This window comes from Sorex araneus, chromosome X (genome assembly GCF_027595985.1).
Source record: "Sorex araneus isolate mSorAra2 chromosome X, mSorAra2.pri, whole genome shotgun sequence".
NCBI lineage: Eukaryota > Metazoa > Chordata > Mammalia > Eulipotyphla > Soricidae > Sorex > Sorex araneus.
In genome coordinates, this window is record NC_073313.1 from 13190046 (window position 1) to 13262134 (window position 72089).

A 72089-nucleotide genomic window follows, 5' to 3' on the forward strand; every position below is an offset into this window, starting at 1 on the left:
TACTCCTGGCTTTGCACTCAGGAATTACTCCTGGCGATGCTAGGGGACCATACGGGATGCTGGGAATCGAACCCGGGTTAGCCGCATGCAAGGCAAATGCCCTACCCGCTGTGCTATTGCTCCAGCCCCTAAACATGTAGCTTTTATGTACTATTTTGTAAAATTTGATTAGGTTAGTTTTGAGGTCTGAGAATAACAAAAACTTTTCATATAAAGTAATGGTAAATGTTCCATTATGTCATTTTGTCTTACAAAAGGTTTCCAAGAAATGCCCTATTTTCTGATAGTGGGAGGGATATATTTAGACAAATGGTCTCCTCTTGTTTTACTCAAAAATTGCCAAGACATCACCAATGCCTATGAAGTAAAACCTAACCTTATTAGCATGGACTAAACAGAATCTTCTTACTCATCCTTTCCACCCACTCCCATTACATGTTACACGCCAGAAATATTCAGAATAGCATTCTCAAAATGTCATGCTCTTCCCTCTTGGAATCTTCATACATACCATTTTCCAATGTGACTTCCTGATTTGTGTGCTTAGGAAACTACTATCCTTTCACGTCTTTGTATTCTTAGCTCAAAGTCTTCGCAACCTATTGCTTCCAGACCAACAAATCCCCTCTCCTGTCCTCCAGACACTTCCTGCATGTCCATCTGCAAAGGGTCTCAATCTTGGCTGTACATTCTGGGTCAATTATATCAGATTCTGCCAAGGAGATCCAGACACCAGCATTCTTTTGTTGTTGTTTTGTGGCCACACATAGCCCCAGACATCAGGGGCACATCTGCTGGTGGTTCTCAAGGCTTACTCCTGGCTCTGTGCTCAAGAATCACTGTTGGTGGGCTCAGAGGATGATATGGAAGCCAGGAACTGGACACAGGTTGGCCACGTACAAGGCAAATGCCCTACTGGCTGTACTACTTCCCCAGTTCCCAGTATTCTTTTTTGTTTGTTTTTGGGGTCACATCTGGTGGTGTTCAAGGGCTGACTCTAGGCTCTGCAATCAGGATCATTCCTGGTGAGCTTGGGGGACTATATGAAATGTTGGGGGATGAAACCTGGATTGGTCACAAGCAAGGCAAGCCCCTAGCCACTATACTATAACTCCATCCCCTACGTCCAGTATTTTTTAATTTCCCAAGTAAGTAATTCCAATGTTTGAGGGCTACTGTTTTCTCCTCAGCAATCTGAAGACTCCAGATGTGCAATGCTCATGGTTGAACTCTTGTAAACTTGGTCAAATTGGATACATAGAGCTGGGGTGATCGTTTTCTTCAAAATGTTTTTCCATTCCTAAAACATTTTCTAGAACAATTTTGAAAATGGGGAAAAACTACTTAAAAATTAACCTTTTCAAATTTTCACCGGTAAGTTGAATCTCTGTATTTCTAAATATAGTCATCTTTTGCAAGCTACCGAGATGACCTTCTAATGAAGGAGGATCTATCTCACCCAAACTTCTATTTTCCATGTGATTTCACACAGTGTATTCATTTAGGTCACTCAGAAAAAATTTTAAAGCAACAAAATGAGTGAGTGAGTTCTGCTGAAAAGCTCTCACCACCTGGAGATAATGTCTGCACGAGTGGCCAGCAGAGTACTCTATCCAAGCGGAATGCTCAGGAGAGCTGGTTGGTATCAGGCTTCCTCTTTCAGGAAAAGCTGCTTCATTAACTCACCTCACACAAAGACATCTGAAATGGACACTACAAAGGAAACAAGATGACTTTCCAAACGCTTCCTTTCATTGATGTGCAGTTCCTGAGATTTCCTGATCTCATTCATCATAAACAGAGAGGTGTTTACAGTACTAAAAAAGGATATGCTGTGAACCCTGGCACACTGAGCTCATCCTAACAGCCTGCTTTCCGAGACCCTTTTCGAACCCCACCAAGCTTTGGCTCTACATTTTTTTTTCCAAAAGCTTCAGATTGATGCTTTCCTGACACTAGCCAGCTACTTTTAGGTTTAATCACACAGCTCCATTCCTACATAAGTTTCTGCTGTCTGACCTTGTGACCTTTCTAAGTCATTCAATAACAAGCACGTTCACTTCCTCCATCCGACTTGGTTAGATTGCCTTCGACAAGAATTAAACAGCAATGTTACATTTGACTTAGCATATCTTAGTATCCACTGCAAATCAACTCCTCCAATTTTCTAGGCAAGAATTAAAGTGACAGTTCTACATGCTATAATGACAGCAAAATTTGAGTTGGCTGCAAATCTCACACAAAAGTACTTTGACTTTTATCCGACTCACGATTTGCTTGAAAAATCATCATGTTTTTCAACCCTAGGCTTCAAGCTTTAGTAAGCACCCAGCATTACTTTAGTAAGGTATGTCTTTTGTAACATGGGTGTTCATAATTATGACCATAACTATTCCATATTGGCCTGCAGGATTGGTAGAGAAGATGGAGAAGATCAGACATTCTTTGAACTGCCATATCACCTAGCAATTCCACTTTTGGGCATCCGCCCCCAGAACATAAAAAATTCTTTAGAAAGGAGATATATATATATATATATATACATATATATATATATATACCATTACCCATTGCTGCACTCAGTACAATAGCTAAGATATGGTATCAACCAAGGTGTCCAAAGATAGATTATGAGATGTTGCACATATATACAATGGAATACTATGCAGCTGCAAGGAATGATAGAACCATACAATTTGCTGCAACATGGTTGGAACTGGAAGATATGCTGAGTGAAGCAAGAAGAATGACAGACACGTGACGATCTGCAATCTGTGGTATATAGAACTGGGTGAGGAAATGTACTGTTGTAAAAGAGGGATGTCTAGATTACCCTTGACCCCAGTCAAGGAGAGGAGAAAGACAAAGAAGGAAGGAAATCAAGGGGCTATAGAAGAGAAATGTAAATAAATGCTGAACAGGCCTCAGGGCTTCAGTTATACTGGTGACATGGGTGAGGGGTAGAGCCATATATCCAAAATATATACTCAACCAAGCTGAAAACATGAGATCTAAACCGCAACAACTGAAACTTTGTAGTGTCTGTCAAGTTGACAGGTGGGGATCAGAGAAGGTTTGGGGTGGGAAGGGAATCTGGGAACATTGGAGGAGGGAAGTTGACATTGGTGGTGGGATTGGTGTTGAAATATCATGTCTAAGTCTCAACTATTAATAACTTTGCACATCAGTTTTTTAGTTTAAAAATGAAAATACATATACACATAGCACAAGGAAAAACCCCAGACTTTCTTGACATAAAAAGCCTAGTTGTTGAAGAATTCCCTCACCGCTTTCTCTTGGGTATCCACACTTGGCAGCTACCTCAACTGTTAGGTGTAGTCATGTGACGGCCTCTGGCCAGCATAATTCAGTCAGAAATAAAGTTGGTGGCTCTGATCCTGAACCATTTAACATCCTCCAAGCAACACCTTCCATACTGTTTTGTATTGACCTCCAACCCTGGAGGCCACATGTTGAAAATTCTGGGAATATATCCCGAGGATGCAAAAGAGCACAGCAGAAATGATATCTGTACCTATATATTCATTGCAGCACCTTATTCAGGAGGCTATGGAATGCTGGGAACCAAATTCGGTGCTAGCTCCCTGGCCCTGCAAGTTTTTATTTGAATTAAATTAACATTTTCATGGTGCTGGGGACTGAACCCAGGGCCTCCCATATATGAGGTACGCATACTACTACTGAGGCACATCCCTCATCCAGAGTTTTAATTTTTGTTGATGCTTAGTATCATTTTTTGTTGATGGGCTGGAGCAATAGCACAGCAGGTAGGGAGTTTGCCTTGCACGCGGCCGACCTGGGTTCGATTCCTCCGCCCCTCTTGGAGAGGCTGGCAAGCCTCCGAGAGTATCCCGCCCGCACGGCAGAGCCTGGCAAGCTACCCATGGCGTATTCGATATGCCAAAGACAGTAACAACAAGTCTCACAATGGAGATGTTACTGGTGCCCGCTCGAGCAGAATCGATGAACAACAGGACCACAGTGCTACAGCACAGTGCTATGCTCAGGGCCTACTCCCGGCTCTGTGCTCATGAGGAAGTCCTAGTAGGGTGGGCGAGGGGGGAGGAGCCCATATGTGAAGCCAGGGATCCAAGCTGGATGGACCATGTGCAAAGAAAGCACCATATTTACTATATTAGCTCTCCTCCTGAACTTTAAGTTTTTAAAGTCACTTGTATTTTGTATGTTCTAGCACAGATTTACGTTAAATATTGAAGATTTATAGTGTATTTTTAAAAATAAAGTGTTTACCCCAATAAAAATACCATTCCGTAATTGCTTACTATTTGGAAAATACTCCTCACTGGCACATTAATGTCACCTGCAAACTTCTTTCAGAAAGTAACGCAACAGCTAATTAGCGTGGGAGATAAGGCGCTTGTCTTAGCCTGCCACGGATCTTGCTCAATCCCAGGCACCACAGAGGGTCCCCTCCTGTGCAGAACCAGGAGTAGCCCCCAGTGAGGTGGGGGCCGCAGCCCCCCATATTCAAGTTAATTACAAATTGCACAAAGATCCCTTTAAAACGGAGAAACCTCGAAGTCTCTGTACCCAAATAACTGCCAAACCGGTGTCAGCTGAAAACGATCAGTATCATCATCATCAATATTTGGAAATTTGCTCTTTCCCCAAAGTCGTAAGCTGATTTTTATCAGACCAATAAAAAAAAAAAAGTAAACCAGACACTCCCAAACAAGTCAGACTACAACTGCCCTGTATCAGCAACTGTATCACTACCCTAAGACAGGCTGGGCAGAGGAACTCTCCCGATTAGAGGTGACCTTCGACGCAATTTGGAGCTTTGGGCAGAACCTGAAATGCTGGGAGCACTGGTAACAGAGAACGCAACTATTCGCACTAAAACGGCAAAGTGCTGCGGCTGCAGCTGAGTAGCTGACACGTACCACACTCCAGGTACACAGTTCGGGATCTGCATGATCCTGAGCACCTCGGAGGACACCCGTGAGCCTCTCAAGTGAAGGACGGGGCACCGGATGCTAAGGCAACCTTTGTGCGCCTGTGCAAGCCCCTCTTCTCATCTTGACATCGTCGCTCAGAAGCGATGGGATGTTCTGGAGCTGAAGCAATGACTCAAAAAATGAAAGCTGGGGGTGGTGGTGAAGCGATAGCACGGTGGGTAGGGCGTTTGCCTTGCACGTGGCCGACCCGGGTTCGATTCCCAGCATCCCATAGGGTCCCCAAAGCACCTCCAGGAGTAAATGCTGAGTGCAGGGCCAGGAGTAACTCCTGAGCGTTGGTGGGTGTGGTCCAAAAAAGTAAAAAAAAAAAAACCTGGGGAGGAGAGATAATATAGTAGGTACAGTGCACACGGCCAACCCCACGTGGATCCCTGGCATCTTCTTGGCAACTCCTCCCTGAGTCTCACGTGTTTGGATGGCATGGATCTGTTGGAGGGAGCGAGAGCTGCTTATTTTGTTTAGTGTCAATGGGGAGCTCCAGAGTTTTACCAGACGGGTCCATTCTTAGAAGATTGAAATTCAGGTCCCCGAGCGATAATCCAGCGGGGAGGTTGTTTGCCTGGCACGTGGCCCACCAGGGTTCGATCCCGGCATCCCAAATGGTCCCCCGAGCACTGCCCAGGAGTGATTCCTGAGTGTAGAGCCAAGAATAACCTCTGAGTATCACCGGGGTTGTTGGCCCCCAAACAAAAACGAAGAGGTGGGAATTCAAAGTCTAAAGGCTTTTATCCGACCGAAGACCTACGTAGTAGCAGCCTGAAATTTAGAAATGAACCACACCCGGCAATGCACAGGGGTTACTCCTGGCCTTGCACACAGGAATTACTCCTGCCGGCGCTTAGGGGACCATATGGGATCGAACCCTGGTGGACCGCCCAGGTCGACAGAGTGCGAGGCCAACGCCCTCCCCGCTGTGCTCCGGCCCCGAGGCTAAGTTGAGAAAAATGTTTCAATTCCCAACAAGAAAACTTGACCATAGTCCATCGTCAAAGCAAACTGACAAATACCGGGAAGGGAACTAGTATTTTCTATTTTGAAGTACCAAGTGCCGTAGATTTTCGGAGGGCACAGTGCCGGGTTGTCCACAGAGTACAAGATCTTAGGCAAAACGGCGTAGAAAAGATTTTAATGGGAAGGATTCCATTGTTTATAACTCGATTCCTATCCAGTCCCCAAGTGAAAAATCAGAAAAAAAAATTCTCATGTACCTACATACTCCTCGGAGTCTACCCTGGGGGAGAGCCCAGATATAGACCCCAAAGACAGGCAGACTCAGCAAAAACCAAAGACTTTTATTAATATTTTTAGGTTGGGAGTCGCTCCCACTCTGTGCTGGGGATCCTTCCCGTGGGCGTCTGGAATCGAACTCCCCAAGAATCTAGATTTGGGCAGTGTCGTACTCTGGTAGAAATCCCTCCCAGTGGCAAGTTGAAAAACGAATTTAGGGTGGCAAATACGGTTTTCAGATCATTGAAACCACATTTGCTCCAGTTACTAGATTTACTCCATTTTGCTTCATAAAAAAATTCTTTTTAAAAGTGACTTGGAGAGATAGTACAGTGAATCGGGCGCTTGCCATGCAAGCAACTGGCTTGTTTTTAGATATCCGGCCTCCCATATGGTCCACTGACCCTGGCAGGAGCTATCCCTGAGTGCAGAACCAGGAATAAGCCCTGAGCACGGCCAAGGGAGGTCCAAAAACAAAACACACAAAAATCGTTTAGTAAGCAATTTGGTCCATTACAAAATTATTCATGTGGTAACATTTGCCCTCAAACGGTATCAGAGTAACAGGAGCCGCTGTGGAGCACTCTTCTATTTGCTAACTCTGCAAAATGTGCTCTGGCGGTCCCCGGGAAATACTGAAGAGTCTGGGTCGTGGAATCAAAGGGTTTGATTGGCAAGTGGGAGCTAGTCTGCAGCACCTGCACCTTTTGGTCTCCCAGGGCTATCACAGTAAACACCGAGTCAGCAGTAGCCATGGGGAGCTTGGAGTGGAGAGAGAAAGGTTAACTGTTAAAAACTGGTGAAGCGGGGACCAGGTTATCTGGGAGTTCATTGTATTATTCTTTCACGTTTCCTGTACATCTGAAATCACTTCCAAAAAAAATGCTTAAGACACGTTTTCCAAATGTGGGGTTTAGATAGCATTAATATAATGTGTGAGTCATTTTCTTGCTTTATAGGGCAGAAGCCAATTTTAGTGGGCTAATGGGAGAGACAAAATAGGAGGGGGTTGGTGCTTTTGGCCTTGAAATGCAAATATTTTTCTTGCACAGACTGGAGTGATTGCTTTATGAGTTCTAGCCCTCAATAGTTGCTTAACTCTATTCTTTACACCTGAAACTGAAGGCAACTGATTGTGTAAACACATTACATGCCATTACCGAAAATCGAAACCTGGCCTTTTTGCTGGCTGCCTGGCAAATATCTAAATTACCTGCTGTTCAGGAGGGGAGAAAACTTGTTTTGAGGAAAAATACAGGAAAAGGTTGTCTATCACGATAGGAAGTTTTGTGATTAAAGTGCTTACAAAATAAACGAAGGACATTTTGAGATATAGAGCTGATTCTATTAGCTCAGCACCTTGATCCTCATTTTAAAAAGATTTCATCAAGCTTTTAGTCACAGGCACATATCAATTCTATGTTTAGCAATTATATATTTTATACATTAACATTATTTTAGAAGCACTTTCTTTGACTTTATATTTTAATAAAAAATGTAATAAAAATGTTGTTTTCCATGGTATTGATATATAATACATAATTTTAAAATGTCTTTATTAGACATGAATGCTGTGTATAAATTACTACTGTGTCTTCATAATATGAATTTTCCTCTTTTTGAACGTCCATATTTTTTAAGCTCCAAGATACACTTATATGAGGATACATTTGAGTGTTAAAGATAAAAGCATTGGGGCCAGAGTGATAGTACAGCGGGGAGGGCGTTTGCCTTGCACTTGGCCAACCCGGGTTCGATTATCGGCATCCCATAGGGTCCCCTAGCACCACCAGGATTAATTCCTGAGTGCAGAGCTAGGAGTAACCCCTGTGCATTGCTGGGTGTAACCCCCGAAAGAAAAAAAAGATAAAAGCATTGGTCTTTCCCTTTAAACTTATTATTAGGGGCCAGGAAAATCGCTCAAAGTGCTGGAACACTGGCATGCATGTGGCCTTGAGTTTGGGCCCTGTCACAACATGTCCTCTGTAGCGCCATGCAGTGTAGTCTTGGTGGAACCAAACTCTACTAATGTGACCCTGGAATCTTACAGCCCTCTGGGCCCCAGGCAGCACTGCATTGCTGGCCTAAGCTCAGAACCACCCTGTTTGCACAACTGGACTTAGTAGCACCTGAGAGTGACCCCCACTCGATCCCCTAAGGGGTAGCTAGGAGGCCCAATGAATAAACGCATTAATAAATTGATTTTACACCTAGACTTGATGATACATAAACTGGAAAGGTATGGTAATTCTGTAATGTAAATTAAAAATAGAGAACTTACTGAATCAAAAAAGGTTATGATACTTGATGTTTTTAAATGTCATCTAAAATGATTACCAATAACATCAGGTAACATGCATTAACATGGTGAATGTGTGTTACCATTTCTCTAGAATTTTTCCCGCATATGACCCTGCAGTTTATTTTTCTCTTTAAGATAACCCCAACAGATGTGAATGTTTTCTCATTACTATTTCAATTTTATCATATTTCATTATTTTACACTTAGTATGTGAAGGCTCTACAGGTATAAAGACAAAAAAAGCAAAATTTGAAAAGAGCTCAAAAATCTTTCAAAAGAAAATTGCTTTATGCTTAATAATTTACAAGGGAAAAATAGACACTGTTTCTATGCTCTTTCCTTTCCATGTCGCTGTATTTGGAAGAAGGCAGTGATCTCTTTATAGAAACAAAGGGTTTGGGGGGGTGGCTGGAGCGATGGCGCAGCAGGTAGGGCATTTACCTTGCATGCAGGCGACCCGGGTTCGATTCCAAGCATTCCATATGGGCCCCTGAGCACCGCCAGGAGTAATTCCTGAGTGCAGAGCCAGGAGTAACCCCTGTGCATCGCCGGGTGTGACCCAAAAAGCAAAAAAAAGGGGGTTTTGTTTTTGTTTGGGGTCCACATCCGGCAGTGCTCACTGCTTACTCAAGGGTGCTAGGAATCAAACCCTGGCCGGCTAGGTAGCCAGGTACAAGGCAAGCACTCTGCCTGCTATACTATCACTCTGGCACTCAGGAAAAGGGGAGTGGGAAAGAGAAGGGAAGAGCAAGAGTTGAGATAAGGAGGAAGGAAAGGAAAAGGGAAAGGCCCGAAGAAGGAATTGGACAGTAAATGCAAGAGGAAGCTGAAAAGGGAAGGAGAGGAGAAGCAGGGAAGGGGAAGCAAAGGAATGGGGAAGAGAAAAAGAGGGATAAAGGAAAGGAGAGGCATGGAAATAAGGAAGGGAAAGGGAAAAGAAGAAAGGAAAATAGGAAAAGGGAGTAGGAAGGGAAGAGAGATTAAGGGATAAAAGAGGAGAGGCAAGGAAAAAGGGACAGGAAGGAAAGGAAAAAAGTCAAGGGAGGAAAAAATTGAAGGGGAAGGGGTGAGTAAAAGGGGCAGCACTGTAGCACTGTCATCCCGTTGTTCATTGATTTGCTTGAGCGGGCACCAGTAACGTCTCCATTGTGAGACTTTTTTTTTCTTTTTGGGTCACACCTGGCAATGCACAGGGTTCACTCCTGGCTCTGCACTCAGGAATTACCCCTGGCGGTGCTCAGGGTAGCATATGTGATGCTGGGAATTGAACCCGGGTCAGCTGCATGCAAGGAAAACACCCTACCCACTGTGCTATCGCTCCAGCCCCTCCATTTTGAGACTTGTTACTGTTTTGGGCATATTAACTACACCACAAGTAGCCTGCCAGGCTCTGCCATGTGTGCGGGATACTCTTGGTAGCTGGCCGGGCTCTCTGAGAGGGACGGAGGAATCGAACCCAGGTCAGCCACGTGCAAAGCAAACGCCCTGTGCGCTGTGCTATTGCTCCAGAACCAAAAGAGGAAGAGGTGGAACAAATGGAAGGGAGGGAGAGATGAAAGGAAGGGGTGGGGAAAGAACGTGGAGGCGGGGAAAGGAAGGTAGGGGAAATGTGGCTGGAAGGGAATAAAGGAAGAGGAGAATAGAATGGAAGGGAGGGGAAGAGCAAAGGGGAAAAATGGGGAGGGAAGTGAAGGGAACGGCTAAAGAATAAAGAAAAGCACCAGGCCTAAAATGCAATTGTTGGACCTGGAGATACTACAAGAGTTAAAGGCACTTTTGTAGCATGCAGCTGACCCTGATTTGATCCTGGTAACTGCATGTGGCCCCCAGGGCACTGCTAGCGGTGACTCCTGGATATAGAGCGAGGAGTAGCCATGAGCACCATCAATAGTGGCTGAACACCCCCCCTCCAACATACATACAGACACAGTACTAAATAAAATGCATTTGTTTCTTTGTTCCCACCAAGTTTTAAAACAGAGCCTATTTGCCGGGTTTGACTTCTCCCAAACATGGAATTTTACAGTAATCAATCTGCAGTTTTCTGGTTAGTACCAGTAAGATAATGATAAACAGAACACACATGCACATATGCAATGTGGCTTTGAATGTAAGGTGACATTGCATCCACGATTGCTTCTTTTATTAATGACCTTATCTCTCTTCTTTTTATATTGGGAGATTCTGGGGCCATACCCTGTGATGCTCAGGGGTTTCTCTGGGCTCTGTGCTCAGAGCTCACTCCTGGTGGTGCTTGGGGAACCATATATGGTAGAGAATTGAACCAGGGTAAGATGTATTCAAGGCAAATACTTTCACTCATTTTTTTAAAAAAATCGTTCTGGTTCTTTCCATTGTCTTAAATTTTTTTTTTTACATGAATCACTGTGAGGTACAGTTACAGACTTACAAACTTTTGTGCTTACGTTTCAGTCATACACTGATCGAGTATCCATCCCTCCTCCAGTGCCCGTTCTCCACCACCAATGATCTCAGTATCCCTCCCACCACCCCCATTCCTTCCCCCCACCCCACCCCTCCTATGTGGCAGGGCATTCCCTTTAGCTCTCTCTCCTTTTGGGTGTTGTGGTTTGCAATATAGGTATTGAGTGGCCATCATGTTCAGTCTATAGTCTACTTTTAGCTCGCTTCTCCCATCCTGAGCAGGCCCTCCAAGCACCCTTTACTTGGTGTTCCCTTCTCTATCTGAGCTGCCTTTCCCCCAGCATATAAGGCCGGCTTCCAAGCCATGGAGCAATCCTCCTGGTACACATCTCTAATATTCTTGGATGTAAGTCTTGCATTCTGTTTCTTTATAGTCCACAAATGAATGCAGTCTTTCTATGTCTGTGCCTCTCTTTCTGACTCATTTCACTTAACATGATACTCTCCATGCTGATCCACTTATATGCAAATTTCATGACTTCATCCTTTCTAACAGCTGCATAGTATTTCATTGTGTATATGTACCAAAGTTTCTTTAACCAGTCATCTGTTCTCGGGCACTCGGGTCTTTTCCAGATTCTGGCTATTGTAAACAGTGCTGCAATGAACATAAAAGTGCAGATGTCATTTCTGATATACTGTTTTGAATTTCCAGGATATATTCCCAGAATTGGTATTGCTGGGTCAACTGGGAGCTCAGTTTCTAATTTCTGAGAAGACCTCAACATCAGACCAGAATCCACAAGGTACATTGAAGACAAGGCCTGCAAAATCTTCCATGACATTGAAGCTTAAAGGTATCTTCAAAGATGACACACCACTGACCAAACAAGTGAAAACAGAGATAAACAATTGGGACTATCTTAAACTAAGAAGCTTCTGCACCTCAAAAGATATCGTGACCAGAATACAAAAACAATCTACAGAATGTGAAAGGATATTCACCCCATACCCATCTGATAAGGGGCTGATATCAAGGAAATACAAGGCACTAGTTAAACTTTACAAGAAGAAAACATCCAACCCCCTCAGAAAATGTGGTGATGAAATGAACAGAAACTTTCTCAAAGAAGAAATCCGAAGGGCCAAAAGGCACATGAAAAAATGTTCTTTATCACTAATCATCAGGGAGATGCAGATCAAAACAACGATGAGATATCATCTCAACCCACAGAGACTGGCACACATCCAAAAGAACAAAAGCAACTGGTGTTGGCAAGGATATGGGGAGAAAAAGATCCTCCTTCACTGCTGGTGGGAATGCCGACTTGTTCAAACCCTTTTGGAAAACCATTCTCTTTTTTAAAAACTGACATGAAGTTGCTTCCCCCTCCCCACCACCCCTGCATATCTCTCCCACCCCTTCTTTTTGGTAAACTTGGTCCTATTATTAATGTCCACTGGTGTGTCTTTTTAGTTTGTTTTGTCTATTTATCAATTTTGTATCCTTAATATTATTCATGATTGAAATCATACCGTATTTACTTTTTTATCTGACTTATTTCATACCGCATAATTCCCTGGAGCTCTTTCCATTTTTATTCTAATGGGGAAAATTTATTTTTAGAACATATTAGTATTCCATTATACAAATAGACCATGTGCTCTTTATACTGGATTTATCAAGGGGAACTTCAATTGTTTTTGTTTTTAACTATGAAAAATAATTATTCAATAAACACTGAGGTCGATATAATATTTTGTTGTTTTTCACATTCTGTATATAGATACCAGGAATGAGATTGCTGGACCATATGGTAGGCATGTCTTGCACATGACAGATCCAGGTTCATTCCTTGGCACCTTGTATGGTCTCTCCAGAACCACCAGGACTGATGTCTGAGTACGGAGCCAGGAGTAAGCCCTGAGCACCACTGAATGTGTCCCCCAAACAAATAAAAAAATTGCTTATTGATTAGAGTATTTCCTCCATGAATATATTCAACTAATATGTATCAGTTTGGTTGCATGAACAAGAAAAGTTGTAAAAGATTATGTGTGCTTTAGTTGTGTGCTACTATTTGAAAATCTTAAAATACCCAAACTCTATAATTCTTATTGCTTATGGAAACATAAATATGGAGTAAAAGTATAAAATCATGAATATGGAGAATTCATGGTTTGAATTCATGAAGAATTCACACCAATTTAGTGAGTATAGTTACCATGGGAAAAAGGAGGAAGGAAACTAAGACAGGTTAAGATAACAAAATAAAACTCAATTTATTTGTAATATTTTCCTTATTTTTACGAAGAAATCTAAAACAAATCCTGCAAAACAATTTTTATTTTTATATATTAATGTTATATTACAGTATAAAGTATAATTTTGAAAGAATTTATAACAAATCATAAAAAACCCTGCATAAAATTCACATATTATTCTTTGAAGACATGTGTTACTAATTTTTTAATGATCTGCTATTTTATGTTATTCATACGGCTGCTGCTTGCCTCTACCATTATAGGTAACTGTGAGCTGGCAGTGTTTTATAGAGCAATTTCCTGGCTCAGACTATAATGACAACTATAATATTAATGCTCTCACCTTATATTTGTGGAGTGCTTTATCTTTTCCCATGACTCTTACATCTATCTTCTCATTTTATAGTCACAACTTCCATTACCATCTATCTGAGTCTCGGCGATCTACACCGTGGAAATATATATATATGGAAATATATATTATATATATTTTATATATTATATATATTATATATTATATATATAAATATATATATTTTAAAAAGATTTTTCTGGAAGATTCTCTGACAGCTGCTTTAGCTTGTATTACTCTAAAAAGCAAGTCTGAGTAAAGCTATTTGCTTGGGAGGTGATCTCAGGAAGTATGCATAGGACTAGTGAAATAGGAAGGGACAGAAACTAATAATGGCATCATGGAGAAAGTAACAGTTGAGGACAGCTAAGGCTAAGTCCTGTGGAGAAACTGTGGGGAATATTATATAACTAGTCTTAGAGTTCTCCCTATTGAGAAGCAAGTCCTATGAATTATTTTTCTTCCAATTCTGATCAGTCACTGACTGACAACTGACCCCCAAGATAGTAGCTCCTCGTCATTTCTGACCTTGCGCTAGTCTGGGGCCAAGAAGAAGCCTTCAGGAATAGAAGCTCAGGTGATTGCAAAGGAATATGGGCGACAAGTACTAGAACACAGTGTCGGGCCACTATGGGCAGAGCTCGATAAACATCAAAGTTATATTAACTTTCCACTGTTATGTTCCATATTTTCATGGCTATCTTAGATATCACATAGCATTTTCACAAACATCCCATGAAATCCTGTAAGGAGGGGCACATTTTTATTAGTAAGCATTAAATTTAGTTATGTAGTTTGCTTATCAGAGGCTTAAGACTGTGTCTTTTGACTCTTAAGCCCAATATTATAAGTACATGGTTGGTATTTCACTGTACCAGGGTTTACCAAACTATGGCCCATGATGTCTCTTAGCTTGTTTTGTAAATAAACTAATATTAGAACATGCCATTCCCATTTGTTTATACACCATCTATGTTGTTTTCATGATATGGTAGTAGAATTGAATACAATGGACACCTACAAAGATAAATGTTGGATAACATTGGGTTTTCCTTGCTCCTCCCACAGGGAGCTTAGTTTATTGAGTTACTCCCACAACAGTGCCCCTGAGGCACACCCAATTCCATCAAGCATTAATGATCCTATATTGCTTTTCTCTTTCCTTTATGTTATTTGCATGGTTTATTTAGCAATGTCCTTTTGTATAGACATAGTAAGACAGTTAATGCTATGCTTTGTAACATGGGAGTTAATTGACTCCAAATTAATATTTACTTCTGAGCATCCACATTTACTTGACTTAAGCCTCAGTTGCCCTTAGTCCCTAGCACTCCAAAAGCAGGGTCCTGACAAAGGGACTGGATGGACCCAGGGCAAGCTGTAAGCTACCCTGGCATTGAAAGGCGACAAGCTAAGTGCCATAAGTATAATAAGTTAAGAGCATAGTCATGGAACAAACTCTGTTGTGACCCGAAAAGAAGTTACTGAATAAGGACCGTGCTGGGGTTAGGAAAGACTAACCTGCCCTGAGAACTGTGGTCTGGAATATATAGTGAGATGTCCCCAGGAAGAGCCACCCTTTAATCTTAATATATCTCTTAGTGTGATCATACAAAATGACTAGAAATATTATAAGAAGTAAATTTACCATTATTATTTAAATGATTACAAGCTGAGGAAAGGAGAAAGCAATACACCCTGGATGAAATCCCACCCTTGAGCAGATCCTCCTAGTAATCTGGAGTGCTGAAACCTCAGATGAGATTTTATCCTTCAGTTAATCTCCTAGAACTTTTTCAGAAAGTGTGGCTTTACAGCTGTATGTTGTTATGACAATGTTCAACCCCACCTATGTGTATACTACCCTTCACAATTGCTATATAACTACGCTGTAAGGGGAAAGAAGAGACTTTGGGACTTTGAGGTCTCTGAGGAGTAGAGGGTCTGTGAGGAACAGAGATGACGATGATGAATGGAAGTAGAGGACTATAAGATTATGACTAGATGAGGATGGAGATAACGAAGTAGAGGACTTTGAGGTCTACTGAGGAGACTAGGATGATGGAACTATGATAACTGGGATTACGACCAAAACTATGACTGCTATTGTGCTGTAAGAGGAGGGATTGTACTACACTGGGGAAGAGAGAGAAATAAACTGACTACCAACCAACCTTGGGCCGGTTCTCCTTTCCTGCGTCCTTCATCTGTCCGTCTCTGTGGGCCGGTCAGGGGAACGTTTCTCCGCCACCGAATGCTTTTGTCCCTGTTCAGGTGCCAGGCTTTTCTTTGAAACTCACAGATAAATGTATTTACTGACTATTCACAAGTTTTCCAATCCTTCTTCTATGCTATGAACCTAGGGGGAAAGTTCATGTTTTTAGGAGTTTTGGCACTCTTATTACAAGAAAGTTTATGAGAAGGAAAACATTATTTATTCATAAAGCCTCCCTTGTTATGATGTGCATTTAGGTACATAACTATTTAAGAATATTTATCCATAACAGCAAATATTCTTTTGTTTATTCTGTTTAATAACAAAAACTCAAGTTCATTTTGGGCTGGAGCAATAGCACAGTGGTAGGGCGTTTGCCTTGCATGCAGCCGACCTGGGTAAGATTCTCTGCCCCTCTTGGAGAGCCTGGCAAGCTATCGAGAGTACCTCACCCACACGGCAGAGCCTGGCAAGCTACCCATGGCGTATCTGATATGCCAAACACAGTAACAACAAATCTCACAATGGAAACGTTACTGGTGCCCACTAGAGCAAATTGATGAGCAACGGGATGACAGTGATAGTGACAGTGAAGTTCATTTTGAAGTTAACTAACTTTGGTGCTCCAGAGATAGTACAGGATTTAATGCCCTTCCTTGCATGCAGCTGATCCTGGTTTGATCCGTGCCACTCCTTATGGTCCTAGGCACACAGCAAGGAGGGACCCATGAACACAGCAAGTTCTTAGCACTGCCTGGTGTGGTCTAAAAACCCACCTTCTCAAAATGAAATTAATTGGCTTTATGAAATGATTCACAGGCACATTCCAATCTAGCAAGTTGAAAGATGCTGCAAAAAGTTAACAAAATGGAAGGTTTTTTTGTAGCCAGAAAGAGGATAGCACAAGGTCATTAGCAAAAGGGAAGATTAGATCACTGGGGAAAGCCAGCTTGCTTTAATTAAATTTAAAAGTTAGAAGTTCCTGCCCAATTCTTACTGTGCCTTTGCAAAATAACTGCCACTTTTATATAAAAGACAATCTGTTACTGTAATTATAAAGGTGGAGAGAAAACCATACTTCATTTCAGGGACAGGCTTCTTTGTTTAAAAAAATTTAGTCCCATGGAGAGATAAAAACACCAGTTAAAATTCAGAATAAAATCAGCCATATCTTTTAAAGCATGCAACAATTTGGTTCTAGGTACTTAGGTTCTGGTCAAGGTCTATTTTTTTTTCTTTTTGGCTCACACCCAGCGATGCACAGGGATTACTCCTGGCTCTGCACTCAGGAATTACTCCTGGTCATGCTCGGGGGACCATATGGGATGCTGGGAATTGAACCTGGGTCGGCCACGTGCAAGACAGACGCCCTACCCGCTGTGCTATCGCCCAGCCCCTGGTCAAGGTCTTTTAATTGTGTTCTTACCTCCAATTGCCTTACTGGAAAGGACCGCTCCTCAGAAAGACAAGGATAACCTTTAATCTCTCTTTCATCTCTAACCCACTTATCTCTTCCCTCTTAAGATATATCCATGCCCCTTGTCCCCCACATCTAAGCCACAAGACAAAAGAGGGTGAATACTCTAACCAGTGGGTCTGACCCCACTAAACAAGGGACCAAACAAAGAGCTACTTCAGGGACCGAGGTAAGTTTTGAGGTCTTTCTATTTCTTCACGACACTAAAGTTCATGATATTTCTCATGTTATAGTCACAGCAATATACACCACGGAAATATATATATATATGTATATATATATATATATATATATATATATATATATATATAGGGCGTTTGCCTTGCATGCAGCCGACCTGGGTAAGATTCTCTGAAGTCAAATATATATATATATATATATATATATATATATATATATTCTTTTTAGGTCACACCCGGCGATGCACAGGGGTTATTCCTGGCTCATGCACTCAGGAATTACTCCTGGTGGTGCTCGGGGGACCATATGGGATGTTGGGAATCGAACCTGGGTCGGCCGCATGCAAGGCAAATGCCCTACCTGCTGTGCTATTGCTCCAGCCCCTGGAAATATATATTTTTAAAAAAGGTTTTTCTGGAAGATTCTCTGACCACATGGTCCCCATGTACCATAGGGAGTGACTCCTGAGCGCAGAGGCAAGAGTTAGACGTGAGTAGCTTAAAGTGTGCCACCCACTTACCCCCGTTATCTAAAAATTAACTTATTCCTAAGTGGGTCCTTGAGTCAATTTATTGTACAGCAGTATGAGGTAGTTCTGCAAATGCTGATGGCCTGTGTCCCAGCCTCATGCTGGTCCCATGCTGCTTCCCTTGTACACTGAGGCTGTGTGGCCTTCTTCTAGAGGCCAGTCGCCAGCAGCCCCCTCTCCTCTAAGTTCTACTTCTCTGGCCATGGCCATGTATGCTTGGGTGAGAACCTTGCCATCCTGCTTTCCTGTAGTCTGCTCAAGTATGAATGAAGTCAAAGAGAAAAGCTGACAATTGGAGGCTTCTTTTTTTTTTTTTCCTTTTGGGTCATACCCTGCGATGCATAGGGGTTAACACCTGGCTCTGCACTCAGGAATTACTCCTGGCGGTGTGTGGGGGACCATGTGGGATGCTGGGAATTGAACCTGGGTCAGCTGCGTGCAAAGTAAATGCCCTACCTGCTGTGCTATCGCTCCAGCCCCTGTCGGCTTCTTTTTATAACTCCTGGCCTATACCTTTTCTGTGAGATTTTAAATGACCAATCAAATTAACTATGTGGCTTTATGCTCCTTCCTGTCACTCCAATCATAACACCCTCAAAAAAGAGAATATACAGAAAGCAGAGGGAAACCTCTGCTGGTTACTTTGATTTCTGTTACTTGGCGCATTTTTGGAAGATGTCTGAAATGAACAGGCTTTTAAAAGAATTTTTGTATAATTGACTTTCAGTTTTACAAGAAATTGAGCCAATAGTTTAGAGTTTCTGCTTGCACCCTAGCCCCAATAGTTTCCCAAATGTTAATATCGTACATTAATGCAATATACGTTAGTTGATGAAACAATATTGAAACGGGCTGGAGCGATAGCACAGTGGGTAGGGCATTTGCCTTGCACGTGGTCGACCCGGGTTCAATTCCCAGCTTCCCATATGGTCCCCTGCGCATGGCCAGGAGTGATTCCTGAGTGCAGAGCTAGGAGTAACCCTTGAGCATCGCCGGGTATGACCCAAAAAGCAAAAAAGAAACAATATTGAAACATTAACATATATATATATATACATAGACACAGAACATATGTGCAAACAGATATGCACATACAGAGACACTCAAAGACATATAGACTCACAGATATACACAGAGACACAGGTATATATACACAAAGACACGCAGAGACATGTACAGACATTTACACAGACTTGCACCCATTGCAAAAACACAGACACAGACACAGACATATACACAGGCACTCACATGTACACACAGAATCACAGACACACTCAGACATAGTCAGAAAAAGACAGGCATATAGACATATACATAGACACACAGAGACACACACAGATGTGTCCATAGATGCACAAGCACACACAGACACATACATGCATGCACACACAAGGACACACACAGACATATAGACAATCACACACAGAAGACACACACAATGCACACACAGAGACACACATGTGTATACACAGATAAATCTGCACATAGACATACACATATCAAATCACACACATACACAGACACATTTACACACACATAGACATAAACACAGTAAAAGATATATACATACCTCTCGGAGAGCCCAGCAAGCTACCGAGAGTATCCCGCCTGCACAGCAGAGCCTGGCAAGCTACTCTTGATGTATTCGATATGCCAAAAACAGTAACAATAGGTCTCATTCCCTTGACCCTGAAAGAGCCTCTGATTATTGGGAAAGACGAGTAAGGAGAGGCTGCTAAAATCTTGGGGCTGAGTGTAATAGAGATGTTGCTGGTGCCTGCTCGAGTAAATCGACAAACAACGGGATGGATGACAGTGATATAGTGACAGTGATAACTAAAGCCTATAGTTTCCATAGGGTTCACTCTGTGTAGATTAAACGTAGGGTCCTTGCTAGGATGTTGTCTAGGAAGAGGACTTTGTACTTTGGTGATCTTCCTTCAGAGGTCTTAATCAGGGCCTTTGTGCTGAATGATCTCCTGATGGGTCCTGGCCTTAGGATTTTAGCTGGTGTCTTTAGTCCTTTTTTAAATTTATTTTATTCTTTAATTAGTGAATCACCATGAGGGTACAGATACAGATTCACACACGTTAGAACTTGTTTTTCCGTCATACAATGTTCACAAACACATCCCTCCACCAGTGCCCATTCTCCATCACCAATAAACCCAGTATCCCTCCCCCACCAATCCCATCTCCCCCCCACCCCACCCTGCCTCTGTGGCAGGTCATTCCCTTTTGATCTCTCTCTCTCTCCAATTGGGTGTTGTGGTTTGCAATAGGGGTATTGAGTGGCCATTGTGTTCAGTCTCTAGTCTACTTTCAGCACACATCTCCCTTCCTGGGCGGGATCTCCAACACATTTTACTTGGTGTTCCCTTCTCTATCTGAGCTGCCTTTTTCCCCAGCATGTGAGACCAGCTTCCAAGCCATGGAGCCAACCTACCGGTACTTATTTCTATTATTCTTGGATATTAGTCTCCTATTCTGTTATTTTATATTCCACAGATGAGTGCAATCTTTCTATGTCTGTCTCTCTCTTTCTGACTCATTTCACTTAGCATGATACTTTCCATGTTGATCCACTTATATGCAAAGTTCCTGACTTCATTTTTTCTAATGGCTGCATAGTATTCCATTGTATAGATGTAGCAGAGTTTCTTTCTCAGGCACTCGGGTTTTTCCAGATTCTGGCTATTGTAAGCAGTGCTGCGATGAACATATAAGTGTAGATGTCATTTCGACTATACTTTTTTTGCTGGTGCCTTTAGTCTTTCTGCCTCCAGCCTGAGTTGGTGAAATACTCATCTACTTCTTGAAATTCATTGCTAAGGCTTCCACTCCCTGACTGCCTGCTTAAACTCCCTTCTGATCATTATTATCTATTATCCAGGAGACAGTGTACAATTTCTATTCAGTTATTTTTCTCTTAAGGTTTACTTTAAGATCCAGAACATAGTTGTGAGGGAAGACAAATATTTTTACCTTTACCCTTCTGTGGATCTTGGCTAAGATACTCCTGTAATAAAAGATATTAACACAAGGTAAACAAAAGTCCATAACATGTATATATATCCGGTATACATGGGAGAGATCCTGGAAAACTTAGTAACCTGCCCCAATGCCAAAACCAACACTATAAATAATATTTTCATCTAGCATAAAAAGGACTGGGGGCGCAAGGTGGATGGTTTCCAAGAAAGGCACATTTCACAAGGATGTGATTGTTAGATGTAAGTAATTGCCTTCTCCACTGATAAGAGTTAAAAGAGATTTGGAAATGCCCCCTTTTCAAAAACACCCTTACAAATGAAAATATCTTTTTATACATATGCGTATTTTAAAAGGATAACATTCACCCAGTTTTCCTATATTTGCTACTTCACTTAAAATAAATAGCTTAAAATAATCCTTTAATCAAAGAGATATTTTGAGGTGGCAAATCTTGCCCTCCCTACATGGTCTATATTGGGGAATACTATAAGTGAGCTTGTAAAGAATTTGTATTCTGCTCTGTTGGACGAATTATTTTATAACTGCCAATTTGATTCAGTTGATTGGTAGTGCTTAGTTTTTTCCTTAACTGTGTCCTAGATCTGTCAATTACTGATAGAGCAGTGTTGAGATCTCCAGTTATATTTAGATATTTATCCTTGCAGTTAATAGCAGTTTTCCCTCACACATTTTGGTGGTCTGTTCTTAAGTCATACTTGTTTAGGACTGTTATGTCTCTTTGACCACTTTAACATTATCTTTATCCCTAATCATTTTCTTAAGTTTGCATTGTCTGAAAGGGATATTGCTACTCTTACTGTCTTTGGACTAGTATTAACATAGCATATCTTATCTTTCTTCATCTCTTCACTTTTAATCTTCCTTTATAGTTAAAGGGAATTTAAGTATATGTTGTTGAGTCTTATTTAATACACTCTTACAGTCTCTGACTAGTGTTATACTTAAATCATTTACATTTAAAGTGATTATTGAAATACTCTAACACATATAAGCTATATTATATCACTTCCCATTGTTTTTGTTACTTTTTATATGCTTGTTTAGGTTTTTATTTTGTTTTTGATTTACACCTGGCAGTACTCAGGGCTTACTCCTGGCTCTGCTCTCAGGGATCTCTACTGGAAGGGCTTGCACGGCAGGTCCCTGCCCTCTGTAATACCCCTCTTGCCCTTTGGAACTTTTTTGGAACGGGGGCATGTTTTGAACCACATTCAGTGGTGATCAGGGTCCACTCTTCTCTCTGTGCTCAGGGGTCACTCCTAGAAGTGCTCACAGCACCCGTTGCAGGGCCATGGATTAAACTGGAGTGGGGTACATGCAAGGAAAGCACCGTAAGAATGTGATACTACCTCTTCAGCCGCTATTTTTTTCTTTTCTTTTAATCTTTTCTTTATATTTTCTTCTCTGGTATTGGGTATTTTATGTCAATTCATTTTTTTCTCAGCATATTATATTTCATTAACAAAAAAATTTAGTGCTTGCCTGATAGTTTGTAATAAACCTTTACAGAAAATCTAAGTTCATTTTCCAAGAACATTAAACAGCTTCAGAGGTACAGAATACTACCAATTCCAGTTCTTTCTTTCTATCCTTTATGTGCATGTGTGTGTGAAAGAGAGAGAGAGAAAGAGAGAAATGGGAATGGTGTGACAATTCAGTTTATGAAGAGGTGTGAACAGCACTCCTGAAATGTATGCAGCTATGAATCAGTGTTACCTCAAAACCCTTGCTGTATTTCATTTCATTTTTCCATAAACTATTGTCAACCCATGTATGGTAACTATTATTGTTACGTTGAGCAGTTATATATGTGATCAATTTACAATAAAAATGGAAGACTTAATTTTACCTTAATGTATTCTCTAGCATTCTTTCATGAGAGATCTGAGTTTCTGACATATATCCCCTTCCTTCTCTCTGAAGAACCATTTTGAATATTTATTGCAAGGCAGGTATATTGAGAACAAATTCCATCAGGATTTTCTGGGAAAGTCCCTTTCTTCCTTTCATATCGAAAAGATAATTTTGCTAATATATAATTTTAAGCTTCCCCACTCCTAACTTGTTAAATATTTTACTTCATTCTCTTCTTGCTTGCATGTTTTTGATGAGAAACCTGATTTAATTTTTTCTTTTGGAGAGTTGTTTCTGGGCCATACCCAATGATGCTCAGGGGTTACTCCTGGATCTGTACTCAGGAATCACTCCTAGAGGTGCTCTTGGGACCGTATGGGATGCCAGGTATCAAACCCAGGTCTGCCACAGGCAAGGCAAGTGTCTTACCTGCTGGACTCTCTCCAGCTCCTCCTGATATAACTATTATCATTATTTATTCCTTTATTAATAAGCAGTCACCTCCCCCATCCAGTTTTGGTTTCTTTAAAGACTGTCTTTTCTTTTTTCTCTTTCTTTCAATGTAACACACACATATATGCATATGTTTCTGAGTTTTCTGAATCTGTGATTTGGTGTGTATCATTAGCTTTGGACAATTCTGAGTTATTATTAATTCAAATACTGCTTTGTTTCTTTTCCTTATGGGATTCCCATTTTGTATGTGTTACGATTTTTTTAATTGCCCACTGTTTGTGGATATTCTGTTTTTTAACTTTCAACTTCAGCTTGGGAAATTTCTCTTGGCATACCATCAAGCTCACTGATTCTTTCCTTAGCCTTTTCCAACCTACAGCTGAGCTCTCAAACACATTCTTCATTTCTATCATAATGTCTTTTTTTATTTCTAGCATTTCCTTCTGAGTCTTAGTTTTAATCTCTATGCTTACATTAGATTACCCATATCTTCTTACATGTTATTTGCTTTTTCCATTAGAGCATGTTCTGATTCAATTCCACTTGGGATACTAAATTCCCTTCTCTTAAATAAAGTACTCAGTCATCCACAAGATCGATCTTACTTCAGATGCCAGTCACGAATAGACTTCCCAGGCTTCCTGTACTTCTTATTAGTCGTAAATTTGGGGATTCGCAAAATCCCTTTCCGTTTTTGTAATTCTCAGGAATGAACGATAGAATTCATCAAAAGTTCTGTAATTACAAGTAGTTTTATTGTGAAGAACACACATAAGTTAAGATTTAGAAGAGGCTTAATGCAGAGTTTCTAACATTGACTAAGAATAATGAGTTTGGAGTTTGTTTGTAGACCCAACCACAGTAGCAAGGGAAACAAAGCAAAAATAAACAAATGTGGCTTCTGTTCTTGTTTTAAAATTATTGCTTTTCCCCTTATTCTGCCCAAAGTAGAAGAAAATTTTCTTTAATATGTTTCTCATAGTATTCTCTGCATGTGCCAAGGAAAACCTCTCAAAGAATATTAACGAGAACCAGGAACACTCCTGGCCAACAGTTGGCCAACCAGGTCAGGCAGTTTAAAGCTCAGGTCCAAATGGCACCGAGGACTTCTAGGGCCATACATGCAGTGCTGGTGGGGAGGGATGAGGTGCTAGGGATCAATCTCAGGCCTTGAGATGCAAGACATGGGTCCCTGTTCCCTGATCTATCACTGGACCCTCCTCATAGTATTGTTGAGGATAAATTACCATATGTCACTCACTTCTTATGGGTAGAGGTCAAAGATATTTCTAAACACCCTAGAATGTGCACAAAAGTTTGCCACTACCTAAGAATCATCTACAAATATCTGTTCCTAATTATTAATTTTGCTGAGGTAAAAAATGCTGAAAAATTAGCCACCACTTTCTGTCTGTCTCCTTGATGAGACCAGGATCTGAATGTTTTCATTATTCATTTTTTTAAAAAAAATATCATTATTCTTATGTTGTTTTTTAATTGGTTTTTAAATAGAGAGAGCTTGGCAAACTATCGAGAGTATCTCCACTGCACGGCAGAGCCTGGCAAGCTAACCATGGAGTATTTGATATGCCAAAAACCTAATAATAAATCTCAGAATGGAGACATTACTGGTGCCCGCTCAAGCTAATTGATGAGCAATGGGATGATAGTTAAACAGTAATTTTAAATAGAGGCCTCCCCAGCAATATGTGGGAGCCACCAGTGCTACATCCAATGCTCAGGAAGCCATGCCATCTCAGAGAAAGTACCTGGGGCCTCATACATACAAAAGGTGCATTCCATCCTTTTGAACTATTTCCCACACCCCCCCATCCCTCTCTTTATTGATTTTTGTATAACAAATAAACTGTTTCTCTCTGGACAATTGTTTCCATAGGATCAGGAAGTTAGTCTTGAAATCCAGCCTATAAAGCATCCAGAAAAGTGATTCACAGCATCATTTTGGAGTCTTGCTAGCTATTGGGATTTTACAAAATTGTATGCTTAACATGCAAGGTACACAAGTGAAAACTAGTAATATCAAAAGGTATCTCCAAACTAGGGTACATACTAAGTTGAAGTGGAGGAATGAGAACCAGTATCTGTCGGGCTTCTAAACCACAGATGCAGTTTACAGATGTTCTCTTCCATAATTATGCTGTCAGTCTCCGCAGGTAACATTGTTCTCATCAAACAAAGCAGTCAAGATAGCAGTGATACCTTGAAGACAGGGAAACATCAGCCTCCCAAACTGAAATTGCAGAACAGAATTTCTGAAAATGGATTTAAACAGAAATAGTTCTTTCCACAAACTGTTTTTCAGGACTTATGAACTTACCAAAGGATGTTTTCCTTTGGATGCCGGTAGACACTATCCCAAACTAAAACCCCCTGCAGCCATGGTACCATGAGTCTCAGATTTCTCTAAGTGGCCTGCATTGGAATACAATGGGTGACCCGAAGCATTACAGCCCAGATTCTTTGCAGTCTTACTCCATTTAGGTATATCTGCATTGAAGATGGAGCCAACCAGTCTTGGTCAAGCAAATGCTTTCTCATACTTATCTTATCTCTTGGGTAGCACTGCACTGTAGCACTGTCATCCCATTGTTCATTGATTTGCTAGAGCGGGACCAGTAAAGTCTCCATTGTGAGACTTGTTGTTACTGGTTATGGCATATCAAATACGCCATGGAGAGCTTGCCAGGCTCTGTTGTGCGAGCGGGATACTATCAGTAGCTTGCCGGGCTCTCCGAGAGGGACAGAGGAATCGAACATGGGTCGGCCTCATGCAAGGCAAATGCCCTACCCGCTGTGCTATTATTTCCTAACCCAAAAAAAAACTTCAGTCCAAAAACTAGGAAAAAATTAATTTCAGCCTTGCTTCTTAGTATCTTCTTGTTTGTCAACCTTGAAATAATACCCTTTCTTCTAACAAAGGCCTATAACATAATGGATTGGCTTTTATGCTCATCTAACAGCAAACCGTTACTTGGGAACAACAGATTTTGCCTTTTCTGTTTGTAAGTAACTCAAATACAAGCAATATAACAAACAAGTTATAAAATATCTACAGAGGAACATAAAGATTGGTCATTATTCCATTCTCAGAGATACCTACTTAATGTATTTTGCAACATATTTTTAGATATCAATGCAACTGGGGTTATATTGCATATCTTTTCCTCTCCCTTTAATATTATTTCATAGTCATTTTTGTTGGTCAGTCAATATTTTTAAAGCATCATTTTGGTGGGGCCGGTGAGACAGTTCAGCGAGTATGGTGCTGAATCCTATGGTGCATTAATGTACCCCCTGCTTCTTAAAAGCCACAGTCATTAGCTACCAATGAAGGGTAATAGGACTTCAAGCTGCATGCTGAGCTTAAATTCATATACATATTTATAATCTTCCTCTTAAAATATTAAAAGTTAAGATATTCAATTTTAGAGGTGACTGGAGTAATACAGTTCAGGAGGTAGGACTCTTGCAGGTGGCTGACCATGTGGGTCAGCCCTGGCACCCCATGTAGTCCCAAAGGCCCACTGGTAGGTCCCCCCGAGCATAAGGCCAGAAGTAAGCCTTGAGTACTGCCAGATGCGGCCCCAAAACAAAAAAAATTCCATTTTAGGACTTTTGAACATATTTTTGCTAATATACATTTTTACAAATCTAGTAAAGTCCTCTCTTCAATAATATTATCAGTTAAGGACCCTGACATTTAAAAGTAGTTGAGAAAAGTCCTGACACAAAGGAGTGACTCTCTGGGGACAACTCCTATGGATGGAATTAGTTTGGAGAAGAATTGAGGAGCAAAGCACCAGAGGTGTGTGGAAGTCTTTAGATGAGGTATCTAGCAGCTCCCAGTATCTGTACTCTTTCCGTGGTACAGATAACAGGCAAAACTCTATTAGACTGGTCCTTGCCTCCCAGACTCAGCACTTTTCCATATTGTGTCCCACCCAGTGATACCAGTCTACAAAAGTTGAAGTGAGGACCAGAAGTTGTGGTCATGGTCAGCTTGACCAAACCATGTCATTTCAGGAAGGGCTACCGTCATTCAGCTTCAATTTGCCTTCAGTTTTATCATTTATCAAGTTCCTCGAAACCAGGGCACATCTGCCACAATCCATGTCAGGCCAATGGATGCCCACTCCCTGCCTGCTTCTGACTTCAGAACAAAGCCATGCCCCAAGAGGATGTCTGCTAGGCTCTATATCTTCAAATTTTTTTCTGGAGATTTTACTATCTAAATCTTTTAGTAGATGTATCCTTATCAGCTGGCTAATTATGTCTCCTGGTTGTCAGTCTGGTTTTGAAGTTATGTTGATTTACTATTTCAGGGATCCTGGCACATAAAGCAAATAGGAGCTTTTCACTTATTCACTCACATAAATAATCACTTCCTAGAGGCTGCTCTGGATGGGGGGACAATATCCAGCAAGCTAGCAAATCTATCATTATCTCAAGTGCCTCCCTTCCCTGGCGCCAGGAGTCCTGAACAGCACCTTCTTCACTCCTTGTCACCATGTGGTGGTCCTAGTTTCTTTTTTTGTCTTCCTCAGGACTAGTTAGGACAGATGCTAATGTGTTGGTGAGGTTTTGAAAATAACACTTTTCATAGCAGTGGTTTGAGCTAATGGTGTTTTGCATCTTAAAAGTGTTTGACAAACGTTAATTAAGCTTCTACAACCCTGGTGGACTTAGGCCAAGGCTCCTGGAGAGTTTCTGCTTTTCCCTCCAGCTACCAAAAATCCTCAAGGAAACAGAAAGTTTGGGAGCTTCTGCCCAGCAGTCTTTTTCTTGAACAAGAATTAAATATACTTTTAGAACAGATGTGATGCACCACAAAATGAAACCCTTTGGAATTCTCTATTAAATGAAGTTTAGGGAGTACAAACTGTCAAAAAACAAGTTTTTATTATTATGGAAAATGCATCTTTTGACTTAGTGCAGTAAGAAAAGAAACTGAAGAGTGAAAGCAGTTCAGTAAGACAATACTTATTTTTGTTGAATCAACACGAGATACACAGTTACAAAGTTGTTCATGGTTGGGTTTCAGTCATATGATGCTCCAATATCCATCCCTTCACCAGTGTACATTTCCCACCACCAATGTCCCCAGTGTCCCTCCTGTCACAACACCCCCACCCCCCACACATATACACACCAGCTTGCCTCTGTGACAGGCACTTTTCTTCCAGGACAATACTTATTTCTGAATAATGATGGGAGAGGGGAAAGAACTCTAGCAGGTGTGAGTGAGAGGGAAGGATGTAAGAGACTAAGAGAGCTTTAAAAGCATTCTTTCCGTTTCCTCTTTTTGATGCAGACATCCAGATAAAAGCTTTAGAAGAAACACCTGGAAAAACAGTATCTCCAAGTTCAATGCAGAAACATAGGTATAATGTGAATGATACTGCTCATTCATAACCATTTTCTTCCAAATCACTGATTCTCAACCAGGTGTGATTTATGCTCCCCTCCAGGCAACATTGGACAATGTCTGGAGACATTTTTAGTTGGGGGCAGCCAGACAAGAGTGATACTAGTATTTAGTATGGAGATCAGGATTGCTGCCGTAATTATCCTACAGTGCACATGACAGCTTCCACCACAAGGAAAAGTCCAACCCTCACTGTCAATGGTGCCAAGGTTGTGGAAGTTGCCTCTAAATATTTGGTGATATCTAAATGACCATATTCATTCTTTTGATTGTGGTACTATAATGCTGAGTGTCCATTTGCATCAAAACTTTTACATGTGTAGTTTATTGCATATCAATTATGCCTCACCAAATCTATTTCCAGTGGCCCTCAGAGGACCAAAAATATAGCTCAAAGGACTAAAGCACAAGCTTTGCATGCAGAGCCTAGGGTTTGATCCCTGACACTGCACAGTCCTCCCTCTGGGTGTGACTCCAAAACAAAAAGTCATAGGGATAAGACAATGGTTGACTAAGTGGAAGACAAACATCCAAAAAAGGGGAACCTACAAAAACATAAAAGTATTTTATTTAATAAGCACATATGACCTCATCTTCTAAGCAATGTCCCAATAGTATTACAAATATTAACTCATTTATCTTTGTAGTCTGCCTGTGAAATACTGTTCTTGTCATCTACTTAACAGATAAGAAATTAAGGTACAGGGGCTGGAGCAATATTACAGTGGCTAGGGTATTTGCCTTGCACATTGGCTGACCGATGCTGGGTTCGATTCCCAGCATCCCATTTGGTCCTCTGAGCACTGCCAGGGGTGATTCCTGAGTTCAGAGCCAGGAATAACACCTGTTCATTGCCAGGTGTGACCCAAAAAGAAGAAGAAAAAAAAGAAATCAAAGTATAACATATTAAGTAATTTGCCTAACCTAAAAACATAATTGTCATAGCTAGATTTGAAATCTACAATCCTAGTTCATGCTATTAAATAAAATAGCATGCTGCTCCAAAATCTACCAGTGGACTTGCCAGTATTTGCAGGTGTATTTGAAAAGCCATATGAGCATAGCCAAAAGTCAAATGACGGTCACGAGAGATAGTTCAGTGGGTAAGGCATTACTTTACTGGTGCCCGCTCGAACAAATCAATGAGCAACGGGATGACAGTGACAGTGACATCAAGTCGGATTCAATCCCTGACACCATACATGATCCCCGAGCAGCACCAAGAGTGGCCCCCTGAGTTCAGAGCCAGGAGTAAGCCCTGAGTACAGCTGGGTGATCCCCCCAAACAAAGGCAACCAAAAAATTACAAGCCATATTTCAACATGTAGGTAATTACTGGTGTAGCATTTCTTTAATAAACCCTCATTCACATGTAATATTTTGAAAAGTCATGAGGACTCAGAACAAAGTTCATTGGCCCTAAATTTAAGTGATCGTTTTATAACATTTTTGTCCTAGATAATGTCATTGCACTGCCCTGAATTTCAGCTTTAAAAAAATGCCTATGAAATTCACTTCGCATTGTTGATGGGGCAGTCAGGTACTTATGATGATCTTGATATCAAAGTATTATTGAAATGGCTAGACACATGTCAGACCTTTAAATCAGTGTGCTGTTGGAGGCTGGACTTCAGAGCTTCTGCCTTGTGAACAATGTCATCTCCAGATCAGGAACTAGGAAATCAAAAATTCCTCACCCATGACTGTGGTTCCTTTTCATCATAGTTCATTACTTCTAGATTAAGAGATTTCCAAATTAATGAATACTAGGGTTTCTTTCTCTCCTACCTGGATTCTTTGGACTTTAGTTGAAAGAAAATTAAACTCTCAGATAGTTTGATAAGGAATCTTTTATCTGACAAAACATTATGTCTAGAGGTAAGGCAGCTGATGGACCATTGACAGGGCAGTAGTGTAAATGATTCGGGCTCTGCAATTCACTTTTCTACTGCTCTTAGCATCATCCTTGAGCTGAGGTTTCATCAAACATTACTGGGAGAAATAAGATCTAGCATCTTCTTTCGTCACACGAGGTAAGAGAAAGAGAATGGAGACTTGCATCATTCACATTAATATCCTAAGTTATTGAATTTGCTGAGAACATGGTTCCTGTGGGACTGGAGTGATAGCACAGCAGGTAGGGTGTTTGCCTTGAACACGGCCAACCTGGGTTGGATTCCTCTGTCCCTCTCAGAGAGCTCGGCAAGGTACCGAGAGTATCCTGCCCACACGGCAGAGCCTGGCAAGCTACCGGTGATGTATTTGATATGCCAAAACCAGTAACAACAAGTCTCACAATGGAGACTTTACTGGTGCCCACTCGAGCAAATCGATGAACAACTGGACGACTGTGCTACAGTGCTATGGTTCCTGTGGTTTGCTGGATCAGTTCTGGAGGAGTCAGCTCGCACACTCAGAGGAGGGTAGCACTGTAGCACTGTCATCCCATTATTTATTGATTTGCTTGAGCGGGCACCAATAACTTCTCCATTGTGAGACTTGTTACTGGTTTTGGCATATTGAATATGCCACGAGTACTTGCCAGGCTCTGCTGTGAGGGCGAGATACTCTTGGTAGCTTGCTGGGCTCTCAGAGATGGATGCCTCCATCCATCCTCCAGCCTAAACCTGGGTAGGCTACGTGCAAGAAAAACGCCCTACCCGCTGTGCTATCGCTCCAGTCCCAGAGGAGGATAGGATATCAGAACAAAATCAAGATTTGTTAGCAAGGGGGAAAGGAGAAGCATAAGAAACTTGACACTTTGCAAGGCAGTTGAATGGTAAAAAATCTAGCACCTTATGCATTTCCACAGACCTGTGAACTGTTTAATGTTCAGATTTGTAAAACTGATAATTGGGCATAAGTAAAATCTCCTAACACTTAGTTCTACCATCTGTTGCTGACATAACAATTTTACATAATATGAAAAATGCCAGATGGAAGCTACGCATTAACTATGTCCAAGATGTTTTATGCTCACAACATACACAGAACAGAAGAAATTGCTTTGTTTCATACACTGTTGGACTCATAGTTTTTCAGTTATAATTCTGGCCTTTTATAGAAAAGGGAAACTCCCAGAGTTTCTAGTCACTTGTGTTCTTTTGGTGTTTGGGAGACTGCATGAAGTGGTGGCTCCAAAATTTCTGTCTGGTACAGACTTACAAACTACATATTTGAAAATGTGTTTGCACAGTAAACATGAATGTTTTTAACCATAGTTTATATTGTGATAAATAAGAAGATAAAAGTTTTCTATAGTTATTTTTTACTCATATAAACTCAGTAAAATAACAGTTCTCCATATCTCAGTTAAGAAGTCAAGAAGTTGTTTAGGAGCAAAGATAACAGAAATGTTATAGAAGAAAAAAAGAGTCTTGCTATGAACTTTCTACTAACTAAAAGAACTTTATAAAACTTGGACGACACTTTCCCAATGAGTTATAAAATACTTCAGAAATACTTTGATACAGAGCAATCTGACCAATATCTATATTCTGAACAATCAAATGTATCTACATCATTTTATGTAAGTAATTTGACATCATCCAAACAGTCCTTCTGACTTGTCCCCTTCCTCTAGGGTATAGAGCCGTATTGCTGAACCCCTAATCAATGGCAACCTCCCATGTATTCTCTACATTACCATATGCACACATTTGAAAGGGAAGGAGTGCAAACCTGAGCCTGCTGGGTCCAAGTGGTGGGATGGTAAAAGAGTTTGCCCAAAGAGAGAGAAATTTTAGGTCAGAGCAAAGTAATATTGGTAAGAGTGTATGTTACTCAGACTGACAGAGCGGAGGCTCCAGAAAGAGATCTCCTGAATAGAGTATTGGGGCATCTTTCACTGTGTCTCTCTGTATAGATTACAAAGAAAGTTTCTGCTTTCTATCGATTATATAGTACGGGGAGGTGGGTGAGCAGGAGACCTGTAGCCAATTCTAGGAAGGAAGGAAGTTTATATCAAATGTTCTATGGCCAATAGGTCTATGAAAAAACACTGCATACTTTTTCAACAGGGAAATGCAAATCAAAACAACAATGAGATATCGCCTCACATCACTAAGACTGGCATACATCATAATGGAAAAAACAACAAGTGTTGGTGGTGCTGATATAGGGCAAAAGGAACCCTCATCCACTGTTGGTGGGAATGTCGACTGGTTCAACCTTTTGGGAAGACAATATGGATATTTCTCAAAAACCTAGGAATTGAGCTTTCATATGATCTAACAATTTCACTTCTTGGCATCTAACCAAGGGCCCAAAAACCCTATTCCAGGAAAAATAATGTGCTCCTATGTTCATTGCAGCACTATTCACAATAGTCCAAATCTGGAAACAACAAAAGTATCAAATAACAGGTGGCAGGATAAAGAAACTGTTGGTGGGACTAGAGCCATAGTATGGTAGATAGAGTGCTTGCCTTGTGGCTGACCCAGGTTTGATCCCCAGCACCCCATATGATCCCTTGAGACCTGCCAGAAGTGATGTCTGAACACAGAGCCAGGATTAAACTAAAAGAAAAAATGAAGGAAAGGAGAAAGAAAGAAAGAAAGAAAGAGAGAGAGAGAGAGAGAGGGAGGGAGGGAGGGAGGAAGGAAGGAAGGAAGGAAGGAAGGAAGGAAGGAAGGAAGGAAGGAAGGAAGGAAGGAAGGAAGGAAGGAAGGAAGGAAGGAAGGAAGGAAGGAAGGAAGGAAGGAAGGAAGGAAGGAAGGAAGGAAGGAAGGAAGGAAGGAAGGAAGGAAGGAAGGAAGGTTAGGGGCCGTTGGGTCTGGATGGTACTATGTGTAGGGCATTTGCACTGCACCAAGCTAACCTAAGTTTGATCCCCAGCTCCCCCCTCCATATGGTTGCCTGAGCACCAATGGGTGTGGCCAAATCAGCAACAAAAAGAAACTGTGGTATAAATACCCAGTGGAATACTACTTGACTAGAAGAAAAGATAAAATATTGTTGTATTCCTCCATGGGATTATTAAGACCATGACTATTTTCACAAATTTTCTTTTACTGAATTATTTTTTATAATTTTGTTAGCCAATTAGTTGTAACAAGCAATAGAAAATGAATTATTTTGTTTCTGCTCAGGGGGAAGGCTTGGGAGATTATTGGGAAAATGGAGACAATTGTGGAAGGAAGGTCATTCTGGTGTTGAGAGTGGTACTGGAACATTGAATGTCTGTAACAACTATATTACAAATCACAGTGTAAACCACAGTGTTTAAATAAAGTAAAAGAAAACATGAAATTATGCAACTTGCTCTATGTAGATGAATCTGGAGAGTATCATTCTGAGTGAAGTTAGAAGAAGAGGGACAGACACAGGATGATCCCATACTGGATATAAACAGTAGCACTGTAGCACTGTCGTCCAGTTTTTCATCAATTTGCTCGAGTAGGCACCAGTAATGTCTCCATTGTGAGCCTTGTTGTTACTGTTTTTGGCATATAGAATATACCACAGGTAGCTTGCCAGGCTCTGCTGTGAGGGCGGGATACTTTTGGTAGCTTACTGGGCTCTCTGAGAAGGACGAAGGAATCGAACCCGGGTCGGCCGCATGCAAGGCAAACGCCCTACCCGCTGTGCTATCACTCCAGTCCTAAAGAAACAGTAGGGGAGTGAAAAATGGCCAAAGGCAACATAACCTAAAAATTGGTTCATGGTTGTTACACTGGAAGCTAGATGCTGTGAGGTTAGAGATGCTTGGTAGAGGGTGTGGGGTTAGAACAATTGTATGTATGAAACCCCTCCACTATATTATAGATCACAGTGCCTCAAATAAACAAATACATGGTTTGTTGTAAAAAAATTTCTGAGCCAATCATGAGAAGAATAAGATGTATAAAACTGATTTGAGTCTGTACCAGAGAGTGAATCGGCCAATTCTAGTAACTGAGTGATAGAACTGAGTGACAGTGGGGCCTTCAGTGTCTCCTGGACATAGCTGATTACATCACCAAGGATGGTCTTAGACTGTCAGGTATTTTAGACATAGGAATTAAGATAGGTATCTTTTAGGTAGCTTATGCTAGACCACTTTCGTATCCATAGTTAGGACCATAGTTTTGAAAATGGTACCGCAAGAGTGTCACTTAGAGCTTCCTTTCCCTTAATTTGTTGTTTTGATGAATGTTACCTATGTTGCTAAAGCTTAAGCTGCACTATGATGCCTCACTACCAAATACAGGACAACCTACTACCATGTTCTGTTGATGAACAATTAGGCTGTTTGCCTCTTTCACTTACCAGTAATGCTTCAACAAACTAGTATGTGATTCTTTATGTACAGGCCATAATTAAACTAAGTTATAGACCCACAAATGCAGAGTGAGAAATTCCATTCCAGCTTGATTTTTCAGCTAACTTCGACACTTGCAATGAAAGTTCCTTTTTTTTTTCATTTTTGCCAATTTGTTTGCTCTGAGATGCATAGCTTTGCTTTGTTTGCATTTTCCCCCAGTAGCTAGAGACAGCAGCTTCCCCCACCCCCTACGCCCTTTTGACATTCATGTTTCCTCTTCTGTGAATTGTCTTCTTGATATATTTTGCCTATTTCTGGATATGTGTCTTTTTCTTGATGAATTGCAAAAAAAAATATTTTACCTATTTTACATACTAACATTTATTGATTTTCTGAATTGCAAATATATACTCCTCCAAAGCTTGTCTTTGAAATTGCAGGTAAGGTCCTTTTTGTTGTTTTTAAGGTTCTAATTTTAGTATAGTTACATTTGTTCTTTTTAAATAATGCTTTTGCTATCTTGTGCTTATAGAATCAATTTTATGAAGAAATTGTCCTTTATTTTCTGTCAAGCGTCTTCACGGTGTCTTTTGACACTTAGATTGTTTGTCTGGAATTATTTTTTTTTTTTGGTTTTTGGGTCACACCTGGCGATGCACAGGGGTTACTCCTGGCTCTTCATTCAGGAATCACCCCTGGCGGTGCTCAGGGGACCATATGGGATGCTGGGATTAGAACCCGGGTCGGCCACATGCAAGGCAAACGCCCTACCCGCTGTGCTATCGCTCCAGCCCCTGGAATTAATTTTTGTGAGGCATAAAGGTAGTGATGAAATTTTCTTTCGAGACAGATACCCAGTTTTCCCACATACATTTGTTGAGTTGTTTTTACTAGTCTGGACTGATTTATCAAGGTTTCTATAAGACTTCATTGAGTCTCTATATAAATTTAGTTCTATTTTGTCTAACTCTATATGCATAACATGCAGCTTACACTTCTATATTTTATTTAATATATATTTTCAGTATTTGGCAGGGTTAGCCCTCTGGTCTTGTGTTGACGATTGTGATGGTTATTTAACATGTCTGTTTGATAGAGGCCTACAGTGCCCAGAGTAAACCTTTCTCAGTAAGCCTGAAGGGTGTTTTCTGGATGAGATTAGAATTTGGATTGGGGAGACTCAGTAGATTGCCCTCCCCAAAGTGGGTCAGCATCACCTAATGCATGGGAGGCCTAAGTAAAACAAAAGAGAGGAAAAGGGATTTTGTTCTCCTCCTGCCTATCTGTTTGAGACATTGATCTTCTGTCTTTGCACCGGGATTTAGTTATTAGCTCCACTAGTTCTTAGCACCGGAATTACACCACAAGCTTTCCTGGGTCTCCAGATCATGAGATTACTCGATCTCCATAATCATGGGAATCTAATTCTCATAATAAATGTGTGTATGTGTGTTCCAATAGGATATGTAGCTATCTAGATAGATGTCCTATTAATTCTGTTTTTCTGGACAATCATAACTTTCTGACTTCTTGTATTTTCCTTCTTTGCTTTTGCTTTTTAATTTTGTTTTGTTTTGTTTGGGGGCTACACCTGGGAATGCGAAGGGGTTACTACAGCCTCTGCACTCAGAGTCACTTCCTGGTGGTTCTCAGGGGGACCATGTGGGTATTCCAGGGATGAAAGCCAGGAAGGCCACACGCAAAGCAAGCACCTTGTACACTGTACTATTGTTCGAGCCTCCTGACTTCTTTTCTATATAAATTTTAGGGTGATCTCGCCAAGCTTTACAGAAAAGCCTATTGAGATTTTTTTCTTGAAACACACTGCCCTTATAGATTAATTTGGGAACAAGTGTTATCTTCTTGATATAGTTTTTTCTTCCATGAACCTTCTGTATCGCTGCATAAACTCAGATTATCTCATATCATTCAGTACTGTTCCGTAATTTTCTCCACAACTTTTTGTACATCCTGCATGAATTCAATCTTAGGTATTCTGTGGGTTTGTTGATGTGATAAATGAGATCTTTACTTTAAAACATTTTCTAAACAGTTGTTATTGTGCAGAGGAATGCTAAAAATGTTACCGTGTTGATTTTGCATTCAGTACATTGCCAAATCTTATCAGTCATTTAAGTTTGCTTTGAGATGCTCTTGAACTTTCTATGGAGATAATCATATTGTTTACAAATAAGAATACCTCCTTTAAAAATTCTTAGACCACATTTATTTAACTTATTTACAACCTCCATTACAGGATTGGCCAATGAGTTTGTTCTTTCAATCCTGATATAAGTGGAAATGGCTCCAAAGTCTCCAGTGAGGTAGTATATCTGCTAAAAGGATGATAAATGATGTACCGTCTCAGATAAAGGGAGTGCTCCTGCATTCCTGGTCTGTTGGAAGCTTTTATCACAATTGATGAGTATTCATTCTTGAGATAAACTCTACCTAAGAGTTCATATTATAAAGTATGATGTTAAAATTATAAATTTTCATGTATATGGATATAAACTCTCAGAGTATTTATATGTATAACATTTTGCACAAATAAATTATATCTTTTATAAAATTAAAAAGTTATTATACTCCTTTTAACTTCTCTCTCTGCTAAAAGAGTTCTTTCCCATTCCAGCATTTAGCTGTCAATATTTTCCTCATTAGCTTTTTGTAATTTTTTTCTTTTTGACTGTGGTGGGGACGGAACACAGAGCCTCACATCCTGAGCTGCATCCCTGGCCCTACTTTTTGCAAATCTTAAAGGCATTTTGTTCTTTGCCTGCGTGAAATGTCAATGTATCACTTTCCCCCAGATGTCCACCTTTTTAACTCAGTAATGAATACTGTTTTGACCATTGGTTTGTGAGGCTTCCTATTTCACATATTATCATCTCTTATTTATTAGAATTGTTTCTCCACAATCACCTGTTTCCATTTATAAATTCCTGTATCACTTTGCTTTTATTTCTCTAGTTTTAAAACATCTCTTCGTGTACGTACACACACATAGTCAAACAATGAAGGAATATGTTTCTAAAAATGAAATATTTAACCAGAAACAATTGCCATAATTCACTGTCACTGTCATCCCGTTGTTCATGGATTTGCTCCAGCAGGCACCAGTAACGTCTCCATCATGAGACTTTTTGTTACTGTTTTTTTTGCATATCGAATATGGCACAGGTAGTTTGCCAGGCTCTGCCATGTGGGCGAAATACTCTTGGTAGCTTGCCGGGCTCTCTGAGAGTGGCGGAGGAATCAAACCCGGGTCAGCTGTGTGCAAGCCAAATGCCCTACCGCTGTGCTATCATTCCACCCCATAAGTTTCTGTATAATCACATATATAAATAGATTTATTTCTATACTTACGTCCTGGGCTTTTCAAACATTTGTGAATTTGAATAAAATAAGCCCATATTTTTAATTTTAATATATTGAATTTTTGCTTATTCTTTTCACAACTATATAATACTCAATGATATGACCATTCTATGAGCTGGAGTGATAGTACAGGAGTTAGGGCATTTGACACGCATGTGGCTGACTCCAGTTTGATACCCAGCATCCCATTTGGTCCCCTGAGTCCACCAGGAGTAATTCCTGAGTTCAGAACTAAGAATAACTCGTGAGCATAGCCAGGTGTAGCTTAAAAATGGCTGTTCTAAAATAATCATTTCCCCTTTTAATATATATTTCCAGCTGTTTATTTTATCTTAAACCAACATATGTTTAAGACAGATTTTGATAAACATACTACTGAAGTACAAGGCAGGCATATTTTTAAAAGATTTATATTACTTTCAAGAAATATTTTTAACTGACCTTCCATCCGTGAATCTAAGATTTCACCCATAGACTGTTACTCCGGGGCCCTTAAGTATAGAACTTGAGAGTAAAATCTTACATTATAATTTAATACTTCTATAACATCACAAATGTGGTTTTATACTTTATAAAAGTATTGAACCAAAAGGCTACTTATAATAATGATGCAAAACCAAAAGAATTATAGAGTAAGTCTATTTGGAGAATATTGATTAAGTCAGATAAACAATTTTCATTGTTAAATATATTTTAGGAAATATATTTCTATATCCTTGTCTCTGTGCTCAGGGATCAATCCTGAAAGGCTCGGGAGGCCATATGAGATGAGGGCTAGCGAACCTGGGTTTACTGCATGCAAGTCAAATGTCCTACCACCATGACTGTGCAAGGAATGCTAAAAGTGAGAAAGCCACAAAAAGATGCCTGTCTTCGGAAACTGTCAAACTCATTTGTCAACATGGTTTGGTGCGAGCCTCAGGCAATCACAAGCTAATGTTCGAGCTCGCAAAGCTGTGGAGAGAAATGATAAAGGAAGACCACCAAGAGAAAAGAGCAGCAGAGTTGGCTGATGCAGCAGAAGCCGGGAAAAGTATTCGCAACACCTGCCTGTCCTTTGCCAACTACAAGAACAAGATGACTGCCCTCCGACATCTTGATGGATCTATTGCATCTTCCAGAAGGGCAATGGAGAAGATTATCTATGACTTTTAGTAGGATCTCTTCAATAGCCATGTCCACCTGCCCACATACCAAATTCCACAGGATGGATATGTCATTCCCAGTGTTCTCCTTTCCACAATCCGACATGACATTTTGTTGGTAAAGAAGCATACAGCACCCGGTCCAGACAAGGTCAGACCCAAATACTCATTAATACACTGGCTCGGCTCCTTACACACTACCTGTCTAAATGCAAGGTTCCATCTTAATGGGAACCCAGCAGGACTGTTCTGTTGTACAAGAAGGGAGATATCCACGATATTGGCAACTATCACCCGATCTGCTTGTTGTCCGTTGTCTACAAGTTATTCACGGGAGTCACCCTGAATAAGATTGGCAGAACACTAGATGAAGGACAACCATGCGGGCAAGTTGGGTTCCAAAAAGGATTCAGAACGATCGACCATATCCACATGGTGGCCAAGCTCATTGAGGTTTTGTGAGAGTTCAAGATGCCACTCTGTCTAACGTTCATCGATTTAAAGAATGCCTTTGTTTCTATTGAGACTAAAGTGGTCATTGAAGCCCTAGCCAAACAGAGCATTCAAACCCAGTACATCAGGATCCTCCATGAGCTGTATTATGGATTCACCACCAGGATCTCACCATTCTACAAGGAAGTGATCATCGACACAAAGAGAGAAGTTTAGCAGGGTGATACCATTTCACCAAAAATCTTTAGTGCCACCCTCAAGAACATCATGCGAAGACTAGAATGGGAAGGAATGGGAGTGAAGATAGACAGTCGGCAACTAGAATGGGAAGGAATGGGAGTGAAGATAGACAGTCGGCAACTATACCACCTCTGTTTCTCTGATGACATCGCTATTAGAATAACACCAAACATTAGCCAAGCAACAGGAAAGCTGGCCTACTTTGACTATGAGTGTGGAAAAGTTGGACTGCTGCTGAATCTCACGAAGATAATGTTCATGAGAAATGAACTGTTGCTGACATTCCATTTGCTCTCAATGGAATGAACATCTCCGAATGCAGCAGTTATGTGTACCTGGGTCGAGAACTCAACATGACGAACGACTTGGTGCCAGAACTGCATAGGAGAAAGAGAGTGGCATGAAACACCTTCAAGAGCACCAAAGAAGTTGTTAAGAGGATGAAGAATCTCCAGCTCTGGGCACATCTGTTTTACTCCACCATTCTTCCTGCACTACTATACGCGCCAGAGACCTGGGTCCTATGAAAACAGGATGAAAACTCTATTCGGGTCTCCCAAAGAGGAATTGAAAGTGCTATGCTTGGAGTATCATATTTCACTCAAGAGAGAGAAGGAATCCGGAGTTCTGACCTCCATCGATGATCAAGGATCAGGGCACTTTTTTGTTTGTCAAGGTGTCAATAATCATATGGGCTGGACATGTAATGCAATTTGGAGAGATTGCTGGACTAGAGCTGTTACGGACTGGATTCCACTGGATGTCAAAAGAACGCCTGGCCGCCCACCTACAAGATTGTTAAATTTTTCATCAAGACCCTTCCTTCACTGTTGGTGGGAATGCCAACTGGTCCAGCCTTTCTGGGAAACAATATGGACAGTCCTCCAAAAACTAGAAATTGAGCTTCCATATGACCCCACAATACCACTTCTGGGAATATATCCCGAGGATGCAAAAAAGCACAGTAGAAATGATATCTGTACCTATGTATTCATTGCAGCATTGTTCACAATAGCCAAAATATGGAAACAGTACCCTAAACAGATGACTGGTTAAAGAAACAAAGAAACTTTGGTACATCTACACAATGGAATACTATGCAGCTGTTCGGAGAGATGATGTCATGAAATTTGCTTATAACTGGATAAACATGGAGAGTATCATGCTAAGTGAAATGAGTCAGAAAGAGAGGGACAGACATAGAGGGACTGCACTCATTTGTGGAGTATAGGGTAGCATCACATGAGGCTGACACCCAAGGACATTAGAAACAAGGGTCAGGGGGATTCCCCATAGCTGGAAGACTGCTTCATGAGCAGAGGGGAGAAGGCAGATGGAATAGAGAAGGGATCACTAAGAAAATGATGGCTGGAGGAACCAGTTGGGATGGGAGATGCATGCCGAAAGTAGATAATGGACCAAACATGATGACTTCTCAGTGTCTGTGTTGCAAGCTATAATGCCCCAAAGTAGAGAGAGAGTATGGGGAATATTGTCTGCCATAGAGGCAAGGGGAAGGTGGGAAAAGGGGGGTATACCCTGAATATTGGTGGTGGGGAATGTGCACTGGTGGAGGGATGGGTAGTTTGATCATTGTGAGATTGTAATCCAAGCATGAAAACTTGTAACTATCTCACGGTGATTTGATGAATTTTTAAATTTTTTTTAAAAAAGACCCTGAACGAATGGTTTGATGCTCTTCGTGTTCCTGGAGCGAGCAGACACCACTGAGTTTCACTAGCAGTCGACAGGGATGAATGGAGATGTTACTGGCACCCACTCAAGCAAATAGATGAGCAGTGGGATGACAAGTGATACAAGTGATACTGTACTATCTCTTTGACCCCTGTTTATGGTATTTATTTTATTGACCTGGAGATTCTTCATTCTGGTATCTGTAAATTTCTCATTCTTAATTTTGAGCTCCTCTATTATTTTATATTATTTATTTATTTATTTATTTATTTATTTATTTATTTATTTTCTTTTTGGGTCTCACCCGGCGATGCACAGGGGTTACTCCTGGCTTTGCACTCAGGAGTTACTCCTGGCGGTGCTCAGGGGACCATATGGGATGCTGGGGATCGAACCCGGGTCGGCCGTATGCAAGGCAAACGCCCTACCCGCTGTGCTATCGCTCCAGCCCTCCTCTATTATTTTAGAAGAATGTTTGTTCTCATTTATTGAATAATTCTATGTATTTTAAATGTGAGGGGTTACCTCTGTAACTCATATTATTGTTTCTAATTGGGCATTAGTTTTTGTATAGTTATCTTTTCTCTGAATACTTTTGTTGGTGATGATAGTTTATCAAAAAAGACTTTTTTCCCTTTCTCTAAATGTCTTCATTTGTAGTCTTTCCTCACAGCAGTACCATATTTTGGGGGCAGGTCTTGTGGATAGTTTTGGCTTCTCTGTTTATCCCACATCATGGTCTGCTGCATTATCTTTATAATTTGTATGATGATAAAAAGTATATATTTGAAAACGTACAATTACTATTAAGTAGACATTATTTGAAATAGAACGTGTTATGGATCTCTATGGAGTCAGTCTCTAACATCAGTGTCAGTTCCCTTAAGCAAGCGTATTGTCTAGTCTCTTGGGAGACTTTCATACTTGATCCCATTTCTATTCTCTGCCCATGAACTATCTCTACTCACATCATCATATCCTTTCCCTGAAACGAAATAGCAAGTCAAATTAAGTCCTGAAATATGGCCACCTGGAACTGCTGTGGCTGTAATGATTGAGGTCAGCCCTGGGGAGCCACGCATGTGTCAAGGGAATGGCTGCTCACAGATTTGTAAACAAGTACTGGGTGGAAATCTGACAGAGGGCAAAATGTGCACAAGGAAGCAAATGAAGAGCTTCCAATGATCAAGTGTCAGTATAGCCAGCTGGGTGATGTGGCTAGCTGACACCACCTGCTGTAGCACAGCTGCCAGGGAGGGGAAAGCCAAGTGTTCAGACCCCAGGCAGTACCAACCCAATGGGAGAAAGCCAGGACAGGGAAGAGTCCGGAAGCTCTGAGACAAAACCATGGCCTGGACTGGGATATGCAATCATGCTTCATTAATAAAATAGAATGGCAGAAAAAAAATTCCCTCTCTACTGAAAGAACTATATCCTGCGTGTCTTAATTAAGATTTAGGGTCTTAAAGCAGCCTTTTGAACCACACCAGACATAATAAAATCTATAGCCAGAGCTTGCCCTGAATTCTGAGAGTTCATTCCAGTGTCCCCTACATTGTGACTGCATTGTAGACTGCATCAAGACAAGTTTTCAAGTAAGACAGAAGCCCTTACTTATAAGAACAAGTAAGGTCTGTTTCAGAAACATCGAGGACAGAGATCAGATTAAGGAACAAGCAGAGCTCCAACACTAAGCCAGCTATGGCAGAGATTGAGGATGACACTGCCAGGACTCATTACTGAACAGCAAAAGGGTAGCTAGCTAGGGGCAGCTTGCTACCTGGTGAGTCGGGAGGTTACACTGGAAGGGGTCGACTGGGAAAGACAGTCCATTCGGTCCACAGGCCTTGAAGGCCCAAAGTCCTATTGCTATGGACAAATCTTCCTTTAAATTTCCTCATATATGAACTTAATATCTGATGAATAAAAGCCTTTTGATTTACAGGGCTTGTAATTAAGTTGGACATAAAATGGTAAACTATTTTGACATTTTGACAAATTTCTGTGTATCTGTTTAACGAAATGCTCAGTATTGGTAAGCAGAGAATCAGATGCTTTTGAGAGGGCAAAGTGGGGGTAATGTGATGAAAAGGATCAAAAATAATCAAATTCAAATCCAATTGGATCTAGCCACTGCACGTCTACAACCTTATGTAAAAGAAACAATAGGGTTTATATAAAAGTCCAAGTGCCAAGGTGGCTGATGTTGCATGACAGAAAACTGTTGAAGCTGACATGCAAATGCTTCCTGCCACCCCACTCAGTCTCCTACTTCTTGGCATGCCTGTGATGGCCAGATCCCATCCTTTCATTCTATGCTGACTTCCTGGGTTCAAAGCATTGCTGATTTAGGACTTCTGGATGCCACAGAAGGTCATTCTACTTAGGCCGGACATAGCAGAGAAAGAGGATCGTGTCATAGTTTGTGCTCCTAAGGAACCATCTTCCACCAATGGAAGAAAGAAGTAGAGAATGAATGTAGTAGCTTCTCCTCGCTCTAGTGAGACCTTCTCAAGTACTATTCAGTTACATGATTCCTAAGAAGGAATTCATTGGATTGAATCCCAGCTTCCCACAGTCATCAATAGCTCATAAAAATAACCTTTTTGGTTTTGCTTCTTTCTCTGGCTCACTTTCTTCATCCCTTCTTATTTGTTGCACTTCTCAAATAACCTGCACAGGAATTGTGTTTTCAGGGAACTCAAAGAGCATGTACATCAAACACAGTGTTTACTTAAAACACTTGTACATGAAAGCCCTTAGGAGATTTCTTTGTTATAGGCACATATGTATGGAGGCAATCCAAATGTTCATTAGCATGTGAGGAGATAAATAACAATGGTATTTCTACTCAGCAATGAAAAGGATCAATACAAATTACATGTAATTCAAAATGCATAAGCTGTGTGAAAGAACCAGTACAAAAATAATGTATAGTTTGTGCTTTGATTTATAGAAAGTTCTAGAAAATGTAAACAATTGTGATAAAAAACAGACCACTGGCTATACAGGAAGAGCTACAGAAAGGGTGGGGGTGTGGGATTATAAAGAGCCACAAGGAAACTTTGAGACCATAGAGAGGTTCATTATCTTCATTATAGTCATGGTTTCACAAGATAAAATCTAACAGAATATACCATTATTTTTTTGATGTTTGGACCACACCCAGTGATCCTCAGAGGTTACTCCTGTCTCTGCACTCAGGTCATCCAGGATTCTGGGGATCAAATTTGGATTGAACGTGTGCAAAGCAAGCACCTTACCCTCTATAATATTTCTCCAATTCCAGAATGTACCCTTTAAATATATGTGACTATTTTGTGCCCAATGCCTCAATAAAGTTGATAAATATGAAAATAACATCAATAAAAATAATAACATGAAAATCATTCATATTAAACTTTGTACTTTGGAGCTGGAGAGATACTACACCAGGTAAGGCACTTGTCTTACGTGCAGCCAACTGGGGTTCAATCCTTGGCACTGCATATTGTCCCCTGAGCACCACCAGGAGTGATCCCTGAGTTAGAGCCAAGTGTAAGCCCCAAGAACAGCCGTGTGTGGCCCCCAAATAAAGAATAATAATGATGATAATGACAAATTTTGGGCTACTCTGAGCCAAGATAAAAATTCATAGACCAACAATCAAAATGACGAAGATCAAAATGTTATTGGTCTTCAGTTCAGAGTCTGAGGATTACATCATTTTTTTATTTTTTCATTTTATATATCAGTATCTTATAAATTTATATAAAGAGTATTTTTCTTCTATAGAAAACCAAATAAGAAGCAACAAGAGGCAATGTTACATGCCAGAAAAAAATGGAAGGTCATTGGTTTTCAAATATGGGTGTTTTATGGAATACAAAAGCCAGATTCTTTTACTCTCCTCTAAACACCTTATTTTTATTTTTATTTCAGAAATAAACTTGAAAGTCTGAAAAGGGCCAACTACTGAGATCTGAGGCAGGTGTGGAAATGCTTTGCGATGAAGGCAAAAGTTAGGAGGAAAGGGGGATCTTAAGGAAGCAAAGAACAGTAAGTAGGTCTTCTAGAAAAATCAGAGAAAAAAACTTCTGAAACTGACATACATTTTCCCTCCTCTCATTACTAGCTACTTCTTAATTTAGGGGAAAGATAGTTCCTGTAAAGTACACAGCCAAATTCTAGGCCTACAAAATATCACCCAGGTTGGGACTCCAAAGGACTCAATAGCAATGCCAAGGGCAGTGGATAAGTGGAAAGACTTTACCTCCCTTTTCAATCTCCAACAGATCTCTCCTTGTCTTGTGTGCCAATAATATTTAGTCAAGATAAAACGAATTTCTTTGCCAACACAGCTTTGAGGCCCTGCCAGCTCTCCAAATAGCACAAGTTCTTATGTCCCTCTTAAAGCTGCCATGTAGCTCAGAGAAGAAAACACCAAGCAAAGGGTGCTGGGAGGACCTGCTTTAGTTAGGGGATGCTGAAAATAGACTATAGACCGAATACCCAAACACGATGACCACTCAATACCTCTATTGCAAACCACAATACCCAAAAGGAGAGAGAGAACAAAAGGGAATGCCCTGCCACAGAGGAGGGGTGGGGAGGAGGAGGGAGTGGGGGGTGGGAGGGATGCTGAGATCATTGGTGGTGGAGAATGGACACTGGTGGAGGGATGGGTAACAGATCATTGTATGACTGAAACGCAAACATGAACATTTGTAAATATGTAACAGTACCTCACGGTGATTCACTAATAAAACAATAATAAATCTGCCATGTAAAGAACTGAAAATTTTGAGGAGACCACTTTGCGTCGCTGTCCTCATGAGAAATTCCCCCAAATACCCTTCAGAGATGTCCAAAAAACCTATGTACTCTCTTTTTCCTAGGGCTCCCCGGCAGTTTTGGCCCGCTGCAGTAAACTCATAACCATTTTGGAATCAGTTCTGTGGCAGCTAGGGAGAGTCTGCGGTGAGTTTCTGCTAAGACACACATGAGGTAATGAGCTGGCTTTGCAAAGTTCTTGAGCCAGCAGGCGCTCATAAACCAAGAAGAGGAAAAATGAGATTTGCATGGGAATCGACTGTCTCTTTGTTCCTTCCTAAGGCTGGTCCTACTGGGCAGTGTTTTTGCTATATCTGAAATCTGACTGAAGTAATTTCGTGTTAGGTCAATACTCTGAAGACACTAAAACTACATGACAGTCAAGGGTGTGAAAATGGAAATACAGAAATTCTGTTTAATTGAGATCAGGAGACAAGAGCAGATGTGAGCTATCAGCAAACTACAGGACCCAATACGCTTTGCACCTCTGACCGGAAGTGATGTCGCTCCCCTACCCTAGCAAAAGGTGGCAAGGGGCCTTTTTACACAGCAGGCACTCCAAAGGATTAATAATTGATCAGAGATATATTGATATAATTATATCAATTTATAATTGATCAGAGAGACATGTACATGAGATTGGCATGAGACTGCACTCACTAAAGTGTCTTTTTTCTTGCTGTTTCTGAGTAAGCTTATGTTGTTGGTGCAATAACTGATTGAACTTTGTTTTAGGTCAGCAAAGGCTCCCCTGGGAAGGGATGATCCCCTGATCTGCCTCCTCACAGCAGAGAAGTCATCAGTAAGATACAATGGCATCGTATCTATGGAGAGTTTGTCACTAGAAAAGACTGTGTTTTGAGGAAAATGGTTATGAGTATGAAACGGGACTTTGCGGCAGGGGAGGGGAACATGCAGGAATGAATTTCAGATTTACTTGCAGCAAATATAAGTTCCTTTTATAACACTGGAAAGAGACAATCTTGTTAAAATCACAGCTTTAAATGTAGCACATAGGACCAGAAAAAGTGTAAGTAGAATGTATTGATACTTCTCAGTTTGGAAGAGTGAATAGTTACATTCAGCATTGTTTAAAACATGTTCCACTTATCCTCTGTTCAAGGAATTTCAATGGCTTTAACATTTAACCATCAATTTTTTGGCCTCCTAATATTTTATGTCAAAATATACATATGAAAATGGCACATCCTCGACCATTGTATGACTGAAATGTAATCACGAAAGTGTGTAAGTCTGTTATTATATCTCATGGTATTTCATTAAGAAAAATTATTTAAAAATGCCGGGATGGAGAACAGCACAGTGGGCAGGGGGTTTGCCTTGCATGCAGCTGACCTGGATTCGATTCCCAGCATCCTATATGGTGCCCCGAGCACCGCCAGGAGTAATTCCTGAGTGAAAAGCCAGGAGTAACCCCTGTGCATCGCCGGGTGTGACTCCAAAAAAAGTGGGAAAAAAGAAAATACCATACTTACGGCACACTGGGCTAAAAGAATAAGGTTGCTGACAGGAGCCCCCAGTGGGCCATCCCAAGGTGTGAGGAGTCATTGTTCACGCACACCTGGAAAGACACTTGTTTGGGCACAGGGAAACTCCTCCATCCGTCTCTATGCATTACTTTTGATAGACCACCAGATGCATTATATTAATAAGAGGAAAATTCTGAAAAGAAGTTTTATGGTAATCTGAATGACCCTTGCACACGTGAGAGAGATCCATTAAGGCTGAGTAACTCGCCCACATGGCTTCAGTTACCACCTCCATGAACCTCAGCTAGGAGGGCTGTCTGGGAGGAAACAGACCAGGAAAGACTGAGAAAACAAGGAAGTTTGGCCTCTTCCACAGATAAGACTTACACATTAGATTTTCTGGTACAATGAGGAAAAGGCCCTTACAGAGGGGGATTTCCTTTTGTACTGGTAAATGACTCTTGTTAACTTCACCAACTTTCAGTGCCCCTTCTAGGTAGGTTTTTCTCTCCTATGCACTGGGGACCAGATGCTTCAGGTTGAGATGCAGATCTGTTTCCCCTGCCTTGCTCCTGGAGAGCTTTTTCAGCATTGCTAACCTTAGCTGCTTTGCTGGACTTGGGAATTTTAAGATGCTGATGTCCAGGGTCCCACTTGCAGTGATCCTGATTTAATTAATCTGACCTATGGCTTGGACACGGGGAGTTTATCAAGGTCCCCATAATGATCAATTGCATGGCCGCAGCTGAGCAGTGCTCACAAACCCATTTATTACAAGTCAAATTGTACTGAAACATGGTCACCCCATTCAATGTGCTAAAAATGATGGGTGGCTGTTTCCCCGCTACCGTGCTAGAACAGAGTATGACTTGAGAGAGTTATACTGCGACCACACCACAGAGAGCATCTAACTTTCAGCACCAACCCTATTTACAGAAAACCTGTGCAAAAAAATTGGAAACTTCCATTATCATGTGAAAAATAAGTTCAGGAGAGGACTTTTGCTCAAAGGCAGTGGCAGAATTTCTTTAAATAATTCTTACAGGAACCAAATATTCTGAGTACAGTATATGAAGTTAAATGAACTGTCACAGTCATTCCTGTTATTGTCCACCTTATAACATACCCACCATTTTCTGGGGTTTTGTTGAACAAAGCAAGAAGGGAGGGGACAGAGGAAGGAAAGGAAAGGCAGTTTGATGTTAGAGGAAAAAGGATGCTGTGCCTAGGAAGAAATGATTCTGAGAGGCAGACTGTGAAACAGAGAAGAGGCAGGACGCTTCAGGGTAGAGTTTGGAAAGCTGGGAGGGGGGTGGTGCTCGAGAGCTGTCATCCAGTGACACTGCAGAGGTGGATGATTTTGGTGATTTTTAGAATTTTGGCTGTGTGCTATGAATCATGTTTCCCTCAATCTAAAATACTTGATTTATATAGGTTTTCCCTACTTTTGGGGATGATAGTTTAGTTGTTTTGTACCATGACTTCTGTACTAAGTGGCCCGCTGGAAGCTGGAAGTACTGAAGCTAAGGAATAAATATTCATTAGCACCATCATCTTCAATAGCCTCGTAGTACTTGGAATGGGACACCCAGAGCGTTGGCAACAGGAAAGGAGTAAGATGGGGAGCTAAAAGCTTGCAAAAGAACTACATGACATTATTGGTTTGGTATTTCCAAATTGGAGCTCTAAGTAGCTCCAATAGAACCTGGGTAACGCAGCACCTGCTTTCATCCTGGTCACTGGAGTCAGTCCACTTCATTGTGAAGAACAGAGCTCGTACTGAGTGATTGTTCAAGCTAACCCTATCACTGAAGTAATAGCCTTTGATACTCCCCTCTCAGATCACTAACTTATGTCACCCAAAGTCAAGGTATCTAAAAAGCTGGCTGTACTGCTGTGAAGATCTCAGTCAGCCAAGGATGTTGAATTTCAATCTTCCCCTGAAGACTCCCAATAAAATTATTTGATTCAAAAAATTATTTGATTCCCCTCCCCCCAAAAAAGCTAGACACGAGGAAATGCAGATGTGCTACGAGTTCATGAAAGAGTCAGCTGGCATTTATCATGGTCACAGAATTTGGTTTCATCAGGCTTTGGGGCATCTTGAAAGTTGTCGATGAAACATTCTCCTATTCTCCTGCCCATGATTCAGGGTCTATAGTCACCATACCTATCTCCTAAGAAAGCACTTAAAAGGCAGAATTATCTCAGATTTGATTATTTTAGTTTATATTTCAACAAAACTAAGGACTACTTTAGCTATTCATGGGGTTTTATTGTTCTATATGAATTTCAGGAGTGTTTTGTATATTTCTTTGAAAAATGTCATGGGTATGCTTATAGGGACTGCATTGAATCTATACAATGCTTTGGGGAGTATTAATGTTTTGACAATGTTAATACTTCCGATCTGTGAGCAGGGGATGCATTTCCATTCAGAGAAGGGGTTAATATACAAGATATATAAAGGACTGATGGAACTTTATAAGAAAAAAATCCTTCAATCTCAACAAAATATGGGGAGAAGAAATGAACAGAAACTTCTACAGGGGGTATGGTGCCACCAGAAGGTCAACCTGTACCTGTGGGGTGAGTGCATCAACAGCTTGATGGTGCCTTCAGACTTCCAGATACCCCAAGATTGCTGTGGTGCCTTTGTCCAGACCCCAACAACTTGGGGCCAAGTCTATCAAAAAATTAAACAACCAAAGTTAGGTATGTGGGAGACACACCCACAAACTACCTCCGGCTCAGCTATATAAGCTACATAAGCTCATTTATTTGCCTTATTTCAGAGACCCATAAATCTCAAAAGAGATGAAAAGACTCAGTTAGGGCCTGTAGTGCAGAGGTAGGCGGGAACCTATGACTGAGAGCTCCAGTCCTGCTTGTATGAAGACTGGGCCTCCTCCCCCTAGCTCCCCAATTTTTCAGTAGCTTGGCAGTCACACCCACAAACTGCCTCCAGCGCCATGTAATCTCCCTGACCAAGACTCAGGGACTTTAGATTAAAACTCCCAAAAGAGAGTGCAGCAGAATGTCTTGACCCTGCACCAGGCAGTCTTCACTGGGGCACCCCTGAGGGGCATGGGTGAGAGCCTTCTCCATCCCAAGGAACCCAGCTCTGGCAGCCAAAAACCTCCACAACCTAACCACTGCCATGCTCAAGACTGCTCCCCACACACTCAGACCGAGCTTCACACATTACTTAAGTCCTACGTAACCCAGGTAATGCAGAACTTAGTGACTGTGGACTCTGGGCTCAGCGGGACCAGGATCAGAGATCTTCTGCCCGCTTTCCCCAATCTCCGGTGACCCAGGGGTCACACCCATAAGCCACCTCCTGCAGGCGCCAGATAATCTTGTCATTGGCCACCATCCAGATCACACGGCTGCTTCTCCCAAAAAGGTACATAACATGAGGCCCCCATAACATTGCCACTGGACTCTGCATCAGGCTGTTTCACACAGGGAGCCCCACACCAGGGCAGATGAGAGTCCTTCCCGCCCAAGGGACCCAGCTCCAGCAGCCAAAAACCTTCACAACCCCACTGCCACCATGTTCAAGGCCACTCCAGATGTGCTCGGGCCGAATCTCACATATGAGTAAACATACTCCTGGACTGTGTGGACACCTTTGTGGCCACACAACACATCATAAAACACTCGCTACACATTCCCCATAATTACCACACCACAATTGATGGGGTTCAGATAGTAGGCAATAAATCATAGAAGGAAATATATATATGCTTATATACATATTTTCATATATACACACCAAAGCTCACATCATCCAAACTTTAACAACATGTTAGGGATATCCTATAGAATATCTTAATTGCTCCTGCCAAAATAGAACAATCTTCACACTGTTTTCTATATGAATACTTTTTTGTAAGCATGTTCAGCAGTTCTTCATAACAGACCATACAAAATATGTTATTTCGGTTGCATTTTGGGACAGGGATTGGGGTTTGGGAGGAAAACATCCAAAAATTGGTGGTGGGAGGGTGTAACAGTGGTTGGATTGGGTTTGAATATTGAATGTAATCAAACATTGTGAACTAACTTATAACATTTAAATTTTTTTAAAAAAGAAACTTCCACAAAGAAGCAATACAAATGGCAAAAAAAACACATGAAAAAATGCTCTAGATCGCTGATCATCAGGGAGATGCCAATCAAAACAACAATGAGATATCACCTTATACCACAGAGACTGGTACTCATCAAAATGAATAAGAACTAACCAGTGCTGGCACAGATGCAGGAAGAAAGGGACTTTAATTTATTGTTGGTGGGAATGCAGACATATCCAGCCTTTTTTAGAAAACAATATGGATGTTCCTCAAAAAACTAGAAATTGAGCTTTCATATGGCCCAGCAATACCACTTTTGGGAATATACCCACAATGTGCAAAAACACACAGCAGAAATGACATCTGCACTTGTGTGTTCATTGCAGCACTGTTCACAATAACCAGAATCTGGAAACAACCCGAGTGTTTGAGAACAAAAACTGGTTAAAGAAACTGTGGTACACCTACACAATGGAATAATATACAGCTGTTAAAAATGAAGTAATGAAATTCACTTATGAATGTATGACACGGAGAATTATCATGTTGAGTGAAATAAGTCAGAGGAGAAGGACAGACATAAAATGATTTCACTCATTTCTGTGATATAAAATAGTATGAGACTAACACCCAACAGTAGAAACAGTAGAAACAAGTGCCAGGATGAATGGTCCACTGTTAGAAGCCTGACATGGAATTTGGGATACAGTCTGGACCATTATGACAATGATGGTTGGAAGGGATTGTTCTGCATGGGAGATGTATGCTAAAAGTGGCTAAAGGACCAAACATGATGGCTTCTCAGTATCTTTATTGCAAACCATAATGCCCAAAAGAAAATAGAGAGAGATAAAAGGAAAGTGCCTATCATAGCATATAGAGGCAGGCAGCAGGGGGTGGCAGGAGGGATATGGGGGATATTGGTGGTGGGAGAGGTACACCAGTGGAGGGATGGGGGTTGGAACATTGTATGACTGAAACCTGATCACAAAAACTTTGTAAATGTACCTCATGGTGATTCAATTAAAACATAAATAAAACTAAAACCTCTAACATTAAAGCAGATCAGGACATAACTGCCATATATTAGTTCTTAAAATGAGCAGCAATGATTTATGTTGATTTTTTAAATGCAATTGCCCTGGAAAGACTGTAATGTGGCGGTGACATGTGAAATGGGAGTGTGAGGGACAGATAGTAACCTTGAGAGAGGCAGTGCTTCTCCCAACTTTGTCACCCAAAAAAATGCCTGGGAGGGTCAGAACTGGTAAATTCTGCCATGAGCACACACTCAGTATATAGATGCCTTCATATCACTAGTTCCTATTAGGCAGTCATTAGACTATGCGTGCGGTTTCATTTGATCTTCATGACTCAGAAATGAGTTACCACCACCCAGTTTCTTGGGGACCTGTGTAACTCTGGGTGGAGGGAAGAATTTGCTCTTTGTAGGAAAGGAAAAGTCAGTGCTGACCTCTGTTCAGGTTCCCAAATTTGTCATCTCGCCTTTCAGAAAAAATATTCAGGAAGGAAACAAATAAGAAGTAAGATAAGTTTACTTGGGAAATATGAGGGGAGAAAAAGAAGGCGGAACACATTTAGAGGTACATGGACTTCTTCAGAGGGGAAGTACACATTCCAAGCAGAGATGCAGTGAAGCCCCAAAATAGAGAATGTATGCCACTTGTCTCTGCAATGTTACTTTTTATAGGGGTGACCTTTTATAGGGGTGACCCCAAAAGTTTGTTGCTAAGGTACTGTCCAGGGGGAATTGTTGATGGTCTTCTTTGACAGTCTTATCACAACCTTTGTTCCTGTTAGAACCTCTTCATTTAGGGGGCTCAGCCTTCTCTGGGGCTGACACTTCGGCTTCTCAATGGGTTTCTAAGCTTCGCGGGTGGGTTTCTGCATCTCAAAGGCCTTCATGTCCTGGGGCTGATTCAGTTTGGAAATAGTGATTTTTAATCCACATGCCTGCAAATATATGATAGTTTTGTGCACTCTAGTCAAAGTTGATTTTCAGACCCATTCATAAGGAAGTCATTTCCCCAAAATTGTAGGATAACATGTAGGATAACATCGGGTCCGTCCTTTTAGCCTTGCCGCAGAGAACTTAGTTTACTTAGAGCAATGGCCTTTCTGTATGGACACAGGAAGTCAGTTAATATGCTTTGTAACTTGGGAGCTGATTGACTCCAATAGTATTTACTGCTGGGCATCTGCTTTCTCAACTCAGTTGCCCTTCATTCCTAGCACCCCAAAAGCAGGGTCCCGATGAGGGACGGAATGGACCCAGGGCAAGCTGTGAGCTACCCTGGCATCGAAATGAGCCAGGACAAAGCGGCACAATACTTAACTATAAGTTGAGAGCATGGCCATAGAAAAATGCTGTCATAATTCAAAAGTAACGATGAGACTAGGACCCTGCTGGGATTAGGAAGACTAACCTAGCCCGAGGACTGTGGTCTGGAATATATAGTGAATGTCCTCAGGAAGAACCAAACTTTAAGTCTTATATATCTCTTATTGTTCTCATACAGAATGATATTGCTAGACATATTAGAAGTAAATTTACTATAACTATTTAAGTGGATTACTAGCTGAGGAAGGGAGAAAGGGACACACCTTGACACACCCTTGTTTGGACCCCAACCTTGAGGGGATCTCCTAGTGATCTCCTTAGATGAGATTTTGTTAATATCCTCGAGAAATGGTCTTGAACCCTTCTTTGTTGATTTGTTAATGTTCAACCCACCTTTGTGTCACTACCCTATGTAATTTGCTATATAAACTAAGACTGTGGGGGAAGACAGGGGAGACAGAAGAAGAAGACAGAAGAGACAGAGAAGGAGACACATGAGAGAACATGGGAGAACAGAGAAGACACAGAAGCAGAGAGAGAGGTCAGAAGAGACCAGAAGAGAGATGACAGAGACAGAGAGACAGAGAGAAAAGAGCGCAGCAGCACACACAGAAGCAGAGCACAGAGGCTGGAGCGATAGCACAGCGGGTAGAGCGTTTGCCTTGCACGCGGCCGACCCCGGTTCTAATCCCATCCCAGCATCCCATATGGTCCCCTGAGCACCACCAGGGGTAATTCCTGAGTGAAGAGCCAGGAGTAACCCATGTGCATCTCCGGGTGTGACCCAAAAACCAAAAAAAAAAAAAAAAAGAAGCAGAGCACAAGGAGGAGCCATCCCAATCCTGTCCATACACAGCGGCTGGAGAACACCGAACTCGAGCGGCGTGTGTGAGAGAACTACCCCGAGTGTCCGTGGACAACAGAACAGAACAAGGATATATATCGTCTCCGCCTCCCGCATGCGCCGCCATTGTAATTTTTACAGCTTTAAGAGTTCATCAGTTTTTCTCTCAAAGACCTCTCAAAAACCTTTGATATTCAAATGTTAATTCATATTCTGACAGGCAACAAGTAATTTTATGCTAGTCTTTTAGATTCTTGGCAGTGAATAGACACACACACACACACACACACACCTAAGTATAACAAGAGACAAACAAACAGAAGTTTACTTACCTGTATACAGTTTGTTTACATATGGACAACAGTCAGGAAAATGAGTAAAGCTCCTCAAAATGACACAGATTTATATCTTTAGCTAAAAACTAAAGAAAGATTTTGGGGAACCCTCTTCTAGATGGTTATCAGGAAAAACAGAGTAAACAAGGTTAGTGTTGTCATATACAACTATCTGCATACATATCTACATACATATCTACCTTCTCTCATGATAAATGTTTGTCTTCCTGAGAAACAGAGAAACACTCACTTAGACATTCAAAGTTCCCTTACAAAAGAGTAAATTCCAATGTTTTTAGAATTTCTACTTTGTCTTCTTAATTTCAAAAGGAATCAGTTCAGAATAATCCTTACACCAAAGAGGCGTATTTTGGAGGGGGCTATAATTCTATTTTTCAGCTCAAGAGGAGCATGGGATTGTTGCTGTTAAGATGTGAATGCAAGACACACCCTCTACATGGCTACCATTGTGGACCGTGTGTTTATATGCGCCCAGAATATTCCATGGAAACCTTATTAATTTTCTCTCTTTCCCATTTTAACTATTTTGGCTTTGCTAGACCATTCTCTGGCAGCTACAATTTTGTGAATTTCTTCATGTTAATAAGTTTTGTAACTTCAGTCCAAAAACTACTAGCACCATTAGTTTCCACAGCATCTATATCTCTGACACAGTTACTTACCTTTTTGGCTCCTTTGCTAGATAATGGACTCTTTAATGGAGAGGATGTGACTTATTTATCTTCTATCAGCAGTGACTGCCATAAAATAGGTGTCAATTAAAGTTAACTGAGTTTACTGGCTTTTCCCTTAAGATCTTCATTTTCAAATACTGGCTAACAAAGACACTAAGCAGAGCTATGCTTTAGCATCAAATAAGAAGAGACAGTTGATTGAGAACAAACTAATTAAGTAGTCAGTTCCTGAGTCTATTTTAAAATTCTACGTGGACTATTGCTTCCAATTGATATTTAGATAATAAATATTTCAACGACAAACACCACCGATATTGCTTAATTTTCATGGTTGAATCCCTGAAACAAAAGCTATCATTTATTCCAACAATACAGTTTAATGGAAAACAAAAGCAGCTCCCCTAGATAATCTCTGCAGGACTCTCCTACCTGCATCTGCATCCCTTCCATGGAGAGGTGAAAGCCATGCAGGGTACTGTAGTTTGCTGACTTCACAGTGCAGGCACTCTTTCTAGCCTCCCCACCTCGTTTACATGGGCTTCCAAAATCAATGTTCACATTTCTCAGTGGAGGAACGGTGACCATTCATCTTTCACCTCTATAACTGCCATATTAAGAGTAGCAGTAGTTGAGTTGGATGTCCTTTCACTTAATAGCTCCATCTTCCCATATTTCCAGATCAACCAGAACCATGAAATTAGTAAAACATTGCCCAGTTAAATCACAGGCAAAATTTAAAAAGCAATACAGAGTGACTTTGGACATATAGAAAAGGTTTCATAAATATTCTTTGAATTGAATCAGGAAGTTTCAAACAAGCCAGAAATAGCTTTAATTTACCTGCAGTCTTCTTTTTCTTTTCTTTTTTGGGCCACACCTAGTGATGCTCAGGGGTTACTCCTGGTTCTGCACTCAGGAATTACTCCTGGCAGTTGCTTGGGGGACCATATGGGAACACGGGTTGGCTGTGTGCAAGACAAATGCCCTATGCACTGTACTCTCTCTCCGGTTCCTTTACCTGCAGTCTTATGTGATAAGAATAGTAGTTTCCAGTTTCTCCCTCTTCCCACTCTCTCTCAGCATTGACCCCGTTCTATGTCACCATCGACTTCCTTCCTGAAGAAGTTGCCTGCAAGGGCCAAATATGCCTATGTTGATAAAAATACGGTGATAGAAATTTAAATGTCCCAGAAAAAATTGCTGATCCAGTCATTGTGTGTCTTTGCTTTTCATATGGAGATTTTGTAAATGCTCTGCAAATTTCTCTAGTCTTCAGGAGATCTCTAGCCATTTGACTTACTTGCTGACTTTTGCCCACCCATGACACAGCCATAAATGTGAAGCTTTCAAATAGTAAAAGCTGTTGGTCTCATTTAGAAGGCCCTCATTTAGGATAAGTGTTGGAACACTATATGACTGAAACGTAATCATGAACAGCTTTGTAAGAGTCTATCTCACAGTGATTCAATAATAAAAGCTTTTTAAAAAATAGAAGGCCCTCACCAGGTAAGATTGGGAAGATGGAAGATAATGATACTTTCCCATTCCCCTTGAATTTAAATACACAAATTAAAAACACATTAACTCTTTATTTAAGAAGAAGACCAAAATGTCACAAAAGGTAGGGATGATTCAAATACAGTTTAGGTTAATGAGAGAGACATATTCTTTCGCTATTTTGTTCTGGGGAGCTTTTCAATCAGCATTGGCAAGACTTCTGAACAAAGGCAGTAATTACAAAATAAAAACTGCCTTCAGTGCATTGTCTAACTGTGTTCACACTTTGCCATGAAGGGATTTGTGATCATTTTATTCCAACAGGAACTACCAGTCCTCCCTTCGCTTCAAATAGCCTATTCATCTCAGTATAAAAACACTAAAATATATCAGCAGAATTTGCTGCCTCTGCAACCGAAGCCATAGACAGCAGGAATCAGTTTCTTCCAGAACAAATACTACATACTTTGAAAAAAATAAAACAAAGACTCAAAACACTTTTGAACAATTTTTTATAAAACAGCAATTATGTGATTCTAAATTTTTTTACTGTTCTATATCAGTTGTCAAAAATTAAGTCTGTATTAACAAATAGTCCAAAATGTATATTGGATGTGGCAAGTAGCTAGAATGGGAATATGGCTATACAGAATAGGGTCTCCAAAAAGGTATCCTCTAAGGAATTGAGATACTTATTTCTACATATCAACCTATTAATATCTATGCATAACATCAGGGACATTGCTTAAGCCCTCTGGACTTCAGATTCTACTGTTAAATAATTAGGAGGGAGTTGTCCGGACCATTCCTTTTTTCCTTGATACTTTATTATTTTAGTCCTTCTAGAAGAATCAAGCCTTTAGGGATGCCTGCAGTAAATGAATGTTTGGACTTCTAAACTTAGCATTCTGTGAACATTATATAACCATTGGATTCCTTGTTTTTTGAGTGGAACACTCATAACATCCTCACTCTGTTTCTCAGAAATACTTGGGGAAACACTACACTACCCCCCTTCCAGATCTTGCATCCTATGATGTAATTCCATGCTCAGTCTCCACTTTGTGGACTACAGTCGATGAAGCTTCATCATAGCCAACTGTTTGAGAGCTTTTCTAAATTTTGTGCAATGGCACATATGCTGCTCGAGGCCACGTGCTGCTTGTACCCACATGGCCGAGCACATGTGTTGCCCACATCTCCTTGAAATGTGTACTCTCATATCTAATGCTGGGGTGTGTGTAGGGGCTCTCTCCACCTTTGGAGAAGCCTGAGTTCTTTCTCTTGAGCATAGTACTTTCTCTCACTTTCTCTCTCTCCTCCCCCTTCCTAAAAGTGATTTTATTTTATTTTATTTTTGGTTTTTTGGTCACACCTGGTGATGCACAGCGGTTACTCCTAGCTTTTGCACTCAGGAATTACTCCTGGTGATGCTCAGGGGACCACATGGGATGCTGGGAATCGAACCCTGGTTGGCTGCATGCAAAGCAAATGCCCTACCCACTTTACTATTGCTCCAGTCCAAAGGCTGTTTTACTTCCCTGCTTGTCTACTCCTGAAATTCTTTTCTGTAAGGCAAGCAAGGCAAAAACCCAGTAAACCCTGGGTAAGGCCTAGGACTGACTTTCCTTTCTTGTGAAGAGCAATTTCTTGTCCCAACCTGAGACCATGGCTCCCCAAGAAATCAAGTGATGGGGAAAAAAATCAAAAAAAACTTTGTGCAATTTTTTCTGCCCTCCAACAGTTTAGGGTAGAAAAAGCCTCACTCTCTCTATATATATCCTCCCTCCTCCAAGTATATGCAAAGTGCCTATAATACCTAATCATATCAATTCTGCTCTTGCTTGTGATTTTTTGGCGTATATAGACAGGGTTAACCTTGAATCACTGTACCACTGTCATCCCGCTGTTCATCTATTTAGTTGAGTGGGTGCCAGTAACATCTCCATTTGTCCCAGCCCGGAGATTTTAGCAGGCTCTCCTTACTCGTTTTTTCCAATTATTGGAGGCTCTTTTCAGGGTCAGGGGAATAAGATCTGTTATTGTTACTGTATTTGGCATATTGAATACACCACAGGGAGCTTGCCAGGCTCTTCTGTGTGGGCTGGATACTCTCGGTAGCTTCCTGAGCTCTCAGAGCGCTCTCTCTCTCTCTATATATATATATATACATATATCATAAAGGGAAATATATATATATAAATATATATATATTTCCCTTTATGATGATGTTTTGGCTGCATGGTCCAGGAATATGTTCACTATCCCACTGCCGCCATGCTCCAGGCTGCTTTCCACATGCTCGGGGCGAGCCTCACACATGAGTGAACATGCTTGGAACTACAAACTAATACATAAACAAGACTCCATAGCTTCCATTACACTAGGGAAGCATCATAGACTTGCTAGGAATATGAATGGTTGTGATTAAGTTTTCATCTGTTGATAAAAAGTTTGGAATCAGGCTGCCATTTAGTGGATTGAAAGGACAACTGAGTAGCTTTAACGGAAATTTAAAATTTCAGGTAAATGTTGTCACCATACAGTATAAATTTATTATAATAGTAAATCTATTATACTAATACTATTAAAATATTATTTTTTCATTATTCAAGGTTGTTATTGTATGGTGACAACCTTGAATAATGAAACAATAATAATTTGCCTTCCCTACTTCTGTCTTTGAACCCAATGTAAATTATATCTTAAACATATACACAACTAATCTCAGTTTTTAACTACCCAGTATCTCACTGATCTTATCGGGAATTTGTCTGCACATCTGTTTTTAATCCCAACTGCTCCTATTTTTTGCTTACTCCCACTTTTCTTATTCTGGATGCACCCAGAGAACAATTGTTAGTTATACCCTTATAGTAGCAATTTGCATATTTAAAGTTAATTTTTCCCTAAGTATTCTTTTCCTCATTTACATTTTTCTAGAATTCCACTATCCTTCTTCCCCCTTCTGTTTTGCTGTGCCAGGGATTAAGCCCAAGCCTTCACATGTGTAAGGCAGAGTGCTCAACTGCTGAGTCACATCCCCAAACTGTCCTAATTTTTATTGATGCTAATTGCCTTCCTCTGGATTTTTCAAGTTCTTCATTGTTCTTTTGAACTAACAGTTCCCATTTTGAACACAGGACTTCTACTTCCTTGGAGATCTGACTAACAATACGTTGGCTATTGAATCTAGCTAAACACCAAAATTGCATTTTTTCCTATAGACTACTGAGTTCCACACAACCACATGTATGGGAGCTATTAAATTATTATACTGATTTTTATTGGAATATCTTTTTCCAGAGGTCCAGATCTATCTCAGTATTTACCTCTTTGGAAGCTTTTCCTGACCTAGTAAAGCGAGACTCAACTTTACCAACAAATCAAATCTCATAGTTTATAAATCTCTCTAGGGCTCATAACACATTGTATTTCATTAGTCATATATATCTGTTCATCCTTTGAAACTTTTAGAGTTTGAAAATTCTCTTGTGCTTTTCTTTCAATCCCAGCACTGGGGATGAATTCTCATCAGTTAGAATGAACATTTAGTACAAGTTCTCACCATATTACTCTGGATATATTCCCCACCAACCAGCAGCCTCAATGAAAGCTCCATCAGGTTTGAGAACAGATATAGTAAAACTTGCCGAGCTATTTTTTCTTAGTAAAGTGACTAGTTTTATTTAAGGAAGTTTACTTAGGGAATTATTGGGAGAGAGAAAGAGAGAGAGATGTTTAAGATCTCTCACACAGTCTTCTCCAAAGAGGAAAAAAGCCATGAGTACATATCTCAGGATAAGATGCAGGCCAGTCATCAGGGTGGAGAATGAATCAAAAGCTACTGGTTTTTTTCTTTTCTTAATTTTGGAAGACACTCAGAAATGCTCATGTGTTACTCCTGGCCCTGTGCTCAGGAATTATTCCTGGAGATGCTCAGGGGACCATATGGGATGCTGGGGAATAAAACCTGGTTGGCAATGTGCAAGGCTTACCCACTGTACTTTTGTTCCAGCCCCCAGTGCTACTTTTGAAAATAGAAACATTTCCCCAGTGATATATAAAGTATACTAAAAGTGATGGCTATATCTTATTTTGCATTTTAATAGAAATTATTCCTGGTAAATAGTACTAAACAAATATACCATCAGAATGCAAAAGTTCAATATAACTTTTTGGTTCTTGTTGTTACTTTTAAATTTATCTTTTTAAAATTATTTATTTTATTGAATCACCATGTGGAAAGTTACAAAGTTCTCAGGCTTATGTCTCAGTTATACAATGCTCGAACACCCATCCCTTTACCAGTGCCCATATTCCACCACCAAAAACCCCAGTATACCTCCCAACCCCCACCCCCAACCCCCGCCTGCATTGCTGATAAATTTCACTTCATTTTCTCTTTACCTTGATTACATTCTATATTTCAACACAAAACTCACTATTGTTGTTGGAGTTCCCCCCAAAAAAAACCCAGCCCTACTGACAAGGAAGCATTTGATAATTAGTTTTTTTATTGCTGAGAATGATGAGATATGAAGTCTTGGTTAGGATTTCTGTATTTTAGTATTTTAGTAATTAAGCCCAGGGAGATTTATATTAAAAATTGCATCATTTCCCTTCCTGGGGTAGCATGGGACAATGGCTTAGTTCACAGTCTAGAGACATGGCTGCAAGCAGTTGCTGGGACCAAAAGTAGTCTAGCTGGCCTCCGGATCGTTGGTCGATCAGCAGTAGAGCGGCCACACAAAAGTGTGGCCCCTCGGGTCGAATCTCGGGGAACATGCACCTGTATCACCCTCAGCCTGAGACTGCCCACACGTCCTGCTGTTTCAAGTTCATAAGTCTTTTTTTTTCTCCTTCCCGCGCCACCAAGTTTGTACCTGCTTAATAGTCCTCATAATATGGCAGATGCCGGTTCTTGTTTTTTTGATCCACACCTGACAGTGCCTAGAGCTTACTCCTGACTCTGCACTCATAGATCACTCTTGGCAGGCTAGGTGGACAATATGGGGTGCTGGGAATGTAACCCAATTGGGCCGCATGCAAGACAACCAGTATGTACTATGGCTCTGGACCCTCAAAGTAACTTAAGGATTTAGGCATTCTAAACCTTCCTATTACAGATGAGGAAACTGAAGCTATTTACTCAAAGAGGAATAGGTAGTCAGAGTGGACCTCAGGCTAAACATGCTTATTCCATGTGCCCCCCATTAATAAAGAGGTCTTGATCGATTGACTTCCTAGCTCTAGCTCCAGGAACACTGAGTAAAACTCCAGCACTGAACTCTTGAAAAGAATGTCTTTTTTTTTCTTTTTGGGTCACACCCGGTAATGCACAGAGGTTACTCCTGGCTCATGCACTCAGGAATTACCCCTGGCGGTGCTCAGGGGACCATATGGGATGCTGGGATTCGAACCTGGGTTGGCCGCGTGCAAGGCAAACGCCCTACCCGCTGTGCTATCACTCCAGCCCCCAAGAATGTCTTTTAAAGGATGTAATTTACAGTAAAGGGAACAGGGAAATGCCATTGGCAATAAGTTGAAAACTGACTTTGATTTACTCTACTAGGCATGATTTTATTTGTATACACATGTAGGCCATTCCAACAAGAGGCAGATGTGAATGAAAGCCCAAGTTATGGCTCAAACTGGCCCCATCTCAGTCAAAACAACCACATCTAGAATAAATAGGAGAAAGAGATGGACTTACATTGAATTGAACTGGAAACATTTGCATACCAGTCTCAAATTAGCCAAATTTCATTGGAAAGTTCTAAAAATGAGTTATATCTAATTGTTATCTTTTGGATTCCTTGTGTCTATGTGTAATTTCAGATATCTTGACATTGTTGCTACTACTTCTGCATCTACTGTTGTTGGTTGGATGCTAGGACTTATCTAGAACCATGCTTTCACTGTTGAGTAGCATCCCTATTTTTTCCTTGCTGGTAAATAATATATATCATATATAGAAATTATACAAAAGAAATACCCAATGAGGAATAGACAACCAAATCGGCCGCAGTGCATTTCCTCTGGTTCAGAACCTTGAGTATAAACTTGTTTGATACACATTTAAAGGAATGCAATGAACAAATAAATACATCAAGGGAGTCTTGAATTTGTAGGCTATATTTACTAGAAGTGATTCTCAAATGCATTGCTAATCCTCCTTCACCTGCCAGCTACTGAAAACCCAAAGCAAAGCGTCTTGTGAACACCTCCTGCTTAGTTGAGTCCGGAGGTAGGAGTGTTGAGATAGTCAGGCACAAATTTTTCGGGACTATGGGCCTGAAAAATTCTTCAAACCCAACTGCAAATGAGTCAGCAGAGTTTTGTAGAATAGCCAAAGAGAGGATAATTTCTTTAGGAGACTATTTATTTGGTTGCTACATAATACTGTCAATTAATTAGGAGTAAAAATGAGTAAAACTCTTTGGAAAAAGTGATAGCAGCTTGAAAGCTTCACCCACCCATGACCTAATGGAGAAAGAAACATTACTGTTCTATGTAGCTTGTTATTTTGAGGGGGCGTAAGAAAGTGACATCAATCAAAATGTTATTATAAGATCTTTGATAATACTGAACAGATAACAGTTTTATAAGGTCAGGATTTTAGAAAGTCAGTTACTTAAGAATGAAAATAAACTTGAAGTTCTTAATAAGTTCAAATATTAAAATGTATAAAATATGCCCAGTATTGTTCTAATTTGCTAAGAAGTGTATCAAGAGTAAATTCTACTGGAAAATATAAATTACTGCATCAATATGCAGTAATTAAATATAAATTACTCCATCAAAGTGCCTAGGAGTCTCTACTATTGTCCTCATGTCATTTCTAGTCAACCTCTTCCTTTGCTAGTTCTCTTACCCTCCCAAGGACTTGGTAATCTCAGTTTTTCCATCAAAGGTCAAGGATTTGCCATCATTCAAAATTTTCTAATCACTTATTTTGTTTCTCTGTATGCCACAGATTACTGAGATGATATTATACTTGTTCTTCTCCTTCTGATTTATTTCACTTGACATTATGTCCTCTAGTTCTATCCATGTTGTGGCAAAGTTGAAGATCTCACCTTTTTTACATCTGCATACTACTCCTTTGTCTTATTTGGGATACATATATACCACAACTTCTTTACCCATTCACTTATAACTGGAAATTTGGTTTGCTTCCCTATCCTGGCTATCATACATAGTACTGTAATGAACTTATGTATGCATACAGTTCTTCAAATAATGTTTTTGTGCTCTGTCTTAGGGTAGTCCCCACCAGTAGTGGTCAGGGTTTGAGTCCTGGCTCTGCACTCAGGGGTGATTCCTAGTGGTATTGGAGGGATCATGTGTGTTGCCAGTGATTGAACTAAGATAAACTGTGTATAAGCCATCTTTCTGACCAAAATTACAAATATTTTTGCAAAGAAATGGGCTGCGTTTAGCTTGCTCTTTAAGCCTATGTTCTCCCTTGAAGATATCTTGCACATATCTTGCTTGCATATTTCATTGTTTCTTTGCTTGCCTGTTTTCACTATGGAGAATTTTGTGTTCTCTCTTAAACATGTACTTCTCTCTTTCTCTCCACTCACATCTTTCTAAATAAGTTTCAATAAAAACTCAGCTTCACCAAAAAAAGAAAATGGTATTTGATCATTATGCAAAACTTTAAAAATTATACCAGTACCACTTAAAAATAGGGTACAGTAATTTGTAACATGGCAATTATTATGTAGTGAAATAATGGCAATTCGGTTTAGAATTATCTTCATTCAATTTTTTAAACCTTTCCAGACCTGGCAAATGAGAGGGTGGGAAGTAATTTTTTTCATTATGCTCAATATTCAAACCTTGAGTTGACAGAAATTACTTGAAATTCTGGAGTCTTCATCCTGTTGTATGCTGATATCCTTGACAATTTGCTTCTTACGCTGTTTTCTTTTTTTGGTTTTTGGGCCACATCTGGCAGAGTTCAGGACTTATTCCGGACTCTGCACTTGGGCTTGGCGAATCATATGGGATGCAGAGGATCTAACCCAGGTTGGCCCTGTGCAAACAAAATGTCCTACCCACAGTACTATGGCTCTAGCCCCTCTTCTCAATTAGTCCACCTTTACCGGACCATTGCCCTGAACCTATAGACACCTTCATATGTTTATCACATTAAAAAAAACTCAACAACTCATGACTAATTTCATTTGCATTCTTTCCCAAGAGTTATTGTGAAGCACTTTCTGGGAATTCTATTGCTTCATCCATAAATAGCTAAGCACTTATTTTAAAAGAAAAGACCTCTTGAAAATATATAACCATGATACCATCCTCTCACCCAAAAATGCACTGTAGCACTGTCGTCCCATTGTTCATTGATTTGCTCGAGCGGACACCAGTAACGTCTCCACTCTGATACTTGTTGTTACTGTTTTTGGCATATCAAATACTCCACGGGTAGCTTGCCAGGCTCTGCCGTGCAGGCAGGATACTCTCAGTAGTTTGCCAGGCTCTATGAGAGGGACAGAGGAATCAAATCTGGGTTGGCCGTGTGCAAGGCAAATGCCCTACCCATTGTGCTATGGACTGGACACCCCAAAATATTAGCATTCAGTTGTCTATTCTTTACTTAGAACTAGAAACTTTATTAGGAATTGGCCAGAGAGCATGGAAATATCATCTGGTTCTTTTCTTTGTCTACATTTAACTGCAAAGTAGTCTGAATGTACAAAAGAGGGCCTGCTCCTCTGTTATACTCCAGGGGCAGCATGACCTTTGGGGATGAAAGAAGAAAAGGGAAATGTTTTCTCTCTACAAAGTTGCAATGTGGAAAGTTCTTTGTTTTTTTTTTAACTATTGTTTTTCATTTTTATTTTATTTATTTTTAAAAATGTATTATAACTCTGCATAATAAAATTTATCACATTGGTCATAATCCAGTTGTTTCAGGAATTCAATGTTTCAACACCAATCCCACCACCAGTGTGACCGTCCCTTCACCAATGTTCCCAGATTTACACCCACCACCTCAGCCAGCCTCTTAGCAGATACAAACAAATTGACTTCCTAATGCTTGTTATAACACAAAGGGAAATGGAACGATCAAACCTTAGATCAATAAGTGTCCATTTCTGATCATTGTTCTATCTCACGGTAGTGTTACTAAAGCCATTGCCTGAGAATGTATTGGGCTGGTTGGTGCTACTTGAGCCTTCTGTGTTATTATTTTCTCTTATTGAGTTTGGGGGCTTCTATGCAACTTTCCTGTCAAATTTGCTGTGCTTCTACTGAGCTGACAATACTATGAAATTTGAAGGTGTTGTGCAGATGATATGCATGTAGTCCAGGAGCTATAGGGCTGGAATAATTTGGCTTGGAAGCTTGATGAAATTCATTTGTGGAGCTGGGCCTTATTTCTGTCGTACAGTGTTGGCTGTGGTTTCAGACTGCTGGGCCTTTCTGCAGACAGGGGACTCTGTCCCCCCATTGCGAGTAGGTCCCAGAGTTGTCAGCCTCGACCTGTCTACCTGGGAAGATTTGGCAGAAATTTGAGATAGAAATCGGACCAAAAGGACTATCTTTTTGCCTCATGTCAGTTCCTTTATTCCAACCGGATTTCAGAATGCAGTTAAGATAAAATCCCAAGTGTTGGTTTTCTGGGCAAACTATCATTTAAGCCAAAGAATTACAAATAAAGTGGCCTGACTCTTGAATTACAAATTCTTCAGCTCTTCTTTCAGAAGAATACGGGAGTTTATTAGCATGGCAGAGGTACCATTCATGATAATCCAGTAGGTCTGGGCTTCTCCGTCTCAGCGCTACTGATGTTTCACTGTCACTGTCATCCCATTGCTCATCAATTTGCTCCAGTAGGCACCAGTAACGTCTCCATTGTGAGACTTGTTGTTACTGTTTTTTGGCATATCAAATGCACCACAGGGAGCTTGCCAGGCTCTGCCATGCGAGCGAGATACTCTCGGTCGTTTGCCGGGCTCTCCGAGAGGGATGGAGGAATCGAACCCGGGTTGGCCGTGTGCAAGGCAAACACCCTACCAGTGTGCTATTGCTCCAGCCGATGATTTAACTTTCTAATATTGCACATTTAGCTTTTATTCCACTATTCGTTTTTACACTGAAAATTGCAAAGTTTTTTCTCTCATTTTCTCTTTCAGTTTTATTTTGAGGGGTATTCCCAATGGTGGTCAAGGGATTGAGGAGCTCTCCAGATAATACTTTCAGCTAACTCAGGCCCTACAGTACTAGGGACCAATTTTTTTTAATGCCAGTTTATAGCTGTGAAAGTCTGAGTTTACGACAATGCTTAATATTACAGGAAGAAATGTACACCATGTAAGATTCAATGTGAGTATGTGTATGTGTGTGCTTGCATACAGGCATGTGTGTTTGTGTGATTGGGGGGGATGCTGATAATCCACACATTCAAGTCAAGTGCTCTTCCCTGAGCTACATATTCAGGAAACTGCTTTTTATTATTCAACAAACAGCTTCTGGTTAAAAACTATAATGTTTGTGTGCTATTAACTCTTATTCCTGCTAGCATCTGAATTGTTAACATATGCCAAATACTATTTCCTAATTTAAGTGTTAGCTCATTTGATCCTCTCATAATATCTGGGTTAAATACTACTGTTGACACCAGTTTAAGAAATTGAACCACAAATGTAAAGTAACAGAGAGGGAGACTAACACCTAGGAGTAGTAGAGATTAGGACCAGGAGGTCTGCCCTACAGCTTGGAAACTGGCCTCACATACTGGGGGGAAAGGCAGCTGAGATAGAGAAGGGAACACCAAGAAGAGGATGTTGGGAGGACCCATTCGGGTTGAAAGATGCATGCCAAAAGTAGACTATAGACCGAACATGAAGACCACCCAATACCTCTATTGCAAACTACAACACCCAAAAGGAGAGAGAACAAAAGGAAATGCCCTGCCACAGAGGCACGTGGGGTGGGGGGATGGGGTGAGGGTGGTGGTAGGGAAATGGGGAACATTGGTGGAGGAGAATGGGCACTGGTGGAGGGATGGGTAAATGATCACTGTATAACTGAAACGCAAACACGAAAGTTCATAAGTTTGTAACTGTACCTCACGGTGATTCACTAATAAAAAATAAAAAGAAAGAAATTCAACCACAGAAGCTAAATAACTTGCCTAAGGTCCAATTAGCATATAATCAAATACTTATAAGGACAGTCATGTTTCAGTATGGCTCACACCAGGAATTTTTTTTTACTTTAGCGGGGCCCGGGGGGTAGAGAGGAGGGGAAGGGGGAAGCTAATCTGTGAACTCACCATAGGACATTTGGCAGCATACTTGACCTCTACCACGAGTTAAAGGTAGCTTTGCTCCGGACCCACATCTCAAATTATCAAAACCAAACTTTTCAGACCTGTCCAGATGTCCCCTAAAGGCAAAATCTACTGTGGTTAAGAACCACCTTAATAGAATATTTAATAACAGTATGATAAATAAAGGTTACTTTAGAATATGGAAGAAGGGCCAAAGTGATAGTACAGTGGGGAGGGCACTTGCCTTGCATATGGCCAACCTGGGTTTGATCCCTGGCATCCTATATGGTTCCCCGAGCACAGCCACGAGTAATTCGTGAGTGCAGAGCCAGGAGTAAACCCTGAGCACTGCCTGCTGTAACCAAACAGCCCTCCCAAAAAAGAATATACAAGAGACTATTTTAGATACTAGGCCTAGGATCACTACTGCTACTATTATTAGAAAAAAGCAAAACCAGTGCATAGCATAATAAATAGAAAATAGTATTGAGGACCAGAGAGAGAGTACAATGGGTAGGACACTTACTTGCCTTGCACATAGCCAACCTGGGTTTGATCCATGGAACGTCATATTATCACTGAGCCTGCCAGGAGTGCTCCCTGAGCACAGAGCATGGAGTAAGCCCCGAGCACCACCAGATGTAGCCCCCCCAAACAAACAAAAGTAAAAAGAAAGTACTATGGTTGAAATTTCTTCAAGAAAATGAAGCATTTATGTCAAATTCATCTTTAAGTCCTAAAGATGAATGAGAGATGGTGTGGTAAAAATTGATTAAGAAACTTGTTCTACGGTTTCTTGTTTTGTTTTGCTTGCTTTTTGGGTCACACCCAGCAATGCTCAGGGGTTATTCCTGGTTTTGCACTCAGGAATTACTCCTGGTGGTGCTTGGGGGACCATATGGGACGCCGAGGATCGAACCCGGGTAGGCCGCGTGCAAGGCAAACACCCTACCCGCTGTGCTATAGCTCCGGCCCCTGTTCTACAGTTTCTTGAGAAGTATCTCCCCTGGCTTGGGACTTTAGCTGTGATGCCGAGACTCGGCTGACAGGCTGTGTCAAGCACTACTGAGAAGCCCCACATTGTTGGCACTTGAATGCGTAATTACAGAAGTGTTCTCAGAGTCCAAAATGATGCGACTTGACTAGCCAGAGCAGTAGGATATGGAATAGACAGTTGGGACTGGTAAATTTAAGTTTCGTGGTTTCAAATACTTGTAAATGTGGTGGGTGATCCCCAACTTGTAAGAACTCCTGTCATTTTTATGCCATAATTGGTGTGTAGAGAAACCAGTTCAAATCTGAGTAGCACTGTAGCACTGTAGCACTGTAGTCCCATTGCTCATCTAATTGCTCGAGCGGGCACCAGTAACGTCTCCATGTGAGACTTGTTGTTACTGTTTCTGGTATATCGACTACACCACGGGGAGCTTGCCAGGCTCTGCTGTGGGGGTGAGATACTCTCGGTAGCTTGCCGGGCTCTCTGAGAGGGGTGGAGGAATCAAACCCTCGTTGGCCACATGCAAGGCAAACGCCCAACCCGATGTGCTATCACTCCAGCCCCAAATCTGAGTATTACAGAAATATTCTTTATGAAGCTGAAGTTGTGAAACTTAAGAAGAATGAAGTTATGTATGCATGTAGATTCTGGTTATTATATACATGTCTCTATGTGCATACAGAGGTTAAATTACTTTTTTGAAAATGCCTAAGGTGATGCAAGTGAGGAGGTCATTTAAAATGTTCAGCTCAAATTGAGGCTGAGACACCGATCAGAGAAAAATGATCTGTAATACTGAGAAAGAGCCATCTGTCATGGCTGGAGGCTCAAGCAGAGAAGCAATAAGTGGGGAGTCCCCAGGAACAGATGGAAAGGCTTGAACCCCCCACACAGAGCAGAGGGTCTAACAGCTGGGATGATTAATTCAGAAAGCTGAGTGTTACGTCATGCATCAGATTAGACTCAAGTGAGTGGCTTAACATTCCAAGTAAGTGCAGGCCAGCATAGAGACACTTCACAGATGGCGTCCATCTTGGAGTTCCATGAGGGATGAAAACACTGCTCAGCCCAACCGTGTCCTTTATGGGACAAGCAGGAAGAAAGCGTGTAGGGTATTTCTACTCCTTTTGATACTTATTTGTTTTCAGAGAAAACGGGAGTAGAGGGACAGAAATTACACTTCGAGAGAACCTCATTGGCCTCTCTCTTGGATCTCTATTTGCTCTCTAAAGATAAGAAGCTTTCGTGTATGAAATTCAACCCTGGTTTTCAGATATAGTCCAGCAGGTAAGGTGCTCACTATGCATGCAGCACCCTGGGATCCATCCTTATTACCATATATGACTTTCTGAACACCTTCAGCAGTGGTCCTTGAGAGCAGAGTCAGGTGTAAGTCCTGAGCATAGCCAGGTGTGGCCCCAAAACAAAAAGAAAAGAAAAAGAAATTCAACCCAACAAAGGGATCTTCTAGTCTAAACTGTGGGGAACGATATTTGTCTGAGGTTGAATTTGATTCACTCATGCTTCTTAGTGATTCCACAAGCTCATCAGACATGTCAGAAGCTGGACTAGACACCTGCTCCCCATTCTGCTTACAGCTGTTCCCTTGAAGTCAAGAACCGAACTTCTGTTGACTATCAGCTACCAAGTCTTATAGTTTAAATTTCCTTTGAAATCTCTTGAAATAATCCTGGCTTCTCCATCACTATTACAGTTGCTTTAATTCAGACTCCCATGTAGCCCTCTTTCTGCTTGAATGAATTTTTTTTCCAGGCACCCTCTTTTTTCTTTTTTTTTACTTTTTAAAAATAT